Source organism: Sorex fumeus, unplaced genomic scaffold (assembly GCF_029834395.1).
Source record: "Sorex fumeus unplaced genomic scaffold, SorFum_2.1 ptg000003l, whole genome shotgun sequence".
NCBI lineage: Eukaryota > Metazoa > Chordata > Mammalia > Eulipotyphla > Soricidae > Sorex > Sorex fumeus.
The window spans coordinates 58,316,726-58,388,814 of record NW_026606060.1 but is presented as its reverse complement, the minus strand read 5'-3'; positions in this window follow the sequence as shown (position 1 = coordinate 58,388,814).

Here is a 72,089-nt window from a genome sequence, read left to right as displayed (position 1 = left end):
TTAGCACACCAAGAGCCCTGGCTCAGAGGCTCCCAATTGAATCCCAAGATGGATTAGTGCCATACAGAGATGTCTCTTGAACCCAACCATTTACAATCTAGAAAGTTACATTTACAATTGCACCTGTGTGAGCTCTCGTGATATTCGAAATGAGCTATGGAAAATATATTATCTATCTAGTGACTGCCCCTGGCAGATAGGCTTAAATGGTGCTGGGAAAATTTGAGAAAAATTAATGCCCCAAATTAGAGAGATAGAGTATTGGGGAAATTGTCTGCTATAGACACAGGGTGCGGACTGCAATGTATACGTATGTGTGTGTGTGTGGGGTGGGGGGGTGGGGATGGAGTGATAGCACAGCAGTAGGGCATTTGCCTTGCACACAACCAGCCTGGCTTAACTGGGTTCGATTACTCCGCCCCTCTCAGAGAGCCTGGCAAGCTACTGAGAGTATCTCCTGCCTGCACATCAACGCCTGCAAGCTATCCGAGATGTATTCAATATGCCAAAAACACTAGCAACAAGTCTCAAAATGGAGATGTTACTGGGACTGCTCGAGCTAATCAATGAACAACTGGAGGACAGTGACAGTGACAGTGACAGTGAGGGGTGGATGATACTTGGGACAATGGTGGTGGAAAATGTGCACCGGTGGAGGGATGGGTATTCCATTATTGTATGGCTGAATCTCAAATATCAAAGCTTTGTAAATCTATCTCATGGTGACACAATAAAATAAAAAAAGTAATGTGGATATCATGTCCAATTCATTCAGCTTAATCAATGGATGAATAAATAGCAGTAGTTCTACATTATTTAAAAAGAAAAGAAAAATAAATGTTTTTATATTTCTCTTATTTTTTATAACAAATAAAATATTTTTATTTTAATGCATTACATAAACAATATCCACGTGCTTTGCATTTTTCACTGTTTAACACACCATTTTTTATATGTATGCATTGATCATTGGAAGGGACAAGTCCTTGTAAGTTTACCCTAGAAAAGAAAAAAATAATTGTATTTCAAATGAAGTTGTATCTTACATATGAACCCCACTAAAAGGGAAGTTATATTCAATTTATTTAAGGGTAATGCATTAAATGCTGATTGTATATAGCATGAATAAATAGTAAAATCTGTTTCATTCAAAAGGAAAGGACATAGAATCTTATAGAATTTCTGACCACTGTTAAACCGCTAATCTAGTACAAATATTATATTTTGTTTATAAAAAGGATTCTAAAGGAGAATTCTGGTCCAACATTTTTAGAACTCTAAATTTCAACTACAAATGTTTGATAGTAAGGGGTTTTAAGATGAAATATAAGGTACTAAATTCTGGTAACACAGTATTTGTTTCATTCAAAATGGAGTAAAAGTGGTAAGACAAAAATCTTCTTAGTCCTAATGATTTTTCATGTGTGCTCAGGCAAAATACAAAACACAATTTTGGAGCATTCAGTGACTCTGCTCAGGCTTCCACCACAGTAGTCACTGGCTCTGAGAACAAGATAGTTCAGTGCTCACCTGGATGATCAATCCTGCTCCACACAGCAAACAGAAAACTTTAAAATTTATCTTAGTAATAATCTCTTACAAATTCAGTTCCTTCTTTATATTCTCATTTTTTGTTTGTTTGGAACCACATATATTCATTGGTTTTGGGGAGGTATTTTGGAATCTACAGTGAGGCTTTACATTTTGCACAACCTTCCTTGCATTTTGTCTTTTATATATTTTTTAGATTAAGCAATCTAACTATATATGAGAACAGATAACAATGTAAAAGTCATATCCGTATTAAAATCAACAGTTTAAGAAACTTTCTTAGCATATTGTTATATTTTTCATCCTTACTTTTTCCACCCATTCTAATTTATTTTCTTTTCATTAACACATTTTGCAACCAAACATTATAGAATCACAGCATATGATTATATGCACAATAGATAATTAATGTTATATTTCTAAGCTGGACTTTAAATAATATAAAACTATTTACCTGTCCAGACATAGAAAGAGTGTACTCATTTGTGGAATATAAAGTAACATTATGGGAGACTAATACCCAAGGATAATAGAGAAAAGTACCAGTTAGTTTTCTCCGTGGCTTGGAAGCTGGCCCCACATGCTGGGGGAAAAGACGGCTCAGATAGAGAATAGAACACCAAGAAAAAAATGTTTAGAGGGCCTGCTCGGGATAGGAGATGTGTGCCGAAAGTAGACTATAGACTGAACACGATGACCATTAAATACTTGCATTACAGACCAACACCCTAAAAGAGTGAGAGAAAAAGGGAATGTGCTGCTCACAGAAACTGAGGGTGTGAGGGCGAGGGGTTCTGGGGAGGGGGGCAAGGATGGGAGGGATACTGGGATCAGTGGTGGTGGAGAACGGGCACTGCTGGAGGGATGGGCACTTGATCATTGTATGACTGAAACATAAGCATGAAAATTTGTAAGTCTGTAACTGTACCCAACGAGATCCATTAAAAAATAAATTATAAAAGAAAAATGTTTACTTGTCCAGGGTAAAAGCTGAGTCATCTAACCAAGTCCATTTTTCTTGCATCCTGTTGTACCTTAAACTTATCCAATATATCTTGTCATAATCTAAAGATAGCATCTTGGTCAATCTTTTTACAAAATCCTGGATAGAATGAGAGCAGAGAATCTTAAATAAAAAACCGTTAATTAGTTGTCTGTGTTTTTAGAAATGAAAAAGTTTTTTGTCTTATTAAACTGTTAAAATTGCATCTGGAGTCATCCTACTGTACAATATCAAATATACTCTAGATTCATTGGTACCTTACTGAAAGTCAATTATTTATCAATAACTGTTAGAAGGGAAGTGAAGGAGGAGATTCCAGATGATAATGTAGTTTAAATGATTATCCACTGCATGGCAGTTGCTTAATAGCAAAGGGTGGAGATGAGTAAGTGATGACAGGTAGCTCCCTCTTGTTCTACTCCTCCCTAGACCCACACTTGCACAAAGATGGTAAGGAGAAGTAAAAGACAACTCCCATAGGTGCCCAAACTGAAAACAATGACAAGATCAGTGGTGGTGAAACTATGAGGCAGGCTCAGAGCCCCAGGAACCCAGAATACCAACCCAGACCCAGAGTCCAGCAACAGAGCAGTGAAAACAAAGCAAAGAAAACTGAGACTGGCATAGGGGGAAACCAGGACATCATTCACTGGACGTAGGGACAGAGTCCACTGGGGCAGAGACCTGGCCCCGTGGACATCATGAAACCTGGATCCCTGGACACAGTGGGACACCCAGACATCAGAAGACCCTGTGGAACCTGCTACAGTGGTCACAAATCATTGCAAAAGTGTGACTGCATAAGATGTTAGGTATTGAACATGTCCCTAGAGACATCAAGGGATTGGCTTGTTATTCTTGCAAGTAAATTCCAAGGACAGAAAAGGTAATGAGAATCTGCCCCAAAATGGATCATGAGGAGTTAATTAATACTCTGAATATTCTCTTAGGTACCTGGAATGAAAGGCAGAATATGTAACCACAGAACCTAAGAAGGTGGCCAATACAAAGTATTAGGGAGTGGAAGGGAGAGCAAGAGATACAAGAGAAAGGAAGTTATAGGATGGACAAGAGTCAGATGTGGAAAATCCAGCACACAGTTATGGCACAGTACTTTGAGGAAAAGTAGCAAGAAGGGGAATGAAAAAGAGGGAACAACATAACCTGATGTGTGTTCCTGGGAGTCAGGTGTGGGGGTGTGAGATAGTATAGAAGTTAAGGTGTTTTCCTTGCTTACTGCTGAGGTGGGTTCGACCCGCAGTACCACATATAGCTTCTGAAGCCCGGAGCCAGGATTAAGCCCTGATACTTCTGAGGAAAGCTCAAATCCTCAGCTACTCCAAAATGGTTCCTATATGAGAAAAAGTGATATCAGAGGGGAATTCTCGATCTCAGTTATGTCCTGAGAAATTGAAAAATTGAGATATATACTTGTCTTTACCATCTCTTTTTCAGTATTAAATTTAAGAAAACTTGAATCTGCAGTTGAACAATGAACTGGGCAGTCGCTCCATGAACTCAGAATTACAGAAGCAAAGTAGCAGTTGGTCCCGTACTGGTGCCAATTGTCTTCACAAGGTTGACAAACTCCAACTAACGTAAAAGCAGAATAATATTAAAGAACTCCTATCACATGGCTATGAATAGGAAAACCAGTATTTAAAATGTAGAAAATAAATAATACATTGATGATGAAAAGTGTATTTGCCTAATCTGAAGGGTGTCCTGCTAATTTTAATAATTCCAATATAATTTATACTATGATCACTTATAAATCATCATAGCTTATGAATACTTTTGATATGTCAACATCTTCAGTGTTTCTAAATTTAATGAAGTTTAACAAATCTATTTCTGAATATGCAACATTGCATTATATATGTGTAATATAATCTTATTTTCTTAAATTTACTTTCGGGGCAGCAAAGTAATGGAATTATTGTTCAACATATGTAGAATATTTTCAACTTATTCTTTCTTTAGTTTACCCATAACTTATTTAATATACACAAATAATCATGCAGATATTTTTTTCTTAATCTTAAGAAATATAATTTTGTCCTTATGTTACCCTGAGCATTATTGATTATTGAATCACTGAATTACCTGGATTCTGTCCATCAGGATCTGTTTCCTGACTGTAGGTGAGGTTTCCTGAATTCCTCACATTTACTGAGAACAAAATACAGTATAGTTTAGTCTGTCATTATTTTCATGATGTTTAATTCTGCACAAAATTTCCACATGTTCTACAAATGCTTACAAATGCAAATATATATTACTAATTTCCTCCAGCGCAGAGTCTCCTGCCCCCATGCCTTGTTGTCCTCACCGGGTTCCCCTGTAAAGGCAGGTTGAGTTTCCCTCCCAACCCTGAGCAGAGCTCCGGAAGCCAAAAACCTCCAGAACAAGCCATAGTCATACTGAGACCACTCTCCACACGTTCAGACAAGCCTCATGCATGAAGGAACCGGCAGAGGAACCCAGGCACAAGGTTCCCGGGGCTCAGATCTCCAAGCCTGTTCGGATAGGGGCTGAGCATCCTCCATGCAGATCCCCAATCTTTCAGTAGGCAGGCATCACACCCACCAACTGCCCCTGAAGCCAGGTAATCCCATCAGTGGCCAGGATCAGAGACTATATAACCCAGCTCCCAGAAGCTTGCGGCTGAAATTTGTGGCCAGGCGACATCTTATTATCCTGTTCTTACTTTGTACAACTAACTCAGCAGGCTACCAAATGTATCCTGCCCGCATGGCAGAGTCTGGCAAACTCCCCATGGCATACTAAATATGCCAAATACCAGTAACAGTGATGGGTCTCATTCTCCTAACCCTGAAAGAGCATTTCTCAGGGCTAGGAAGAAGAAGACTTTACTTGTGTCTGCTCGAGGCAATTGACAAACAATAGGATGATCTTGATCGTGATTGCGAATTACCTCCAGAAGACACAATACAATTGGATATGCTTACAAAAGTGGTCTATTAGTATAAATTCTGCTGAAAATGTAATAATGTAACTAAGAGATTATATAGTCATTGATTCTGAAGAGAAAAATACTTTTTTTCTTTTTCTTTTTAATTAGGTACTGTGATTTACAATACTGTTAGTAGTTTCAGGCTCCGATGTTCTAGTGGAAATTTATTAGAAGTAGTCCTGACTGATGCTAAGTTAAAAATTTTGGAGGTACAGAGAAGAGCTATCTCATATGAACAAGATAGCATGGATGAGCCTAAGAATGAAATCAAAGAAGTTGAAATGAAGGCTTGGTTCATGTATTGATGTTCTCTTAGAAAGACCTTTTACAGAGAGAAGACTAAGAATAAAACAGCTCCTTAAGATATATTGAAGAGGGACAATGCAAATGTAAAACTAATGTTGGTTCAGGATACATTAAATTAGAAATAAAAATGAATTATTGCAAGGGATTTGCTTGTGTGAGGAGTGAACAATAGACTCTTTTTCCATCAGAGACTTACACTTTAAAGCTAAGAATCTAAGAGACACAGGAAGCACCATGCAGAGGATCCACAGCCCCAGGATCAGTAATTTCCAGGAAGACCGTAGGACAGAGGAGCCTATTGAAAAGAGACAGTTGGATTTGTTTATTTCATATTTTTTATTCATGGTTCTTTTATTATCAAATTAGATAGATTTGTTATTACTCAGATTAATGATTATGCACATTTATCATTTTTTTAAATGTCGGATTGGCACTAGCCCACATCATCAGTGCTCAGGGCTTTTTCCTGGGATCACTTCTAGTGGAATTGGGAGACCATATGAGGTGCCAGGAATTAAACCTGTGTCTGCCACATTCAAGGCAAGCTCCTTTCCTGCTGAGTCTCTAGCCCCAAGCTGTATCTGTCAATCCTAAAAAAATCTAGAATTAACCATAAATATTAAGACACAAAATAATATATATTTTATTTTTGATTATAATATTTAATATATGTATCTAATAAGTTACAACATTGAAATGCAATAAGAGATAAAGGTGAGTTTTAAAATTAAATAACTAATGTTCTCTCTTAGAAGTCATATTGCCACCATTTTGCCCTATTCTACCTACTTAAAATTTATAAAAAAATGTTTTTCCATCGGTCTTTGCATTTTTAAAAAATATTAGGAAATTTACTTTTGTGAACATACACAATATATATGGCTATTCTTTTTCATACATTGAAGAAGATTTCACAATAATTTGTTTTGTTTTGTTTTGATTTTGTGCTCAGGAATTTCTCCTGGCTCTGTGGTAATGAGTAACTCCTAATAGTGCTCATGGGACCATATGTGGAAGTATCTGCTCATTCTACCTACTTAATATCATAGGCATTATTTATTTTGATCTAATATCTGTCTCTGAATAGTTTCTCCCATTTGGCTTCTTTGACGTCTTTCTTTAAACTTGAGTTCCTTTTGCCGTGCCAAAAAAAAAAAAAGTTTTATGTGGTACTATTATTAAAATTTTGTTCCTATTGTTTTTTGTCAATGGATTTAAATTATTAAAAAACCTCTTAGTGCTATAGTGCTATATCCTGCATAGAATTCTGCTGTGTTTTCTCTGTATTTTATAGAGCCTGTTCTGAATTTGAAATTTTTAATACACATTGAATTAGCTTTTCTATACAATGTAAGCTACAGACCCAGTTAATTTTTTTGATTCTCTATTCAATTAATTTTTTTTTTGCAGAAAAAAATATTAGAGTACTCTTGTTAGCCTGGATTTTTTTCCATTGACAATCTGTTAATGGTATTGACTTCCCTTGTATCTTCATTTTTTATGAAGCTGACCAGGACTTGGTCAGTATTCCTACCAAATGGTGTGGTAATCACGCAGCACTGGCGCCTTGGAGCATCACTGTCCAGGCAATGTGAGAGTTACTTTACAACTACAGAAAAACAGTCTATTTAAGATACATTTCAATTCTCTTTGAAACTTTGCAATCTGAATATTGTTTTATAAACCACAAAATATTTTTTAAAGTAGATAAGAGTGGGAGACTCGGAATCAAGATGAGAACTGCATGGCACACATGTCTTTTTTTTTTACCAGACCATTCTATTTGGTATTTTTTTGTAGTATGCAAAAGGTAAAATTCATCATAGAAAAATAATAAATATGGATAATTCAATAGACATCCTCATCTAACTATACCTGAAACCTTGAAAGGTTTTCAATTTTATGCATCTTAATGATGCATTTACACCAGTTTTCATAAATGAGCTGTAAATTAAAACATTATCATCAGGAAATACATGAAATTTAAGTTGAACAAAAAATTTTTAATTACTTTAAGTCAAAAATATAAAATGTTTTTAGGTTTAGGTATTTAAACTATGGAAATTTGATACTTAATTCAATAATCAGATATTCAAAGTCTACTTGACTCAGAAGATAAATTATGCATTACCGAGTTATTTAAACTAATCAAAATATGGATACAGGGAACTGAGCAATAGTACAATGGGTAGAGTATTTGCCTTGCATGCATTTCACATGGGTTCCACACCTGGCATCACATATGATCCCCTGAGCATCGCCAGGAGTACTTCCTGAGTGTAGAACTAGGAGTAACCCCTAAGTATAGCCAGGTGTGACCCACAAAAAACAAAAAAATATGGATACAAACAATACTTCTATTGCACTATTAGCCAATTTTATATAATCATGCATCTCAATAAGTTTTTAAAGGTGTAAATAACAGCAAAAACTAATTAGTGCTTTCATTCTTTAATCTTAGCAAAAGTAAACTTTTCAGGAGTAAAGTAGCATTGTAGCACTGTCCTCCCATTGTTCATCGATTTGCTCAAGTGGGCCCAGTAATGTCTCCATTTTGAGACTTGTTGTTACTGTATTTGGCATATTGAATACATCACAGGTAGCTTGCCAGGTTTTGCTTGCCAGGTTTTGCTTGCCAGGTTTTGCCGTAGGGGATAGATACTCTGGATAGCTTGATGGGCTCTCTGAGAGGGATGGAGGAATCGAACCCGAGTTGGCCGCATGCAAGGCAAATGCCCTACCCACTATAATATAAGTAATATTAGTGCTGGGTTGTATTCCTCCACCCCTCTCAGAGAGCCACAAGCTACCCAGAGTATCTCACCTGCACAGAAAAACCTGGCAACCTACCTGTGATGTATTCAATATGACAAACAAGTCTCAAAATGGAGATGTTACTGGGCCCGCTCAAGCAAAACGATGAATCTTATGTAGAATCTATCTGCTCACTTAATTATCATCATCTATAAAACTTTTTGTTATGTTTTGAGGGTCACTTGGCAGTGTTCAGGGCTTACTCTTGACTCTTCATTCAAGATCATTACTGGCAGGCTTTTGGGGGTGGGGGGTTGTTGCATCTAGTGCCACGAAAGGAATCCAAGTCAGTACATATTAGGCTAATGCCCTACTCGCCGTACTGTCACTCTGACCCTGCATTATGTGTTCAACTTTGATTGTCTTGGGTTATTTCTCTTTAATAATCCATCATCAATGTACATCACGTTCAGGAAGACTGTGGATTCTTTGAAAAAGTTTGTGTTAGTAGTGTTCAATTAAAACTTACCATGTCCCTTGATTTAAAATATGGAGTCAAATAATAACATAAAAGTTATTCACAAACCTCGTTTCCTAAAGCACCCGATTTCTTTGGTTTCTGATACTTCACGTCTCTCACTTGTCTGCTGCTGATGTGGAGAACGAAGTTGTGACTCCAAGTAAGTCACACTTTCCTCTTCCATTTCTACAAAGCAGAAATGCAATGACAACACCACAAAAACTCTACTCTTTGTTCATCAGTCATAGGACTGCCACCATAAAATTTGATGGCATATACATTGTATGACAAGCTTACATTTAAACCTACTGAAATTCTGGAGTTTCTTCAAATGGGAGAATATGTTTTGAGACTCAACAGTCATTGTTATTTTTGAAGGATTTAGAAACACTGTTATGACGACATTGGCAACTATCGCCCAATCTGCCTATTGTCTGTCATCTACAAACTATTCACTTGAGTCATCCTGAATAGGATTAGCAGAACACTAGATGAAGGACAACCATGTGAACAAGCTGGATTCCGAAAAGGATTCAGTACCATCGACCATATCCACACAGTAACCAAGCTCATTGAGGTATCTCGGGAGTTCAAGATGCCACTCTGTCTAACGTTCATTGATTTAAAGAAGGCCTTTGATTCTGTTGAGACGGAAGCGGTCATGGAAGCCCTAGCCAATCAGGGCATACAAACTCAATACATCAGGATCCTTCGTGAGCTCTATTGCAGATTCACTACCAAGATCTCACCATTCTACAAAGAAATAATCATCCATATCAAGAGAGGGGTTTGGCAGGGTGATACCATTTCACCAAAACTCTTCAGTGCCACCCTGGAGAACATCATGCGATGGCTGGAATGGGAAAACATGGGAGTGAAGATAGATGGTCGGCAACTACACCACCTCCGCTTTGCTGATGACATCGTTCTAATAACACCAAACATCAACCAAGAGGCACAAATGCTGAACGACTTTGACCGTGAATGTGGAAAGCTCGGACTACAGCTGAATCTTGCGAAGAAAATGTTTATGAGAAACAGCCTTGTTCCTGACGCTCCATTCGCTCTCAACGGAACCACCATCTCCGAATGCAACAGTTACATATACCTAGGTCGAGAAATCAACATGATGAATGACCTGGCACCTGAGTTGCGCAGGAGGAAGAGAGCGGCTTGGAATGCCTTCAAGAACATTGAAGAAATAACTAAAAGGACAAAGAACCTCCAGCTACGAGCACATCTCTTTGATTCCACTATTCTTCCTGCATTAACATATGCCTCAGAGACCTGAACCCTACGAAAACAGGATGAGAACACTATTCGGGTCTCTCAAAGAGGAATTGAAAGAACTATGCTTGGACTATCATGATTCACTCAAATGAGAGATAGAATCCGGAGTTCTGATCTTCGTCAACGCTCAAGAATCAGGGACGCTGTCTCATTTGCCAAGACATCAAAAATCAGATGGGCTGGACACGTAATGAGGTTTACAGACAACCGCTGGACTAGAGCCATTACTGATTGGATTCCACGAGACATCAAAAGATCACGTGGACGCCCACCTATAAGATGGTCAGACTTCTTTGTCAAGACCCTAAATGATCGGTTTGAGGCTCTACATGTTCCTAAAACGAACAGATACCATTGGGCTACGCTAGCACGCAACCGGGATGAATGGAGACGTTACTGGCACCCGCTCGAATAAATCGATGAATAATGGGGATTAAGTGATTAAGTGATTAAGTTATGATATATTGCATGGTTAATAGTGTGTTAAAGATACTGAGAAATATTTTACATCACTGATGTATCAAAAATAGCACCTCACATTTGATGGGTTCTGAAGAAGAAGGCAACCAATCTGGATTAAGAATAACTATTAAAACACAAGCCTCAATCTGTAACAACATGTTATTAATCTCTTATGCAAGGACTCAGTTGCTCCAGAGTGAGAGAAAACAATCTTCCCACACTAAACTCTAAACTTAATTTTTGGATCATTTTTAGCAGATTAATGATAACAAGAAATAAAAAACAACTTACTTAGGATCTGTCTTTTGGGAAGGCTTGGGTGGTGGTGGGAAAACTCAATATAATGGTGGTGGGAAAGTGTAATTGTGGTGGGATTGGGGCTGGAATATTGACTATAGTGAATTTTCGTGAACAACTTTATAAAAATAAATTAAATTAAAAAATTTAAAGAATATTAAATGCTGAGAAAATGATAGTGTACAGGTTGTTGACACATGTTGCATTATCTGATAGTTGTTTAAGAATAGTAAGTCTTTCACACCTTAAATAGAAATACCTCCCAACTTTTATTTAACTTTGCTCTTTCAGCCCATAGCTCCTAGAGCCATACTCATGGAGGCTACTTGATTATTCTCTCAAATTATCACGACAGCCCTTCAGTTTCTTCTGTAATACCAGAAAAATGCATTTGACTGTGTTGCTGCTTTACCATCAGTTATTTATTTAAAACTCACCAAATGTTACTTGCTTAGCGATCTTTTCAAACTCTCAACGAAAATCTATCTCCTTCCATGAATTTTCTGTCAACCAATCATCACCTAATATTTTATTTTACATTACTATTTACTTATTAGAACACATTCTGATGGCATTAGTACTGATTTCTTACTGTCACAATTATTTATTAGGTTCATCTGTTGATTTAGATTGTCAAGACTTGTCTATTATTCCCAATCTATTACTTTCTACATTTAATATGTTATATCTCAATAGGAAACAAAAACTTTCAGGGAAAAATCAGAATTTGTCTTAATGAATAATCCTGACTATGGCCATATATTACTGAATATGTAGATCCAATAGTAAGATTTATTACAAATTTTTTTAGGTAGAATTTTTGGTATACTTTTGTTAAATTCTTTTTCATAATGATATTAACAAATTGCACCCAATATTTTCTAATGATATCATTTCTAATATTTGTCTAAATAAAGTGAAATATATCCCATATATTTAATTTGATTAATTTCTATACACTTTATCTGATTATACATATTTATTATAAATCTTTTCACTTTTCTATTCAATTTACTTTTATTCAACTTTACTTTAAAATTGTTGAACATGCTGTATTAAAATGCATTTTTATCTCAGAAAATTTTAAGTACCTGCCTTTGGAGGAAGATGTCATGATCTTTTGTTGAAGCAGATGATAAGTCTTGGGACAGTAGCTGAGTTTAAGAATTGTTGATCATCTTTGGTGTAAAATCCAGGTAGAACATAAAGATAAGGCAATAAATAGGCTGATGTCTTTACTTGGACTGCATGTGCTGTGCACTTAAAAGGTGAGTACTGAAAGAAGAGTGCTCACTGGATGCAACCACAAAGGAAGTGCACATAACCTAAGCTGAGGCATGTTATTAGTCTGATCTTTAATTAAACTAAAATACTAGGTACATTTGCAATAATGATCAAAATATCTTATTCAATTCTTGAACGTTCAAATTTAATGAAATACAGAGCTTATTTATTTAGAAAGTGCTCCATTTCTATCTCTTTTTTAGTCTAAAATTTCTTTAAAGAATTGTTCATTTCATGTTTATTTCGCCCCTCCCTTTATTGTTGCTTATTGTCATGATAATTGAGGGTAGCACACTAATCCATTATGCCACTTGTACACTTATCTGTGGTGATTATTAGATGTCACACTACTTTGGTTCTTGAGCACATTATGGGGGCAGAGCTTGTCTAGGACCACTGGAGTTCACACACAGTCTCACTGAGGGTACACTGTGGTGCTGTTCACTTGGTCTTAGTTGCAGTCTTAACTAGGATCAAATACCTGGGTTGCAGTGCTTGCCCACTAGCTGTAGTCCTCTGGAGTGAGCATGGTCTATCCCAGTGCTTTGGGTTTTAGTGAGCAGACATGCTAAGACCATACTTCGCATATGTGGACAGAACCAGCAGTTCAATGAGTGGTGTCATAAATGCAAGGCAGTGGGGCTGGAGTGATACCACAGCATGTAAGGAGTTTTCCTTGCACTCGAGTTTTATTACCAGAATCCTGAGCACCGCCAGCAGTAATTCCTGAGTTCAGAGCCAGGAGTAACCCTTGTGAATCGCCAAGTGTGACCTCCCCCCCCCCCCAAAAAGTAAAAATAAATAAATAAATAAATAAATAGAAATGCAAGGCTGGTCATTTTTGCCACTGAGTAATCCCCAAAGTAACTATGCAATTATCGAGTTTTTGTACTAACTTATTTCAATAAGAGTTCTTGAAATTAGAATCTTTAAAAAAAATTGATGCACTTTTTGTGTTCAGTTCAAGAATATTGAATTTTACTTCTTGCTATGGTAGGTAGAGCTCTAAGATGATCCCTGAGCTTTGTCCCAGTGTGCATGTGTATAAGCTCCTTAAATTGAATTCCAGCTGGATCTCTGGTATAATGTTATTTCTCTGTGTTTACATTGCAGGAAATACTAAATAGAAGCTATTTTACTCTTAAATAATGCTACGTATTGAAATTCACTGGGAGAACATCAGCTTTGTGGCAGTTTAAGATTAATGCTTCACTAATTCCCTTTATCTCTAACTAATAAATCAATTATAGAAACAGGAGGATTCTACTGTGCATTGCCTGGACAATAATAAGGTATCTGAGACTGAAGGTGGGTAACTCAAGTTACGCAAAGAATGTTGAAATGGGGAAAACAAGCATGTCGAGACAAACAGTTTTATATAAGTATCTGGAACAAGGGAGCAGTAACATGCTAGATGTCCATGAAAATCACCCTAGTGAACCCAAGGTGGCAGAAATGAAGTACAACACATAGGAGAAGAGACAGCTAAAAGGATCACCGAGAAATTATTTGATACTCCAACTACCCTACTCCCATTAATACTCCTGCCCCAAAGTCTCTCTGTGATGCTCTCACACACAGAAACTCAAAGACAAAGGGTAGCAGCAGTGTGAGGCACACAAATGAGGCCTCCTCACACCTCCTGGCTAGGAACTATCACCATTCACACCCTCCTCCCCCACTTCTAAGCAGCACAACAAAGCTGCAACAAAGGCCAGCTTGCTAGTGGCACTGCAGAGATAACAGCAAACAGTGAGGAACCTGAAGGCAGTGAGTTGCCTTCTCTTCTTAAAAAGGAGTATAGATCTATGTTGAAGAATGCAATTTAAGATTGTGAAAAAGGAAAATGAACAGAGATTTAGATGAATGAAATGTGTACATTTTGCAATATACCATCAAACAACCTGAGACATAAGTCACATGATAATACAAAGAAGAATATTCTCCTTAGAAGCAAACCAAAGGACAAGGAAATTGTGATTAATTGTAGACAATCTAGAATATTTTCATGAAACCTCAAAGTGAAACAAGAATACTCAGCAAGACAATTCAATGTGGTCAGAAATGAAATGAGTGATCAGAGCATATAGAAAGTAATACATTGAGTGAGAAGACAGAATACAAAAATAAAACCAACCAACAAACTAATAAACAAGCAACAAAGCCTGAGCCTAACCTGCATCTCATGACTATATGTACTTTATAGTACACATGTACGGTATAGAATGTATGTTGAGTGTATATATACATACACATTTTATATATAAACATACACACATAAAATATACAGAAATAAGAAAGGGAGATTGGACTATGACCACCCATGTTCAGGGCTTTATCCTGACTCTTTGATCAGGGGTGGTGCTTAGGGGAGCTCATGAAGGGCCATACAAGGCGCCGTGGTTCAAACTGAGGTTTTGCTGTGTGAAAGGCAGGTGAATTTACTCCTAGCACAGCGGTAGGGCGTTTGCCTTGCACGCAGCCAACATGGCCGACCCGAGTTCGATTCCTCCGCCCCTCTCGGAGAGCCCGGAAAGCTACCGAGAGTATCTCACCCGCATGGCAAAGCCTGGCAAGCTCCCCATGATGTATTCGATATGCCAGACACAGTAACAACAAAGTCTCCAATGGAGACATTACTGGGCCCGCTCGAGCAAATCGATGATCAATGGGATGGCCTTTACCTTACCTTACTAAGTCTCTAACATCAAAGCACTTTGATTTTGTTAAGTTCAAATTATTTCAAACATAGTTGTTTCCACAACTTGTTTCTAAACTCTATCTCTCTAATTATTTCCAGACTCCTGAACGCCCTGGTCTCTCAGAGTCACAACATTGTCTTCCCCCAAGAACCCCAAGTCACTTACTCTCAGGTATCAGAGAAAGACTCCCGGAACAATGTGCACTCACTGAGAAGATGCATAGAGTGACATGACATACGTTTATTTAAAGTTTTTCTGTTTTCTTGTTTGTTTGTTTGTTGGTTGGTTGGTTGGTTTCTATGTTTGTTTAAGGGCCACACCCAGAGGTTCTCAGGGCTTACTCCTGGGTCTGAACTCAGAGATCCCTCCTGATGGGCTCCAGGGACCATACAGGATGCCAGGGATGGAACACAGGTTGGCTATATTTAAAACAAATGCTCTGCCTCCTGTATTTTCACTGTGGTCCCTAGTTCATTTAAAGTTTTGAAGTACTAGGAGGAAGATTAAATTTGAATAACTGGAGATTTTTCACATATTTCCCTTTTGTTCTCTTAGTTTTCTTTCAATTTTAATAAGATTGACATTATATCCTTTTGAAAAGCATATAATTGAGTCCCTTTTTACATTAAATTAATGGTATATTTTTCACAAATTTATATAGTAGCACTGTAGCACTGTCCTCCCATTGTTCATCGATTTGTTCGAGTGGGCATATTAACGTCTCCATTATAAGACTGTTGTTACTGTGTTTGGCATATTGAATACTCTACTGGGAGCTTGCCAGGCTTTTCCATACAGGCAAGATACTCTTGGTAGCTTGCTGGGCTCTCCGAGAGGGGCAGAGGAATCAAACCCGGGTCGGCCGTGTGCAAGGCAAATGCCCTAATGCTGTGTTTGATCACTTGATCACTTGACATTCCATTACACATTGATTTGTTCAAGCGCATGGCAGTAACATCTCCATTCATCATTGTCCTGTGCTAATGGATTCCAGTGGCATCTGCTCATTCATGGAACACAAGAGCCTCAAACCAATCATTAAGGGTCTTGACAAAGAAGTCTGAAAATATCATAGGTGGGCGGCCACCTGATCTTTTGATATTCGATGGAATCCAGTCGGTAATGGCTCTAGGCCAGCAGTCATCTCCAAATCTCATTATGTGTTCAGCCCATCTTATTTTTGACACCTTGGCAAACAAGACAGCATCCCTGATTCTTGACTGTCGATGAAGGTTGGAACTCCAGATTCTTTCTCTCATTTGAGTGAAGTGTGATATTCCAAGCATAGTTCTTTTGATTCCTCTTTGGGAGACCAAAATAGCATTCTTATCCTGTTTTCATAGGGCCCAGCTTTCTGAGGCATATGTTAATGCAGGAAGAATAGTGGAATCGAGAGATGTGCCCAGAGCCGGAGGTTCTTTGTCCTCTTAGCTATTTTTTTTATGTTCTTGAAGGTGTTCCAAGCCACTCTCTTCTTCCTGCGCAACTCAGGTGCCAGGTCATTCGTCATGTTGACTTCTCAACATAGGTACACATAAAGGTTGCATTCGGAGATGTTTGTCCCGTTGAGACTGGACGGAACGTCAGGAACGAGACCATTTCTCATAAACATTGTCTCTGTTAGATTCAGCTGTAGTCTGACTTTTCCACATTCATGGTCAAATACGGCCAGCATTTGTGCTGCTTGGCTGATGTTTGGCGTTATAAAAACGATGTCATCAGCAAAGCAGAGGTGGTGTAGTTGCCAATCGTCTATCTTCATTCCCATTCTTTCCCATTTCAGTTGTCTCATGACATACTAGAAGGTGGCACTGAAGAGTTTTAGTGCAATGTTATCACCCTGCTGAACCCCTCTCTTGACGTAAATGATCACCTCTCTGTAGAATGGTGAGATCCCGGTAGTGAATCAGCAATACAGTTCACAGAGGATCCTGATGTATTGACTTTGAACGCCCTGTTCGGCTAGGGCATCCTTGACCACTTCAGTCTCAACAGAATCAAAGGACTTCTTTAAATCAATGAACGTTAGCCAGAGAGGCATCTTGAACTTCCATGAAATCTCAATGAGCTTGATTATCATGTGGGTATGTGCTGAATCCTTTGCAGAACCCGACTTACTCGCATGGTTGTCCTTCATCTAGTGTTCTGCCAATCCTGTTCAGGATGACTTGAGTGAACAGCTTGTAGATGACAGACAAAAAGCAGATCGGGTGATAGTTGCCAATGTTGTGGATGTCTCCCTTCTTGTACAGTAGTACAGTCCTGATGGTTTTCCACTGGGGTGGAACCTTGCATTCAGACAGGTAGAGTTTCAAGAGTCAAGCCAGTGTTTTGATGAGTACTGAAGGCAGATTCTTTAGGTGTTTGGGTCTGACCTTGTCTGGGCCAGGTACTGTTTGCTTCTTTACCGAAGAAATGGCGTGTTGGATTTCAGAAGGGAGAACTTGGGGAATGACATATTCATCCTGCAAAATTTGGTATGTGGGTGGGTGGATATGCCTACCAAAGATATCCGAGTAGTAGTCATGGATAATCTTCTCCATTGTCCTTCTGGAAGATGTGATAGATTCATCAGGACGTCAGAGGGCAGTCATCTTGGTCTTGTAGTTGACGAAGGACAGGCAGGTGTTGTGAATGCTTTTTCCAGTTTCTGCCACATCTGGCAGAACTGCTGCTGTTCTCTCTTTGAGTTCTTCCTTTATTGCTTCTTTGCACTACTTTGCGAGCTTTGATGTTCTCTTGCGATTCCCTGAGGCTTGCGCCAAGCCACATTGGTGAATGAGCTCAAGAGTTTTTGAAGACAATCGTGTTTTCGTGGCTATCTCTCTTGGCATTCCTCATACAATCATGGAGGTGCAGAACCAGTTAATCGTATTCCTCATCAATGTTGTCAACGACAGCGTCTTTCCATGTTCCTGCAATAGTTCCAAAGAGCTTCCAGTTGGTGACTGTTCTGGGAGTTCTCTTCTTAAAATTTTCTGTCTTCTCACCCCGCTCTGTGAAGTAGAATTTTGCATGGTGGTGTAATCCTGTTTGGGATTTTGGGACAACACGGACATCGGTCAGGCAAGACCATCGATTGAATATGATGTGGTCAATTTCGTTTTAGATTCGTACACTGAGAGAGTCCCATGTCCAACATTTAGATTTGCCCTTCAGGAATTGTGAGTTACCATGGATGGTCTTGGTCGACATGATGAACTCAGACAGTCTCTCACCCTGTTTGTTCCTATCTAGGCTATGGGTCCCTATGTGGAGTTCTTCGGCTAATCTTCTCCATCCTCTCTTGGCATTAAAATCACTGACAATGATCTTTTAGAAGGTTTTGAATTCTTAATAGAACTTCTCCAGCTCCATGTAGAACTTCTCATTTTCTCCTTCATCATAATTGGATGTTGGTGTGTAGAGAACGAAGATAGAAACTGCCGGCAGTATGCCACATTGCCCTTAGAGGTGTTTCCATGTTTCAAACCATATTTCAACGCATTCAAATACGGTGCAGTACTATTGTATTAAGGGTTGTATGATGTGTCGTTGCAGCCGCGCGGATTGGAAAGCATCCTGTAGGGCGTCAGTGGCTGGGTAGTGGAGGTAGTGGAGGTAATGGATGTATGCCAGGCTGCTGAGAGCAGGCAGAGGATCTCTGCTCCCGGGTCCATTGAGCCTGGATTCCGAGGTCATAGAGTGTACTATGGATAAAATATTTCTGAAAATACTTTAGTTGAGCATATTTTAAAAGTAGAGTATTTTCTTCTTAGAAATGTTTAGGTTTCAAGGTATGGTGCCACCAACAGATCAACCTGTACTTGTGAGGTGAGTGCATCAGAAACCTAATGTTGCCTTCAGTTTTCCTGATACCCCAAAATTGCCGCTGTGCCTTTGGCCAGACCACAATAACTTGAAAACAAGTTAACCAAGAAATTAAACATACAAAAGTTAGGTATGTGGGAGTCACCCATCCAAACCACCTCTGGCTCAGCTATACAAGCTCACTCAGAGTTGGGCTACCTTCTTCACTTCCCAATACACATGGAAGATCTGGCAGTTACTCCGATGAAACAATTCCAGTTCCACCCTGTAAACTCTACTATTGGCCTTGCCTCAGAGACCCCTAAATAAATCTCGAAAGAGATCAAAAGCCACAGTTAATCTCAGATCCCTACAACACTGAACACTCTGGAGTAAATTGGAGGGGATGGTCTGGCCTGCGCATGCTCAAGCAGAGTCCCCAGAAGCCACTTGCTTCCACAATTCAAAATTACCACAATACGCCAAGACTGACGCCCCCATCTCAGGATGCACCTCACCAAGATATAATCTGCTGAATATTTTCTAATGTGGATCGTAGCGCACAAACAACCTTCGCCCAGAGACACAGCAGCAAGTCCCCAGAAACATCACAGTGCCAGAGATCTCTCTGGGTCCTCTGCCACCATGCGTCCTGGAGATTTAGTCCTGAATCTACATATCTGGGCCTTGCTTGTGGAAGTTCTTGGTCACTGGGATTCCATCTGGAGTAGGTGGGGATACTGCACCTGTTCCATCCAAGGTTTTTCCGATGATATTGGCTTGGTAAGGGGCCTGGAGTGACCTCCGGCACTGTGGTGTCATCTGGGACTTACTAGTGTGTCCGTAAGATTTCTGAGATTACTGAGCCAATATAATACAAGATACTGAGCCAATATCACCGGGACACCCCAGATGAAGGAGATACAGTCTTCCTGCCTACTGCAGATGGAATCCCAGTGACCAAGAGCTTCTTCAAGCAAGGCCCAGGTATGTAGGTTCTAGAGCTACATCTCCAGGCCACATGGCAGCAGAGGATCTGGGGTGCCCCTCCGCAGGTCCCCGCCTGCCCGGAAGATTGGCTTTTATGCCCACAATTAGCCTCCGGCACCATCTTAGCACACCAACAGCCCTGGCCCAGAGACACACTAGTAAGTCCCAGATGACAGCACAGCACCAGAGGTCACTCCAGGCCCCTTACCAAGCCAATATCACTGGGACACCCCAGATGGAACAGGTGCAATATCCCCACCTACTCCAGATGGAATCCCAGTGACCAAGAACTTCCACAAGCAAAGCCCAGATATGTAGATTCAGTACTAAATCTCCAGGATGCATGGTGGCAGAGGACCCAGGCTGTCCCTCTCTGGGTCTCCGCCCACCCAGGAGACTGGCTGTCATCTCCACAATTAGCCTCCAGGCACCATTATAGCACACCAACAGCCTTGGCTCAGAGACACAGCAGAAAGTCCCAGATGACAACACAGCACTGGAGATCTCTCCGGGTTCCATACCGAGCCAATATCACCAGGACCCCCGAGATGGAGAAGGTGCAGTCTCCTCACCTACTCCAGATGCAATCCCGTTGACTAAGAGCTTTCAAAGCAAGGCCTAAGTGTAAGGTTTCAGGACTAAATCTCCAGGCCGCATGGTGGCAGAGGACCTGGGCTTCCCATCCCGGTTCATCACCTTCCAAGAAGTCGACTGTCATGCCCACAACTTGCCTGTGGATGCCATCTTAGCACACCAAGAACGCCGGCTCAGAGGCTCCCAATGAAATCTCAAAATGGATTAGTGCCATACAGAGATGTCTCTGGAACCCAACCATTTACAATCTAGAAATTTACATTTACAATAATGCCTGTGTGAGCTCTCATGATATTCGGAATGAGCTATGCAAAATATATTATCTAGTGACTGCTCTGGCAGGTAGTCTTGATGGTGGTGGGAAAATTCAAGAAAAATTAATTAGAGAGGGAGAGTATTGGGGAAATTATCTGCATAGACACAGGGTGAGGACTACAATGTATATGTATGTGTAGGGTGGTGGAGTGATAGCTCAGTGGTAGGGCATTTGTCTTGTGCACAGCCAGCCCAGCTGAGCTGAGTTCGATTCCTCGGCCCCTCTCAGAGAGCCTGGCAAGCTACTGAGAGTCATCCACACAGCAAAGCCTGGCAAGCTACCTGTGACATATTCGATATGCCAAAAACAGTAGCAAGTCTCAAAATGGAGATGTTACTGGGCCCGCTCGAGCTAATCAGTGAACAACAGGAGGACAGTGACAGTGACAGTGACAGTTTGGGGGGAGAGATAATTGGAACAATGAAGGTGGAAAATGTGCACTGATGGAGGGATGGGTATTCCATTATTGTATGGCTGAATCTCAAACATCAAAGCTCTATCTCATGGTGATACAATAAAATAAAAAAAGTAATGTGGATTTCATGCCCAATTCAATCAGCTTAATCAATGGATGAACAAATAGCAGTAGTCCTACATTACTTAAAAAGAAAAGAAAAATAAATGTTTCAGTATTTCTGTTATGTTTTATTACAAATATTTTTATTTTAATGCATTGTCCTCTTACACAAACAAGATCCACGTGCTTTGCATTTTTCACTGTTTAACAGACCATTTTTTATATATATGCATTGATCACTGGAAGGGCCAGGAATTTGAAAGTTTATCCTAGAAAAGAAAAAATAATTGCGTTTTAAATGAAGTTGTATTCTATATATGAACTCCAGTAAAAGGGAAGTTATATTCAATTTATTTATGGGAAATGTATTAACTGCTGATTGTACATAGAATGAAATAAATAGTAAATTTGTTTCATTCAAAAGGAAAGGACATATAGTCTTATAGAATTTCCTACCACTGTTAAAACCCTAATCTAGTAAAAGTATTATATTTTGTTTATTAAAGAGATTCTAAAGGAGAATTCTGGTCCAACATTTTTAGAACTCTAAATTTCAACTACAAACGTATGATACTAAGGGGATTTAAGATGAAATATAAGGTACTGAAATCTGGTAACACGGTATGTGTTTTATTCAAAATGGAGTAAAAGTGGTAAGACAAAAATCCTCTTAGTCCTAATGATTTTTCATGTGTGCTCAGGCAAAATACAAAACACTGTTTTGGAGCATTCAGTGGCTCTGCTCAGGCTTCCACTGACATAGTCACTGGCTCTGAGAACAAGATAGTTCAGTGCACACTTGGATGATCAATCCTGCTCCACACAGCACAAACAGAAAACTTTCTAATTGATCTTAGTAATAGTCTCTTAAAAACTAAGTTCCTTCTTTATGTTCTCATTTTTTGTTTGTTTGGAACCACATGTAGTCATTGGTTATTGGGAGGTATTTTGAACTCTACAGTGAGGCATTATATTTTGCAGTTCCTTCCTCACATTTTATCTTTTATATATTTTTTCAGCTTAAACAATCTAACTATATATGAGAACACAAATAACAATGTAAAAGTCATATCAGTATTAAAATCAACAGTTTAAGAAACTCTCTTGGCATATTATTATATTTTTAATCCTCAATTTTTCCACCCATTCTAATTTATTTTCTTTTCATGATCACATTTTGGAACCAATCATTAGTCATAGAATCACAGCATATTATTTTATGCACACTAGATAATTAATGTTAGATTCCTGAGCTGGACTTTAAATAACATAAAACTATTTACCTGTCCAGACATAGAAAGAGTGCACTCATTTGTGGAATATAAAGTAACACTATTGGAGACAAAAACCCAAGGATAATAGAGAAAAGTACCAGGTAGTTTGCTCCATGGCTTGGAAGTTGGCCCCACATGCTGGGGGAAAAGACAGCTCAGATAGAGAATGGAACACCAAGAAAAGGGACATAAGAGGGCCCGCTAGGGATAGGAGATGAGTGCCAAAAGTAGACTATAGACTGAACACGATGTCCATTCAATACTTGCATTGCAAACCAACACCCTAAAGGAGTGGGAGTAAAAGGGAATGTGCCACTCACAGAAACTGAGGGTGTGAGAGCGAGGAGTTCTGGGGTGGGGGGCAAGGATGGAAGAAATACTGGGATCAGTGTTGGTGGAGAATGGGCACTGGTGGAGGGATGAGCACTTGATCATTGTATGACTGAAACATAAGCATGAAAACTTGTAATTCTGTAAGTGTATCCCACGAGGTCCATTAAAAAAATAAATTATAAAAGAAAAATGTTTACTTGTCCAGGGTAAAAGCTGAGTCATCTAACCAAGTCCATTTTTCTTGCGTCTTGTTGTACCTTACACCGATCCAAAACTTCTTCTCATAATCTAAAGATAGCATCTTGGTCAATCTTTTTACAAAACCCTGGATAGAATGAGAGCAGAAAATCTTAAATTAAAAACCATTAATTAGTTGTCTGTGTTTTTAGAAATGAAAAAGTTTTTTGTCTTATTAAACTGTTAAAATTGCATCTGGAGTCATCCTAATGTACAATATAAAATATTCTCTGGATTCATTTGTATCTTACTGAAAGTCAATTATTTATCAACAACTGTTAGAAGGGAAGTGAAGGAGGAGATTCTAGATGATAATGATAATTCAAATGATTATCCACTGCATGGCATTTGCTTAATAGCAAAGGGTGGAGATGAGTAAGAGGTGACAGGTAGCTCCCTCTTGTTCTACTCCTCTCCCTCGGCCCACACTTGCACAAAGATGGTAAGCAGAAGTAAGACAACTCCCATAGGTGCCCAAACTGAGAACAATGACAAGATCAATGGTGATGAAACTAAGAGGCAGGCTCAGAGGCCCAAGGACCCAGAATACCAAGCCGAGACCCAGAGTCCAGCAACAGATCAATGAAAATAAAGCAAAGAAAACTGAGACTGGCATAGCGGGAAACCAGGACATCATTCACTGGACCTAGGGACAGAGTTCACTGGGGCAGAGACCTGGTCCTGTGGATATCATGAAACCTGGATCCCTGGACACAGTGGAACACCCAGACATCAGAGGACCCTGTGGAACCTGCTACAGTGGTCACAAATCATGGCAAAAGTGTGACTGCATAAGATGTTAGGTATTGAATATGTCCCTAGAGACATCAAGGAATTGGTTTGATATTCTTGCAAGTAAATCCCAAGGACAGAAAAGGTAATGAGAATCTGCCACAACATGGATCATGAGGAGTTAATTAATACTCTGAATATTCTCTTAGGTACTTGGGAATGAAAGGCAGAATATGTAACCACAGAACTTGAGAAGGTTGCCAATACAAAGTATTAGGGAGTAGAAGGGAGAACAAGAGATACAAGAGAACGGAAGTTATAGGATGGACAAGAGTCAGATGTGGAAAATCCAGCACACAGTTATGGCACAGTACTTTGAGGAAAAGTAGCAAGAAGGGGAATGAAAAAGAGGGAACAACATAACCTGATGTGCGTTCCTGGGAGTCAGGTGTGGGGGTGTGAGATAGTAAAGAAGTTAAGGTGTTTTCCTTGCTTGATGCTGAGCTGGGTTCGACCCGCAGTACCACATATAGCTCCTGAAGCCCGGAGCCAGGATTAAGCCCTGATACTTCGGAGGAAAGCTCAAATCCTCAGCTACTCCAAAATGGTTCCTATATGGGAAAAGTGATATCAGAGGGGACTCCTCGAGCTTAGTTATGTCCTGAGAAATTGAAAATTTAAGAGATATATACTTGTCTTTACCATCTCTTTTTCAGTATTAAATTTAAGAAAACTTGAATCTGAGGTTGAACAATGAAACGGGCAGTCGCTCCAAGTACTCAGAGATACAGAAGCAAAGTAGCAGTTGGTCCCATACTGGTGCCAATTGTCTTCACAAGGCTGACAAACTCCAACTAATGTAAAAGCAGAATAATATTAAAGAACTCCTATCATATGTCTATGAATAGGAAAACTAGTGTTTAAAATGTAGAAAATAAATAATACATTGATGATGAAAAGTGTATTTGCCCAAGCTGAAGGTTGCCCCGCTAATTTTAATAATTCCAATATAATTTATACTATGATCACTTATAAATCATCATAGCTTATGAATGCTTTTGATAGGTCAACATCTTCAGTATTTCTAAATTTAATGAAGTTTAGCAAATCTATTTCTGAATATGCAACATTGCATTACATATGTATAATATAATCTTATTTTCTTAAATTTACTTTCAGGGCAGCAAAGCAATGGACTTATTGTCAACATATGTAGAATATTTTCAACTTATTCTTTCTTTAGTTTATCCATAACTTATGTAATATACACAAATAATCATGCAGATATTTTTCTTAATCTTAAGAAACATAATTTTGTTCCTATGCTACGCTTAGAATTATTGATTATTGAATCACTGAATTACCTGGATTCCATCCATCATGATCTGTTTCCTGACTGGAGATGAGGTTTCCTGAATTACTCCCATTTACTGAGAACAAAATACAGTATAGTTTAGTCTGTCATTACTTTCATGATGTTTAATTCTGCACAAAATTTTTACATGTTCTATAAATGCTAATATATATTACTAATTTCCTCCAGTGAAGAGTCTCCTGCCCCTACGCCTGGCTGTCCTCACTGGGGCCTCTTGGAAAGGCAGGTTGAGTTTCCCTCCCCACCCTGAGCAGAGCCCTGGAAGCAGAAGACCTCCAGAACCAGCCATAGCCATGCTGAGACCATTCTCCACACGTTCAGACAAGCCTCATGCATGAAGGAACTGGCAGAGGAACCCAGGCACAAGGTTCCCTGGGCTCAGATCTCCAATCCTGCTCGGATAGGGGCTGAGCATCCTCCACGCAGATCCCCAATCTTCCAGTAGGCAGGCATCACACCCACCAACTGCCCCGGACGCCAGGTAATCCCATCAGTGGCCAGGACCAGAGACTATAAAACCCAGCTCCCGGAAGCTTGAGGCTGAAGTTTGTGGTCAGGCGACATCTTATTATCCTGTTCTTACTTTGTACAACTAACTCAGCCGGCTACCGAATGTATCCTGCCCGCATGGCAGAGTCTGGCAAACTCCCAGTGGCATACTAAATTTGCCAAATACCAGTAACAGTGATGGGTCTCATTCTCCTAACCCTGAAAGAGCATTTCTCAGGGCTAGGAAGAAGAAGACTTTACTTGTGTCTGCTCGAGGCAATTGACAAACAATAGGATGATCTTGATCATGATAGAGAATTACCTCCAGAAGACACAATACAATTGGATATGCTTACAAAAGTTGTCTATTAGTATAAATTCTGCTGAAAATGTAATAATGTAACTAAGAGATTATATAGTCATTGATTCTGAAGAGAAAAATACTTTTTTTCTTTTTCTTTTTAATTAGGTACTGTGATTTACAATACTGTTAGTAGTTTCAGGCTCCGATGTTCTAATGGATATTTATTAGAAGTAATCCTGACTGATGTTAAGTTAAAAATTTAGGAGGTACAGAGAAGAGCTATCTCATATAAACAAGATAGCATGACTGAGTCTAAGAATGAAATCAAAGAAGTTGAAATGAAGGCATGGTTTATGTATTGATGTTCTCTTAGAAAGACCTTTTACAGAGAGAAGACTAAGAATAAAATAGCTGCTTAAGATATATTGAAGAGGGACAATGCAAAGGTAAAACTAATGTTGGTTCAGGATACATTAAATTAGAAGTAAAAATAAATTATTGCAAGGGATTTGTTTGTGTAAGGATTGAAAATAGACTCCTTTTCTATTCGAGACTTACACTTTAAAACTAAGAATCTAAGAGACACAGGAAGCACCACGCAGAGGATCCACAGTCCCAGGATCCGTATTTTCCAGGAAGACCGTAGGACAGAACAGCCTATTGAAGAGATAGTTGTATTTGTTTATTTCATATTTTTATACACAGTTCATTTATTATCAGATGAGAAAGAGTTTTTATTTTTCAGATTAATGATTATGCACCTTTATCATTTTTTAAATGTTGGATTGGCACTAGCCCACATCATCAGTGCTCAGGGCTTTTTCCTGGGATCACTTCTAATGTTATTGGGATACCATCTGAGGTGCCAGGAATTAAACCTGGGTCTGCGACATTCAAGGCAAGCTCCTTTACTGCTGAGTCTCTAGCACCAAGCTGTATCTCTCAAGTCTATAAAAATCTAGAATGAGCCATCAATATTAAGACACAAAATAATATATATTTTTATTCTTGATTATAATATTTAATATATGTATCTAATAAGTTCCAACATTGAAATGCAATAAAAGATAAAGGTGAGTTTTAAAATTAAATAACTAATGTTCTCTCTTAGAAGTCATATTGCCACCATTTTGCTCTATTACCTTTACAGGTACATTCTACCTACTTAAAATTTATAAAAAATTTTTTTTCCACAGGTCTTTGCATTTTTAAAAATATTAGGAAATTTACTTTTGTGAATGTACACAATATATGTGGCTATTCTTTTTCATACATTGAAGTCATTCCCATTATTTTTCTGAAAGCATATTTCACAGTAATTTGTTTTGTTTTGTTTTGTTTTGATTTTGTGCTCAGGGCTTTCTCCTGGCTCTGTGGTAATGATTAACTCCTGATAGTGCTCATAGAACCATATGTGGAAATATCTGCTCATTCTACCTACTTAATATCATAGACATTATTTATTTTTATCTAATGTCTGTCTCTAAATAGTTTCTCCCATTTGGCTTCTTTGACGTCTTTCTTTAAACTGAGTTCCTTTTCCCATGCCAAGAAAAGAAAAAATTATCGGTCCTATTATTAAATTTTTGTTTCTATTGTTTTTTGTCAATGGATTTAAATCATTAAAAAAACCTCTTTGTGCTATATCCTGCATAAAATTCTGCTGTGTTTTCTCTGTATTTTATGGAGCCTATTCTGAATTTGAAATTTTTAATACACATTGAATTAGGTTTTCTATACAATGTAAGCTACTGACCAAGTTAATTTTTTTGATTCTCTATTCAGTTAATTTTTTTTGCAGAAAAAAATATTAGATTACTGTTGTTAGCCTGGATTTTTTTCCATTGACCATCTGTAATGGTATTGACTTCCCTTGTGTCTTCATTTTTTATGAAGCTAACCAGGCCTTGGTCAGTATTCCTACCAAATGGTGTGGTACTCACACAGCACCGGGACCTTGGAGCATCACTCTCCAGACAAGGTGAGAGTTACTTTACAACTACAGAAAAACAGTCTATTTAAGACACATTTCAATTCTCTTTGAAACTTTGCAATCTGAATATTGTTTTATAAACCACAAAATATTTTTCAAAATAGATAAGTGTGGGAGACTCAGAATCAAGATGAGAACTGCATGGCACACACGTCTTTTTCTTTCTTTCTTTTTTTTTTTTTGCTTCTTTTACCAGACCATTCTGTTTGGTATATTTGTGTAGTATCCGAAAGGTAAAATTCATCATAGAAAACTAATAAATACAGATAATTCAATAGACATCCTCATCTAACTCTATCTGAGACCTTGAAAGGTTTTCAATTTTATGCATCATAATGATGCATTTACACCAGTTTTCATAAATGAGTTGTTAATTAAAACATTATCATTAGGAAAAAAGGTAAAGGTAAAGGCCCTCCCGTTGATCGTCGATTTGCTCTACCGGGCCCAGTAACGTCTCCACTGGAGATTTTGTTGTTACTGTGTCTGGCATATCGAATACTCTCGGTAGCTTGCCGAGTTCTCTGAGAGGGGCGGAGGAATCAAACTCGGGTCGGCCATGTTGGCTGCTTGGAAGGCGATCGCCCTACCCGCTGTGCTACCGCTCCAGCCCATCATCAGGAAATACATAGAATTTAAGTTGAACAATGAATTTTTAATTGCTTTGAGTCAAAAATATAAAATGTTTTTAGATTTAGGTATTTAAATTATAGAAATTTGATGCTTAATTCAATAATCAGATATTCAAAGTCTACTTGACTCAGAAGATAAATTATGCATTACCGAGTTACTTAAACTAATCAAACTATGGATACAGGGAACCGAGTAATACTACAATGGGTAGAGCGTTTGCCTTGCATGCATTTAACCTGGGTTCAACACCTGGCATCCCATATGATCCCCTGAGCATCTCCAGGAGTACTTCCTGAGTGTAGAACCAGGTATACACTCAGGAAGTACTGAGTGTATAGCTAGGTGTGACCCACAAAAGACAAAAAAATATGGATACAAACAATACTTCTATTGCACTATTAGCCAATTTTATGTAATCATGCATGTCAATAAGTTTTTTAAAAGTGTAAATAACAGCAAAAACGAATTAATGCTTTTATGCTTTAATCTTAGCAAGAGTAAACTTTTCAGGAGTAAAGTAGCATTGTAGCACTGTCCTCCCGTTGTTCATCGATTTGCTCGAGTGGGCCCAGTAACGTCTCCATTTTGAAACTTCTTGTTACTGTGTTTGGCATATTGAATACATCACAGGTAGCTTGCCAGGTTTTGCTTCCTTGCCAGGTTTTGTTGTAGGGGCTAGATACTCTGGATAGCTTGCCGGGCTCTCTGAGAGGGACAGAGGAATCGAACCCGAGTTGGCCGCATGCAAGGCAAACGCCCTACCCACTATGATATAAGTAATATTAATGCTGGGGGCTGGAGCGATAGCACAGCGGATAGGGCGTCTGCCTTGCACACAGCCAACATGGCCGACCCGAGTTTGATTCCTCCGCCCCTCTCGGAGAGCCCGGCAAGCTACCGAGAGTATTCGATATGCCAGACATAGTAACAACAAAGTCTCCAATGGAGACGTTACTGGGCCCGCTCGAGCAAATCTATTCCTCTGCCCCTCTCAGAGAGTCACAAGCTACCCAGAGTATCTCACCTGCACAGAAAAACCTGGCAACCTACCTGTGATGTATTCAATATGACAAACAAGTCTCAAAATGGAGATGTTACTGGGCCCGCTCAAGCAAAATGATGAATCTTATGTAGAATCTATCCGCTCACTTAATAATCATCATCTATAAAACTTTCTGTTTTGTTTTGTTTTGAGGGTCACTTGGCAGTGTTCAGGGCTTACTATTGACTCTTCATTTGAGATCATTACTGGCAGGCTTTTGGGGGTGGGGGTTTGTTGCATCTGGTGCCAGGAAAGGAATCCAAGTCGGTACATACTAGGCAAATGCCCTACTCACGGTACTATCACTGTGACCCTGCATTATGTGTACAACTTTGATACTTTTGGGCATTGTGTAATTTCTCTTTACAGAATGCATCATCAATGTACATCACGTTCAGGGAGACTGTAGATTGTTTGAAAAAGTTTGTGTTAGTAGTGTTCAATTTAAAACTTACCATGTCCCTTGCTTTAAAATATGGAGTCAAATAAAAACATAAAAGTTATTCACAAACCTCTTTTCCTAAAGCACCCGATTTTTTGGTTTCTGATGCTTCATGTCTCTCTCTTGTCTGCTGCTGACATGGAGAACAAAGTTGCGATTCCAAGTAAGTCACATTTTCCTCTTTCATTTCTACAAAGCAGAAATGCATTGACAACACCACAAAAACTCTACTCTTTGTTCATCAGTCATAGGACTGCCACCATAAAATTTGATGGCATACACATAGTATGCCCAGCTTACATTTAAACCTACTGAAAATTGTGGAGTTTCATCAAACTAGAGAATATGTTTCAGACTCAACAGTAATTGGAATGTTTGAAGAATTTAGAAACACTGTTATCATATATTGCATGGATCAATAGTTTGTTAAAGATACTGAGAAATATTTTACACCACTGATGTATCAAGAATAGCACCTCACATGTGATGGGTTCTAAAGTAGAAGGCAATCAATCTGGATCAAGAATAAATATTAAAACACAAGGCTCAATCTGTAACAACATGCTATTAATCTCTTATTCAAGGACCCAGTTCCTCCAGAGTGAGAGAAACAATATTCACACACTAACCTCTAAAGTTAATTTTTTGATCATTTTTAGCAGGTTAATCATAACAAGTAATAAAAAACAAATTATTTAGGATCTGCCTTTTGGTAATGCTTAGGTGGTGATGGGAAAATTCAATATAATGGTGGTAGGAAAATGTAATGGTGGTGGGACTGGGGTTGGAATATTGAACATAGTGAATTATTGTGAACAACTTTATAAATATAAAATTAAATTTAAAAAATTAAAAAATATCAAATGCTGAGAAAATGATAGTGTACAGGTTGTTGACACATGTTGCATTATCTGATAGTTGTTTAAGAATAGTGAGTCTTTCACACCTTCAATAGAAGATTTTCACCCTCCCAATTTTTATTTAACCTTATTCATTCAGCCCATACCTCCTACACCCATGCTCATGGAGGCTACTTGATTATTCTCTCAAATTATGAGCTACCATGACAATGCTTCAGTTTCTTCTGTAATACAAGAAAAATGCACTTGCCTGTGTTACTGCTTTACCATCAGTTATTTATTTAAAACTTGCCAAATGTTACTTGCTTAGCGATCTTTTCAAACTCTCAATAAAAGACTCTCCTCTTCCATGAATTCTCTGTCAACCAATCATTACCTAATGTTTTATTTTACATTACTATTAACTCATTAGAACACATTCTGATGGCAGAAGTACTGATTTCTTACTGTCACAATTATTTACTAGGCTCATCTGTTGATTTAGATTGTCAAGACTTGTCTATTATTCCCAATCTATTATTTTCTATATTTAATATGTTACATCTCAATAGGAAACAAAAACTTTCAGGGAAAAATCAGAATCTGTCTTAATGAATCATCCTGACTATGACCATATATTATAGAATATGTAGATCCAATAGTAAGATTTATTACAAATTTTTTCAGGTAGAATTTTTGGTATATCTTTGCTAAATTCTTTTTCATAATGATATTAACAAATTATACCCAATATTTTCTAATGATATCATTTCTAATACTTGTCTAAATAAAGTGAAATATATACCATATATTCAATTTATTGATTAATTTTTATATACTTTATCTGATTATACATGTTTATTATAAATCTTTTTATTTTTCTATTCAATTTACTTTAATTCAACTTTACTTTAAAATTGTTGAACATGCTGTATTAAAATACATTTTTATCTCAGAAAATTTTAAGTACCTGCCTTTGGAGGAAGATGTCAGGATCTTTTGTTGAGTAGATGATAAGTCTTGGGACAAAAGCTGAGTTTAAGAATTGTTGATGATCTTTGGTGTAAAATCCAGGTAGAACATAAAGATAAGACAATAAATAGGCTGATGTCTTTACTTGGACTACATGTGCCGTGCAATTAAAAGGTGAGGACGAAATAGAAGAGTGCTCACTGGATGCAACCACAAAGTAAGTCCTTATGTCTGAAAACATCCCCTGGGCTGAGTCATGTTATTAGTCTTATCTTTAGTTAAAATAAAATACAAGGAACAATTACAATAATGATCAAAATTGCTCACTCAATTTTTGAATATTCAGATTTAATGAAATACAGAGCTTATTTGCTTAGAATGTGCTAGATTTCTAACATCTCTTTATTAGTCTGAAATTTCTTTAAAGAATTGTTCATTTCATGTTTATTTTGCCTTTCCCTTTATTGTTGCTTTTTGTCATGATAACTGAGGGTAGCACACTAATCCATTATGCCACTGGTACACATATCTGTGGTGATCTTTAGATGTCACACTACTTTATTCATGGTTCTTCAGCACATTATGCTGGCAGAGCTTGTCTAGGACCACTGGAGCTCACACACAGTCCCACTGGGGGCACACTGTGGTGCTGCTCAATTGGCCTTAGTTGCAGTCTTAAGTAGGATCAAGTACCTGGGTTGCAGTGCCTGTCCACTAGTTATAGTGCTCTGGAGTGAGCATGGTCTATCCCAGTGCTTTGGGTCTTAGTGAGCAGACATGCTAAGACCATGCTTCGCATATGTGGACAGAACCAGCAGTTCAATTAGTGGTGTCACAAATGCAAGGCAGTGGCGTCTGAGTGATAACACAACAGGTAAGGCATTTTCCTTGCACCTAAGTTCGATTCCTGGAATCCTGAGCACCGCCAGGAGAAATGCCTGGGTGCAGAGCCAGGAGTAACCCTTGTGAATCGCCAAGTGTGACCCCCCCATAAAACATTATAAATTAATTAATTAATTAATTAAAATGCAAGGCGGGTCATTTTTGCCACTGAGTAGTCCCCAAAGTAACTATGCAATTATTGAGTATTTGTAATTTCTTATCTCAATAAGAGTTCTTGAAATTAGAATCTTTAAAAAAAAGTTGATGCATCTTTTGTGTTCAGTTCAAGAATACTAAGTTTTTCCTGTTGCTATGGTAGGTAGAGCCATAAGATGATTCCTGAGCTTTGTCCCAGTGTGCATGTGTACAAGCCCTTAAATTGAATTCCAGTTGGATCTCTGGTATAATGTTATTTCTCTGTGTTTACATTGCAGGAAATACTAAATAGAAGCTATTTTATTCTTAAATAATGCTACGTATTGAAATTCCTGGGAGAACATCAGCTTTGTGGCAGTTTAAGATTAATACTTCACTAACTCCCTTTATCTCTAACTAATAAAACAATGATAAAAAACAGGAGGATTCTACTGTGCATTGCCTGGACAATAATAAGGTATCTGTGACTGAAGGTGGGTAACTCAAGTTATGCAAAGAATGTTGAAATGGGGAAAACAAGCATGTCGAGACAAACAGTTATATATAAGTATCTGGAACAAGGGAGCAGTAACATGCTCGATGTCCATGAAAATCACCCTAGTGAACCCAAGGTGGCAGAAATGAAGTACAACACATAGGAGAAGAGACAGCAAAAAGGATCACCGAGAAATTATTTGATAATCCAACTACCCTACTCCCAATACTACTCCTGCCCCAAAGTCTCTCTGTGATGCTCTCACACACAGAAACTCAAAGACAAAGGGTAGCAGCAGTGTGAGGCACACAAATGAGGCCTCCTCACACCTCCTGGCTAGGAACTATCACCATTCACACACTCCTCTCCCACAACTAAGCAGCACAACAAAGCTGCAACAAAGGCCAGCTTGCTAGTGGCACTGCAGAGATAACAGCAAACAGTGAGGAACCTGAAGGCAGTGAGTTGTCTTCTCTTCTTAAAAAGGAGTATAGATCTATGTTGAAAAATGCAATTTAAGATTGTGAAAAAGGAAAATGAACAGAGATTTAGATGAATGAAATGTGTACATTTTGCAGTATACCATCAAACAACCTGAGATAGAAGTCACATGATAATACAAAGAAGAATATTCTCCTGGGAAGCAAACCTAAGGACAAGGAAATTTTTATTAATTGTAGAAAATCTAGAATATTTTCATGAAACCTCAAAGTGAAACAAGAATACTCAGCAAGACAATTCAATGTGGTCAGAAATGAAATGAGTGATCAGAGCATATAGAAAGTAATACATTGAGTGAGAAGACAGAATACAAAAATAAAACCAACCAACAAACTAATAAACAAGCAACAAAGCCTGAGCCTAACCTGCATCTCATGACTATATGTACTTTATAGTACACATGTACGGTATAGAATGTATGTTGAGTGTATACATACATACACATTTTATATATAAACATACACACATAAAATATACGGAAATAAGAAAGGGAGATTGGGCTATGGCCACCCATGTTCAAGGCTTTATCCTGACTCTTTGATCAGGGGTCGTGCTTAGGGGAGCTCATGAAGGGCCATACAAGGCGCCGTGGTTCAAACTGAGGTTTTGCTGTGTGAAAGGCAGGTGAATTTACTCCTAGCACAGCGGTAGGGCGTTTGCCTTGCACGCAGCCTACATGGCCGACCCGAGTTCGATTCCTCCGCCCCTCTCGGAGAGCCCGGAAAGCTACCGAGAGTATCTCACCCGCATGGCAAAACCTGGCAAGCTCCCTGTGATGTATTCGATATGCCAGACACAGTAACAAAAAAGTCTCCAATGGAGACATTACTGGGCCCGCTCGAGCAAATCGATGATCAACGGGAGGGCCTTTACCTTACCTTACTAAGTCTCTAACATCAAAGCACTTTGATTTTGTTAAGTTCAAATTATTTCAAACATAGATGTTTCCACAACTTGTTTCTAAACCCTATCTCTCTAATTATTTCCAGACTCCTGAACGCCCTGGTCTCTCAGAGTCACAACATTGTCTTCCCCCAAGAACCCCAAGTCACTTACTCTCAGGTATCAGAGAAAGACTCCCGGAACAATGTGCACTCACTGAGAAGATGCATAGAGTGACATGACATACGTTTATTTAAAGTTTTTCTGTTTTCTTGTTTGTTTGTTTGTTGGTTGGTTGGTTGGTTTCTATGTTTGTTTAAGGGCCACACCCAGAGGTTCTCAGGGCTTACTCCTGGGTCTGAACTCAGAGATCCCTCCTGATGGGCTCCAGGGACCATACAGGATGCCAGGGATGGAACACAAGTTGGCTATATTTAAAACAAATGCTCTGCCTCCTGTATTTTCACTGTGGTCCCTAGTTCATTTAAAGTTTTGTAGGACTAGGAGGCAGATTAAATTTGAATAACTGGAGATTTTTCACATATTTCCCTTTTGTTCACTTAGTTTTCTTTCAATTTTAATAAGATTGACATTATATCCTTTTGAAAAGCATATAATTGAGTCCCTTTTTACATTAAATTAATGGTATATTTTGTACAAATTTATTATAGTAGCACTATAGCACTGTCCTCCCATTGTTCATCGATTTGTTCGAGTGGGCATATTAACATCTCTATTATAAGACTGTTGTTACTGTGTTTGGCATATTGAATACACTACTGGGAGCATGCCAGGCTTTGCCGTACGGGCAAGATAATCCTGGTAGATTGCTGGGCTCTCCGAGAGAGACAGAGGAATCAAACCCGGTTCGGCCGTGTGCAAGGCAAATTTCCTAATGCTGTGCTTGATCACTTGAACACTTGACATCCCGTTACACATTGATTTGCTCGAGCAGCTGCCAGTAACATCTCCATTCATCACTGTCCTGTGCTAATGGAGTCCAGTTGCATTTGTTCATTCTAGTAACACAAGAGCCTCAAACCGATCATTCAGGGTCTTGACAAAGAAGTCTGAAAATATCATAGGTGGGTGGTCATGTGATCTTTTGATATTCGGTGGAATCCAGTAGGTAATGGCTTTAGTCCAGCAGTCATCTCCAAATCTCATTATGTGTCCAGCCCATCTTATTTTTGACACCTTGGCAAACAACACAGCATCCCTGATTCTTGACTGTCCATGAAGGTCAGAACTCCACATTCTTTCTCTCATTTGAGTGAAGTGTGATATTCCAAGCATAGCTCTTTTGATTACTCTTTGGGAGACCCGAATAACATTCTCATCCTGTTTTCGTAGGGGCCAGATTTCTGAGGCATATGTTAATGTAGGAAGAACAGTGAAATCGAGATATGTGCCCAGAGCCTGAGGTTCTTTGTCCTCTTACCTATTTTTTGAAGTTCTTAAAGGCGTTCCAAGCCACTGTCTTCTTCCTGCACAACTCAGGTGCCAGGTCATTCGAAATGTTGACTTCTCAACATAGGCACACATAAAGGTTGCACTCAGAGATGTTTGTCCCATTGAGAGTGGACGGAACATTAGGAATGAGACCATTTCTCATAAACATTGTCTTTCTTAGATTCAGCTGTAGTCTGACCTTTCCACACTCATGGTCGAAGACAGCCAGCATTTGTGCCGCTTGGCTGATGTTTCGTGTTATAAGAACGATGTCATCAGAACAGCAGAGGTGGTGTAGTTGCCAACCGTCTGTCTTCATTCCCATTCTTTCCCCTTTCAGTTGTCTCCTGACGTTCTTGAGGGTGGCACTGAAGAGTTTCGGTGCAATGGTATCACCGTGCTGAACCCCTCTCTTGACGTAAATGATCACCTCTCTGTAGAATGGTGAGATCCTGGTAGCAAATCCGCAATACAGTTCACGAAGGATCCTAATGTATTGACTTTGAACGCCATGTTTGGCTAGGGCCTCGCTGACCACTTCAGTCTCAACAGAATCAAACGCCTTCTTTAAATCAATGAACATTAGCCAGCGTGGCATCTTGAACTTCCAAGAAATCTCAGTGAGCTTGATTATCATGTGGATAAGTGCTGAATACTTTGCAGAACCCAGTTAACTCACATGGTAGTTCTTCATCTAGTGTTCTGCCAATCCTGTTCAGGATGACTTGAGTGAATAGCTTGCAGATGACAGACAATAAGCAGATCGTGCAATAGTTGCCAATATTGTTGATGTCTCCCTTCTTGTACAGTAGTACAGTCCTGATGGTTTTCCATTGGGTTGGAAACTTGCATTCAGACAGGTAGAGTTTGAAGAGCCAAGCCAGTGTTTTGATGAGCACTGAAGGCAGATTCTTTAGGTGTTTGGGTCTGACCTTGTCTGGGCCAGGTACTGTTTGCTTCTTTACCGAAGAAATGGCGTGTTGGATTTCAGAAGGGAGAACTTGGGGAATGACATATTCATCCTGCAAAATTTGGTATGTGGGTGGGTGGATATGCCTACCAAAGATATCCGAGTAGAAGTCATGGATAATCTTCTCCATTGTCCTTCTGGAAGATGTGATAGATCCATCAGGATGTCAGAGTCAAGTGATCTTGGTCTTGTAGTTGACGAAGGACAGGCAGGTGTTGTGAATGCTTTTTCCAGTTTCTGCCACATCTGGCAGCACTGCAGCTGTTCTCTCTTTGAGTTCTTCCTTTATTGCTTCTTTGCACTACTTTGCGAGCTTTGATGTTCTCTTGCGGTTCCCTGAGGCTTGCGCCAAGCCACATTGGTGAATGATCTCAAGAGTTTTTGAAGACAATCGTGTTTTCGTGGCTATCTCTCTTGGCATTCCTCATACAATCATGGAGGTGCAGAACCAGTCGATCGTATTCCTCATCAATGTTGTCAACGACAGTGTCTTCCCATGTTCCAGCAATAGTTCCAAAGAGCTCCCAGTTGGTGATTGTTCTGGGAGTTCTCTTCTTAAAATTTTCAGTCTTCTAACCCAGCTCTGTGAAGTAGAATTTTGCATGGTGGTGTAATCCTGTTTGGGATTTTGGGACAACACGGACATCGGTCAGGCAAGACCATCGATTGAATATGATGTGGTCAATTTCGTTGTAGATCCGTACACTGAGAGACTCCCATGTCCAACATTTAGACTTGCCCTTCAGGAATTGTGAGTTACCATGGATGGTCTTGGTCGACATGATGAACTCAGACAGTCTCTCACCCTGTTCGTTCCTATCTAGGCTATGGGTCCCTATGTGGAGTTCTTTGGCTGATTTTCTCCATCTTCTCTTGGCATTAAAATCACTGACAATGAACTTTTAGAAGGTTTTGAATTCTTAATAGAACTTCTCCAGCTCCATGTAGAACTTCTCATTATCTCCTTCATCATAATTGGATGTTGGTGTGTAGAGAACGAAGATAGAAACTGCCGGCAGTACGCCAAATTGCCCTTAGAGGTGTTTCCATGTTTCAAACCATATTTCAATGCATTCAAATACGGTGCAGTAATCTTGTTTTAAGGGTTGTATGATGTGTCGTTGCAGCCGCGCGGTCCAGAAGGGCGTCAGTGGCAGGGTAGTGGAGGTAGTGGAGGTAATGGATGTATGCCAGGCTGCTGAGAGCAGGCAGAGGATCTCTGCTGCCTGGTCCATTGAGCCTGGATTCCGAGGTCACAGAGTGTACTATGGATCAAATATTTCTGAAAATAATTTAGTTGAGCATATTTTAAAAGTAGAGTATTTTCTTCTTAGAAATGTTTAGGTTTCGAGGTATGGTGCCACCAACAGATCAACCTGTACTCGTGAGGTGAGTGCATCAGAAGCCTAATGTTGCCTTCAGTTTTCCTGATACCCCAAAATTGCCGCTGTGCCTTTGGCCAGACCCCAACAACTTGAAAACAAGTTTACCAAGAAATTAAACATGCAAAAGTTAGGTATGTGGGAGTCACACCTACAAACCACCTCTGGCTCAGCTATACAAGCTCACTCAGAGTTGGGCTACCTCCTTCACTTCCCAATACACATGGAAGATCTGGCACCCCAATGAACCAATTCCACTGCCACCCTGTAAACTCTACTATTGGCCTTACCTCAGAGACCACTAAATAAATCTCAAAAGAGATCAAAAGCCACAGTTAATCTCAGACCCCTACAACACTGAACAGTCTGGAGTAAATTGGAGGGGATGGTCTGGCCTGTGCATGCTCAAGCAGAGTTCCCAGCAGCCACTTCCTTCCACAATCCAAAATTACCACAATACGCCAAGACTGACTCCCCCATCTCAGGATGCACCTCACCAAGATATAATCTGCTGAGTATTTTCTAATGTGGATCGTAGCGCACAAACAACCTTCGCCCAGAGAGACAGCAGCAAGTCCCGAGAAACATCACAGTGCCAGAGATCTCTCTGGGTCCTCTGCCACCATGCGTCCTGGAGATTTAGTCCTGAATCTACATATCTGGGCCTTGCTTGTGGAAGTTCTTGGTCACTGGGATTCCATCTGTAGTAGGTGGGGATACTGCACCTGTTCCATCCAAGGTTTTTCCGGTGATATTGGCTTGGTAAGGGGCCTGGAGTGACCTCCGGCGCTGTGGTGTCATCTGGAACTTACTAGTGTGTCCGTAAGATTTCTGAGATTACTGAGCCCATATAATACAAGATACTGAGCCAATATCACCGGGACACCCCAGATGAAGGAGATACAGTCTTCCTGCCTATTGCAGATGGAATCCCAGTGACCAAGAGCTTCTTCAAGCAAGGCCCAGGTATGTAGGTTCTAGAGCTACATCTCCAGGCCACATGGCAGCAGAGGATCTGGGGTGTCCCTCCGCAGGTCCCCGCCTGCCCGGAAGATTGGCTTTTATGCCCACAATTAGCCTCCGGCACCATCTTAGCACACCAACAGCCCTGGCCCAGAGACACACTAGTAAGTCCCAGATGACAGCACAGCACCAGAGGTCACTCCAGGCCCCTTACCAAGCCAATATCACTGGGACACCCCAGATGGAACTGGTGCAATATCCCCACCTACTCCAGATGGAATCCCAGTGACCAAGAACTTCCACAAGCAAAGCCCAGATATGTAGATTCAGTACTAAATCTCCAGGATGCATGGTGGCAGAGGACCCAGGCTGTCCCTCTCTGGGTCCCCGCCCACCCAGAAGACTGGCTGTCATCTCCACAATTAGCCTCCAGGCACCATTAGAGCACACCAACAGCCTTGGCTCAGAGACACAGCAGAAAGTCCCAGATGACAACACAGCACTGGAGATCTCTTCGGGTTCCATACCGAGCCAATATCACCAGGACCCCGAGATGGAGAAGGTGCAGTCTCCTCACCTACTCCAGATGGAATCCCGGTGACTAAGAGCTTTCAAAGCAAGGGCTAAGTGTAAGGATTCAGGACTAAATCTCCAGGCCGCATGGTGTCAGAGGACCTGGGCTTCCCATCCCGGTTCATCACCTTCCAAGAAGTCGGCTGTCATGCCCACAACTTGCCTGTGGATGCCATCTTAGCACACCAAGAACCCCGGCTTAGAGGCTCCCAATGAAATCTCAAAATGGATTAGTGCCATACAGAGATGTCTCTGGAACCCAACCATTTACAATCTAGAAATTTACATTTACAATAATGCCTGTGTGAGCTCTCATGATATTCGGAATGAGCTATGCAAAATATATTATCTAGTGACTGCTCTGGCAGGTAGTCTTGATGGTGGTGGGAAAATTCAAGAAAAATTAATTAGAGAGGGAGAGTATTGGGGAAATTATCTGCATAGACACAGGGTGAGGACTACAATGTATATGTATGTGTAGGGTGGTGGAGTGATAGCTCAGTGGTAGGGCATTTGTCTTGTGCACAGCCAGCCCAGCTGAGCTGAGTTCGATTCCTCGGCCCCTCTCAGAGAGCCTGGCAAGCTACTGAGAGTCATCCACACAGCAAAGCCTGGCAAGCTACCTGTGACATATTCGATATGCCAAAAACAGTAACAGCAAGTCTCAAAATGGAGATGTTACTGGGCCCGCTCGAGCTAATCAGTGAACAACAGGAGGACAGTGACAGTGACAGTGACAGTTTGGGGGGAGAGATAATTGGAACAATGAAGGTGGAAAATGTGCACTGATGGAGGGATGGGTATTCCATTATTGTTTGGCTGAATCTCAAACATCAAAGCTCTATCTCATGGTGATACAATAAAATAAAAAAAGTAATGTGGATTTCATGCCCAATTCAATCAGCTTAATCAATGGATGAACAAATAGCAGTAGTCTTACATTACTTAAAAAGAAAAGAAAAATAAATGTTTCAGTATTTCTGTTATGTTTTATTACAAATATTTTTATTTTAATGCATTGTCCTCTTACACAAACAAGATCCACGTGCTTTGTATTTTTCACTGTTTAACAGACCATTTTTTATATATATGCATTGATCACTGGAAGGGCCAAGAATTTGAAAGTTTATCCTAGAAAAGAAAAAATAATTGCATTTTAAATGAAGTTGTATTTTATATATGAACTCCAGTAAAAGGGAAGTTATATTCAATTTATTTATGGGAAATGTATTAACTGCTGATTGTACATAGAATGAAATAAATAGTAAATTTGTTTCATTCAAAAGGAAAGGACATATAATCTTATAGAATTTCCTACCACTGTTAAAACCCTAATCTAGTAAAAGTATTATATTTTGTTTATTAAAGAGATTCTAAAGGAGAATTCTGGTCCAACATTTTTAGAACTCTAAATTTCAACTACAAACGTATGATACTAAGGGGATTTAAGATGAAATATAAGGTACTAAATTCTGGTAACACGGTATGTGTTTTATTCAAAGTGGAGTAAAAGTGGTAAGACAAAAATCCTCTTAGTCCTAATGATTTTTCATGTGTGCTCAGGCAAAATACAAAACACTATTTTGGAGCATTCAGTGGCTCTGCTCAGGCTTCCACTGCCATAGTCACTGGCTCTGAGAACAAGATAGTTCAGTGCACACTTGGATGATCAATCCTGCTCCACACAGCACAAACAGAAAACTTTCTAATTGATCTTAGTAATAGTCTCTTAAAAACTAAGTTCCTTCTTTATGTTCTCATTTTTTGTTTGTTTGGAACCACATGTAGTCATTGATCATTGGGAGGTATTTTGAACTCTACAGTGAGGCATTATATTTTTCAGTTCCTTCCTCACATTTTATCTTTTATATATTTTTTCAGCTTAAACAATCTAACTATATATGAGAACACAAATAACAATGTAAAAGTCATATCATTATTAAAATCAACAGTTTAAGAAACTCTCTTGGCATATTATTATATTTTTCATCCTCAATTTTTCCACCCATTCTAATTTATTTTCTTTTCATGATCACATTTTGGAACCAATCATTAGTCATAGAATCACAGCGTATTATTTTATGCACACTAGATAATTAATGTTATATTCCTGAGCTGGACTTTAAATAACATAAAACTATTTACCTGTCCAGACATAGAAAGAGTGCACTCATTTGTGGAATACAAAGTAACACTATTGGAGACAAAAACCCAAGGATAATAGAGAAAAGTACCAGGTAGTTTGCTCCATGGCTTGGAAGTTGGCCCCACATGCTGGGGGAAAAGACAGCTCAGATAGAGAATGGAACACCAAGAAAAGGGACATAAGAGGGCCCGCTAGGGATAGGAGATGAGTGCCAAAAGTAGACTATAGACTGAACACGATGTCCATTCAATACTTGCATTGCAAACCAACACCCTAAAGGAGTGAGAGTAAAAGGGAATGTGCCACTCACAGAAACTGAGGGTGTGAGAGCGAGGAGTTCTGGGGTGGGGGGCAAGGATGGAAGAAATACTGGGATCAGTGTTGGTGGAGAATGGGCACTGGAGGAGGGATGAGCACTTGATCATTGTATGACTGAAACATAAGCATGAAAACTTGTAATTCTGTAACTGTATCCCACGAGGTCCATTAAAAAAATAAATTATAAAAGAAAAATGTTTACTTGTCCAGGGTAAAAGCTGAGTCATCTAACCAAGTCCATTTTTCTTGCGTCTTGTTGTACCTTACACCGATCCAAAACTTCTTCTCATAATCTAAAGATAGCATCTTGGTCAATCTTTTTACAAAACCCTGGATAGAATGAGAGCAGAAAATCTTAAATTAAAAACCATTAATTAGTTGTCTGTGTTTTTAGAAATGAAAAAGTTTTTTGTCTTATTAAACTGTTAAAATTGCATCTGGAGTCATCCTAATGTACAATATAAAATATTCTCTGGATTCATTTGTATCTTACTGAAAGTCAATTATTTATCAACAACTGTTAGAAGGGAAGTGAAGGAGGAGATTCTAGATAATGATAATTCAAATGATTATCCACTGCATGGCATTTGCTTAATAGCAAAGGGTGGAGATGAGTAAGAGGTGACAGGTAGCTCCCTCTTGTTCTACTCCTCTCCCTCGGCCCACACTTGCAAAAAGATGGTAAGGAGAAGTAAGACAACTCCCATAGGTGCCCAAACTGAGAACAATGACAAGATCAGTGGTGATGAAACTAAGAGGCAGGCTCAGAGCCCCAAGGACCCAGAATACCAAGCCCAGACCCAGAGTCCAGCAACAGATCAGTGAAAATAAAGCAAAGAAAACTGAGACTGGCATAGCGGGAAACCAGGACATCATTCACTGGACCTAGGGACAGAGTTCACTGGGGCAGAGACCTGGCCCTGTGGATATCATGAAACCTGGATCCCTGGACACAGTGGGACACCCAGACTTCAGAGGACCCTGTGGAACCTGCTACAGTGGTCACAAACCATGGCAAAAGTGTGACTGCATAAGATGTCAGGTATTGAATATGTCCCCAGATATTAAGGGATTGGTTTGATATTCTTGCAAGTAAATCCCAAGGACAGAAAAGGTAATGAGAATCTGCCACAACATGGATCATGAGGAGTTAATTAATACTCTGAATATTCTCTTAGGTACCTGGGAATGAAAGGCAGAATATGTAACCACAGAACCTGAGAAGGTGGCCAATACATGTATTAGGGAGTAGAAGGGAGAGCAAGAGGTACAAGAGAAAGGAAGTTATAGGATGGACAATAGTCAGATGTGGAAAATCCAGCACACAGTTATGGCACAGTACGTTGAGGAAAAGTAGCAAGAAGGGGAATGAAAAAGAGGGAACAACATAACCTGATGTGTGTTCCTGGGTGTCAGGTGTGGGGGTGTGAGATAGTATAGAAGTTAAGGTGTTTTCCTTGCTTACTGCTGAACTGGGTTCGACCCGCAGTACCACATATAGCTCCCGAAGCCCGGAGCCAGGATTAAGCCCTGATACTTCTGAAGAAAGCTTAAATCCTCAGCTACTCCAAAATGGTTGCTATATAGGAAAAGTGATATCAGAGGTGAATCCTCGAGGTCAGTTATGTCCTGAGAAATTGAAAAATTAAGAGATATATACTTGTCTTTACCATCTCTTTTTCAGTATTAAATTTAAGAAAACTTGAGTCTGCGGTTGAACAATGAAACGGGCAGTCGCTCCAAGAACTCAGAGATTCAGAAGCAAAGTAGCAGTTGGTCCCGTACTGGTGCCAATTGTCTTCACAAGGTTGACAAACTCCAGCTAACATAAAAGCAGAATAATATTAAAGAACTCCTATCACATGTCTATGAATAGGAAAACTAGTGTTTAAAATGTAGAAAATAAATAATACATTAATGATGAAAAGTGTATTTGCCCAATGTAAAGGTTGTCCTGCTAATTTTAATAATTCCAATATAATTTATACTATGATCACTTATAAATCATCATAGCTTATGAATACTTTTGATAAGTCAACATCTTCAGTGTTTCCAAATTTAATGAAGTTTAACAAATCTATTTCTGAACATGCAACATTGCATTACATATTGTATAATATAATATGATCTGCAGGTAGGGCATTCGCCTTACAAGCGACCAACATGGCCGACCCGAGTTCGATTCCTCCACCCCTCTCAGAGAGCCCGGGATGCTACTGAGAGTATTTGATATGCCAAACACAGTAACAACAAAGTCTCCAATGGAGACGTTACTGGGCCCGCTCGAGCAAATCGACGATCAACGGGAGGGCCTTTTATTTTCTTAAATTTACTTTTGGAGCAGCAAAGTAATGGACTTAGTGTTCAGCATATGTAGAATATTTTCAACTCCTTTTCTAGTTTACCCAGAACTTATATAATATACACAAATAATCATGCAGATATTTTTTTTCTTAATCTTAAGAAACATAGTTTTGTTCCTATGTTGCCCTGAGCATTATTGATTATTGAATCACTGAATTACCTGGATTCCATTCATCAGGATCTGTTTCCTGACTGGAGGTGAGGTTTCCTGAATTCCTCCCATTTACTGAGAACAAAATACAGTATAGTTTAGTCTTTCATTACTTTAATGATGTTTAATTCTACACAAAATTTTTATATGTTCTATAAATGCTAATATATATTACTAATTTCCTCCAGTGCAGAGTCTCCTGTTCCCACACCTGACTGTCCTCACTAGGGCCCCTTGGAGGAGACGGGTTGAGATTCCCTCCCCACCCCAAGCAGAGCCCCAGCAGCCGAAGACCTCCAGAACAAGCCACAGCCATGCTGAGACCACTCTCCACACGTCCAGACAAGCCTCATGCATGAAGGAACCGGCAGAGGAACCCAGGCACGCGGTTCCTGGGGCTGAGATCTCCAAGCCTGCTCGGATAGGGACTGAGCATCCTCCACCCAGATCCCCCATCTTCCAGTAGGCAGGCGTCACACCCACTAAAGCCCCCAGTGCCAGGTAATCCCATCAGTGGCCAAGACCAGAGACTATAAAACCCAGCTCCCGAAAGCGTGTGGCTGAAATTTGCGGCCACGCAACATCTTATTATCCTGTTCTTACTTTGGACAACCTGGCAGTCTACTGAATATATCCTGCCCACACGGCAGAATCTGGGAAACTCCCCGTGGCATACTCAATGTGCCAAATACCTGTAACAATGATGTGTCTCATTCTCCTAACCCTTCAAAAGCATTTCTCAGGGCTAGGATAAAGGAGACGTTACTGGTGCCTGCTCCAGGAAATTCATGAACAACAGGATGATTGTGATCGTGAATTTCCTCCAAAAGACACAATACAATTGGATATGCTTACAAAAGTTGTCTATTAGTATAAATTCTGCTGAAAATGTTATAATGTAACTAAGAGATTATATAGTCATTGATTCTGAAGAGAAAAATACTTTTTTTCTTTTTCTTTTTAATTAGGTACTGTGATTTACAATACTGTTAGTAGTTTCAGGCTCCGATGGTCTAATGGAAATTTATTAGAAGTAATCCTGACTGATATTAAGTTAAAAATTTAGGAGGTACAGAGAAGAGCTATCTCATATAAACAAGATAGCATGACTGAGTCTAAGAATGAAATCAAAGAAGTTGAAATGAAGGCATGGTTTATGTATTGATGTTCTCTTAGAAAGACCTTTTACAGAGAGAAGACTAAGAATAAAACAGCTGCTTAAGATATATTGAAGAGGGACAATGCAAAGGTAAAACTAATGTTGGTTCAGGATACATTAAATTAGAAGTAAAAATAAATTATTGTAAGGGATTTGTTTGTGTAAGGATTGAAAATAGACTCCTTTTCTATTCGAGACTTACACTTTAAAACTAAGAATCTAAGAGTCACAGGAAGCACCACGCAGAGGATCCACAGTCCCAGGATCCGTATTTTCCAGGAAGACCGTAGGACAGAACAGCCTATTGAAGAGATAGTTGTATTTGTTTATTTCATATTTTTATACACAGTTCATTTATTATCAGATTAGAAAGAGTTTTTATTTTTCAGATTAAAGATTATGCACCTTTATCATTTTTTAAATGTCGGATTGGCACTAGCCCACATCATCGGTGCTCAGGGCTTTTTCCTGGGATCACTTCTAATGTAATTGGGATACCATCTGAGGTGCCAGGAATTAAACCTGGGTCTGCGACATTCAAGGCAAGCTCCTTTCCTGCTGAGTCTCTAGCACCAAGCTGTATCTCTCAAGTCTATAAAAATCTAGAATGAGCCATCAATATTAAGACACAAAATAATATATATTTTTATTCTTGATTATAATATTTAATATATGTATCTAATAAGTTCCAACATTGAAATGAAATAAAAGATAAAGGTGAGTTTTAAAATTAAATAACTAATGTTCTCTCTTAGAAGTCATATTGCCACCATTTTGCTCTATTACCTTTACAGGTACATTCTACCTACTTAAAATTTATAAAAAATTTTTTTCCACAGGTCTTTGCATTTTTAAAAATATTAGGAAATTTACTTTTGTGAACGTACACAATATATGTCGCTATTCTTTTTCATACATTGAAGTCATTCCCATTATTTTTCTGAAAGCATATTTCACAGTAATTTGTTTTGTTTTGTTCTGTTTTGATTTTGTGCTCAGGGCTTTCTCCTGGCTCTGTGGTAATGAGTAACTCCTGATAGTGCTCATGGAACCATATGTGGAAATATCTGCTCATTCTACCTACTTAATATCATAGACATTATTTATTTTTATCTAATGTCTGTCTCTAAATAGTTTCTCCCATTTGGCTTCTTTGACGTCTTTCTTTAAACTGAGTTCCTTTTCCCATGCCAAAAAAAAAAATTATAGGTCCTATTATTAAATTTTTGTTTCTATTGTTTTTTGTCAATGGATTTAAATCATTAAAAAAACCTCTTTGTGCTATATCCTGCATAAAATTCTGCTGTGTTTTCTCTGTATTTTATGGAGCCTATTCTGAATTTGAAATTTTTAATACACATTGAATTAGGTTTTCTATACAATGTAAGCTACTGACCAAGTTAATTTTTTTGATTCTCTATTCAGTTAATTTTTTTTTGCAGAAAAAAATATTAGATTACTGTTGTTAGCCTGGATTTTTTTCCATTGACCATCTGTAATGGTATTGACTTCCCTTGTGTCTTCATTTTTTATGAAGCTAACCAGGCCTTGGTCAGTATTCCTACCAAATGGTGTGGTACTCACACAGCACCAGGACCTTCGAGCATCACTCTCCAGACAAGGTGAGAGTTACTTTACAACTACAGAAAAACAGTCTATTTAAGACACATTTCAATTCTCTTTGAAAATTTGCAATCTGAATATTGTTTTATAAACCACAAAATATTTTTCAAAATAGATAAGTGTAGGAGACTCAGAATCAAGATGAGAACTGCATAGCACACACGTCTTTTTCTTTCTTTTTTTTTTTTTTTGCTTCTTTTACCAGACCATTCTGTTTGGTATATTTGTGTAGTATCCGAAAGGTAAAATTCATCATAGAAAACTAATAAATACAGATAATTCAATAGACATCCTCATCTAACTCTATCTGAGACCTTGAAAGGTTTTCAATTTTATGCATCATAATGATGCATTTACACCAGTTTTCATAAATGAGTTGTTAATTAAAACATTATCATCAGGAAAAAAGGTAAAGGTAAAGGCCCTCCCTTGATCGTCAATTTGTTCGACCGGGCCCAGTAAAGTCTCCATTGGAGATTTTGTTGTTACTGTGTCTGGCATATCGAAAACTCTCGGTAGCTTGCCGAGTTCTCCGAGAGGGGCGGAGGAATCGAACTCGGGTCGGCCGTATTGGCCGCTTGTAAGGCGATCGCCCTACCCGCTGTGCTACCGCTCCATCCCATCATCAGGAAATACACAGAATTTAAGTTGAACAATGAATTTTTAATTGCTTTGAGTCAAAAATATAAAATGTTTTTAGATTTAGATATTTAAATTATAGAAATTTGATACTTAATTCAATAATCAGATATTCAAAGTCTACTTGACTCAGAAGATAAATTATGCATTACCGAGTTACTTAAACTAATCAAACTATGGATACAGGGAACCGAGTAATATTACAATGGGTGAAGCGTTTGCCTTGCATGCATTTAACCTGGGTTCGACACCTGGCATCCCATATGATCCCCTGAGCATCTCCAGGAGTACTTCCTGAGTGTAGAACCAGGTATACACTCAGGAAGTACTGAGTGTATAGCTAGGTGTGACCCACAAAAGACAAAAAAATATGGATACAAACAATACTTCTATTGCACTATTAGCCAATTTTATGTAATCATGCATGTCAATAAGTTTTTTAAAAGTGTAAATAACAGCAAAAACGAATTAGTGCTTTTATGCTTTAATCTTAGCAAGAGTAAACTTTTCAGGAGTAAAGTAGCATTGTAGCACTGTCCTCCCGTTGTTCATCGATTTGCTCGAGTGGGCCCAGTAACGTCTCCATTTTGAAACTTCTTGTTACTGTGTTTGGCATATTGAATACATCACAGGTAGCTTGTCAGGTTTTGCTTCCTTGCCAGGTTTTGTTGTAGGGGCTAGATACTCTGGATAGCTTGCCGGGTTCTCTGAGAGGGACGGAGGAATCGAACCCGAGTTGGCCGCATGCAAGGCAAACGCCCTACCCACTATGATATAAGTAATATTAATGCTGGGGGCTGGAGCGATAGCACAGCGGATAGGGCGTCTGCCTTGCACACAGCCAACATGGCCGACCCGAGTTTGATTCCTCCGCCCCTCTCGGAGAGCCCGGCAAGCTACCGAGAGTATTCGATATGCCAGACACAGTAACAACAAAGTCTCCAATGGAGACGTTACTGGGCCCGCTCGAGCAAATCTATTCCTCTGCTCCTCTCAGAGAGTCACAAGCTACCCAGAGTATCTCACCTGCACAGAAAAACCTGGCAACCTACCTGTGATGTATTCAATATGACAAACAAGTCTCAAAATGGAGATGTTACTGGGCCCGCTCAAGCAAAACGATGAATCTTATGTAGAATCTATCCGCTCACTTAATTATCATCATCTATACAACTTTTTGTTTTTTTTTTGTTTTGTTTTGAGGGGCACTTAGCAGTGTTCAGGGCTTACTCTTGACTCTTCATTTGAGATCATTACGGGAAGGCTTTTGGGGGTGGGGGGTTGTTGCATCTGGTGCCAGGAAAGGAATCCAAGTCGGTACATACTAGACAAATGCCCTACTCACTGTACTATCACTGTGACCCTGCATTATGTGTACAACTTTGATACTTTTGGGCATTGTGTAATTTCTCTTTACATAATACATCATCAATGCACATCACGTTCAGGGAGACTGTAGATTGTTTGAAAAAGTTTGTGTTAGTAGTGTTCAATTTAAAACTTACCATGTTCCTTGCTTTAAAATATGGAGTCAAATAAAAACATAAAAGTTATTCACAAACCTCTTTTCCTAAAGCACCCGATTTCTTTGGTTTCTGATGCTTCATGTCTCTCTCTTGTCTGCTGCTGACGTGGAGAACAAAGTTGCGATTCCAAGTAAGTCACATTTTCCTCTCTCATTTCTACAAAGCAGAAATGCATTGACAACACCACAAAAACTCTACTCTTTGTTCATCAGTCATAGGACTGCCACCATAAAATTTGATGGCATACACATAGTATGCCCAGCTTACATTTAAACCTACTGAAAATTGTGGAGTTTCATCAAACTAGAGAATATGTTTCAGACTCAACAGTAATTGGAATGTTTGAAGGATTTAGAAACACTGTTATGATATATTGCATGGATCAATAGTTTGTTAAAGATACTGAGAAATATTTTACACCACTGATGTATCAAGAATAGCACCTCACATGTGATGGGTTCTAAAGTAGAAGGCAATCAATCTGGATCAAGAATAAATATTAAAACACAAGGCTCAATCTGTAACAACATGCTATTAATCTCTTATTCAAGGACCCAGTTCCTCCAGAGTGAGAGAAACAATATTCACACACTAACCTCTAAAGTTAATTTTTTGATCATTTTTAGCAGGTTAATCATAACAAGTAATAAAAAACAAATTATTTAGGATCTGCCTTTTGGTAATGCTTAGGTGGTGATGGGAAAATTCAATATAATGGTGGTAGGAAAATGTAATGGTGGTGGGACTGGGGTTGGAATATTGAACATAGTGAATTATTGTGAACAACTTTATAAATATAAAATTAAATTTAAAAAATTAAAAAATATTAAATGCTGAGAAAATGATAGTGTACAGGTTGTTGACACATGTTGCATTATCTGATAGTTGTTTAAGAATAGTAAGTCTTTCACACCTTCAATAGAAGATTTTCACCCTCCCAATTTTTATTTAACCTTATTCATTCAGCCCATACCTCCTACACCCATGCTCATGGAGGCTACTTGATTATTCTCTCAAATTATGAGCTACCACGACAACGCTTCAGTTTCTTCTGTAATACAAGAAAAATGCATTTGCCTGTGTTACTGCTTTACCATCAGTTATTTCTTTAAAACTTGCCCAATGTTACTTGCTAGCGATCTTTTCAAACTCTCAATAAAAGACTCTCTCCTCTTCCATGAATTCTCTGTCAACCAATCATTACCTAATGTTTTATTTTACATTACTATTAACTCATTAGAACACATTCTGATGGCAGAAGTACTGATTTCTTACTGTCACAATTATTTACTAGGCTCATCTGTTGATTTAGATTGTCAAGACTTGTCTATTATTCCCAATCTATTATTTTCTACATTTAATATGTTACATCTCAATAGGAAACAAAAACTTTCAGGGAAAAATCAGAATCTGTCCTAATGAATCATCCTGACTATGACCATATATTACAGAATATGTAGATCCAATAGTAATATTTATTACAAATTTTTTCAGGTAGAATTTTTGGTATATCTTTGTTAAATTCTTTTTCATAATGATATTAACAAATTATACCCAATATTTTCTAATGATATCATTTCTAATACTTGTCTAAATAAAGTGAAATATATACCATATATTCAATTTATTGATTAATTTTTATATACTTTATCTGATTATACATGTTTATTATAAATCTTTTTATTTTTCTATTCAATTTACTTTAATTCAACTTTACTTTAAAATTGTTGAACAGGCTGTATTAAAATACATTTTTATCTCAGAAAATTTTAAGTACCTGCCTTTGGAGGAAGATGTCAGGATCTTTTGTTGAGTAGATGATAAGTCTTGGGACAAAAGCTGAGTTTAAGAATTGTTGATGATCTTTGGTGTAAAATCCAGGTAGAACATTAAGATAAGGCAATAAATAGGCTGATGTCTTTACTTGGACTACATGTGCCGTGCAATTAAAAGGTGAGGACGAAATAGAAGAGTGCTCACTGGATGCAACCACAAAGGAAGTCCTTATGTCTGAAAACATCCCCTGGGCTGAGTCATGTTATTAGTCTTATCTTTACTTAAAATAAAATACAAGGAACAATTACAATAATGATCAAAATTGCTCACTCAATTTTTGAATATTCAGATTTAATGAAATACAGAGCTTATTTACTTAGAATGTGCTAGATTTCTAACATCTCTTTATTAGTCTGAAATTTCTTTAAAGAATTGTTCATTTCATGTTTATTTTGCCTTTCCCTTTATTGTTGCTTTTTGTCATGATAACTGAGGGTAGCACACTAATCCATTATGCCACTGGTACACATATCTGTGGTGATCTTTAGATGTCACACTACTTTATTCATGGTTCTTCAGCACATTATGCTGGCAGAGCTTGTCTAGGACCACTGGAGCTCACACACAGTCCCACTGGGGGCACACTGTGGTGCTGCTCAATTGGCCTTAGTTGCAGTCTTAAGTAGGATCAAGTACCTGGGTTGCAGTGCCTGTCCACTAGTTATAGTGCTCTGGAGTGAGCATGGTCTATCCCAGTGCTTTGGGTCTTAGTGAGCAGACATGCTAAGACCATGCTCTGCATATGTGGACAGAACCAGCAGTTCAATTAGTGGTGTCACAAATGCAAGGCAGTGGCGTCTGAGTGATAACACAACAGGTAAGGCATTTTCCTTGCACCTAAGTTCGATTCCTGGAATCCTGAGCACCGCCAGGAGAAATTCCTGAGTGCAGAGCCAGGAGTAACCCTTGTGAATCGCCAAGTGTGACCCCCCATAAAACATTATAAATTAATTAATTAATTAATTAAAATGCAAGGCGGGTCATTTTTGCCACTGAGTAGTCCCCAAAGTAACTATGCAATTATTGAGTATTTGTAATTTCTTATCTCAATAAGAGTTCTTGAAATTAGAATCTTTAAAAAAAAGTTGATGCACCTTTTGTGTTCAGTTCAAGAATACTGAGTTTTTCCTGTTGCTTTGGTAGGTAGAGCCATAAGATGATTCCTGAGCTTTGTCCCAGTGTGCATGTGTACAAGCCCTTAAATTGAATTCCAGTTGGATCTCTGGTATAATGTTATTTCTCTGTGTTTACATTGCAGGAAATACTAAATAGAAGCTATTTTATTCTTAAATAATGCTACGTATTGAAATTCCTGGGAGAACATCAGCTTTGTGGCAGTTTAAGATTAATACTTCACTAATTCCCTTTATCTCTAACTAATAAATCAATTATAAAAAACAGGAGGATTCTACTGTGCATTGCCTGGACAATAATAAGGTATCTGTGACTGAAGGTGGGTAACTCAAGTTACGCAAAGAATGTTGAAATGGGGAAAACAAGCATGTCGAGACAAACAGTTATATATAAGTATCTGGAACAAGGGAGCAGTAACATGCTCGATGTCCATGAAAATCACCCTAGTGAACCCAAGGTGGCAGAAATGAAGTACAACACATAGGAGAAGAGACAGCAAAAAGGATCACCGAGAAATTATTTGATAATCCAACTACCCTACTCCCAATACTACTCCTGCCCCAAAGTCTCTCTGTGATGCTCTCACAAACAGAAACTCAAAGACAAAGGGTAGCAGCAGTGTGAGGCACACAAATGAGGCCTCCTCACACCTCCTGGCTAGGAACTATCACCATTCACACCCTCCTCTCCCACAACTAAGCAGCACAACAAAGCTGCAACAAAGGCCAGCTTGCTAGTGGCACTGCAGAGATAACAGCAAACAGTGAGGAACCTGAAGGCAGTGAGTTGTCTTCTCTTCTTAAAAAGGAGTATAGATCTATGTTGAAAAATGCAATTTAAGATTGTGAAAAAGGAAAATGAACAGAGATTTAGATGAATGAAATGTGTACATTTTGCAATATACCATCAAACAACCTGAGATAGAAATCACATGATAATACAAAGAAGAATATTCTCCTGGGAAGCAAACCTAAGGACAAGGAAATTTTTATTAATTGTAGACAATCTAGAATATTTTCATGAAACCTCAAAGTGAAACAAGAATACTCAGCAAGACAATTCAATGTGGTCAGAAATGAAATGAGTGATCAGAGCATATAGAAAGTAATACATTGAGTGAGAAGACAGAATACAAAAATAAAACCAACCAACAAACTAATAAACAAGCAACAAAGCCTGAGCCTAACCTGCATCTCATGACTATTTGTACTTTATAGTACACATGTACGGTATAGAATGTATGTTGAGTGTATACATACATACACATTTTATATATAAACATACACACATAAAATATACGGAAATAAGAAAGGGAGATTGGGCTATGACCACCCATGTTCATGGCTTTATCCTGACTCTTTGATCAGGGGTCGTGCTTAGGGGAGCTCATGAAGGGCCATAGAAGGCGCTGTGGTTCAAACTGAGGTTTTGCTGTGTGAAAGGCAGGTGAATTTACTCCTAGCACAGCGGTAGGGCGTTTGCCTTGCACGCAGCCTACATGGCCGACCCGAGTTCGATTCCTCTGCCCCTCTCGGAGAGCCCGGAAAGCTACCGAGAGTATCTCACCCGCATGGCAAAACCTGGCAAGATCCCCGTGATGTATTCGATATGCCAGACACAGTAACAAAAAAGTCTCCAATGGAGACATTACTGGGCACGCTCGAGCAAATCGATGATCAACGGGAGGGCCTTTACCTTACCTTACTAAGTCTCTAACATCAAAGCACTTTGATTTTGTTAAGTTCAAATTATTTCAAACATAGATGTTTCCACAACTTGTTTCTAAACCCTATCTCTCTAATTATTTCCAGACTCCTGAATGCCCTGGTCTGTCAGGGTCACAACATTGTGTTCCCCTAAGAACCTCAAGTCACTTACTCTCAGGTATCAGAGAAAGACTCCCGGAACAATGTGCACTCACTGAGAAGATGCATAGAGTGACATGACATACGTTTATTTAAAGTTTTTCTGTTTTCTTGTTTGTTTGTTTGTTTGTTCATTTGTATGTTTGTTTAAGGGCCACACCCAGAGGTTCTCAGGGCTTACTCCTGGGTCTGAACTCAGAGATCCCTCCTGATGGGCTCCAGGGACCATACAGGATGCCAGGGATGGAACACAGGTTGGCTATATTTAAAACAAATGCTCTGCCTCCTGTATTTTCACTGTGGTCCCTAGTTCATTTAAAGTTTTGTAGGACTAGGAGGCAGATTAAATTTGAATAACTGGAGATTTTTCATATATTTCCCTTTTGTTCACTTAGTTTTCTTTCAATTTTAATAAGATTGACATTATATCCTTTTGAAAAGCATATAATTGAGTCCCTTTTTACATTAAATTAATGGTATATTTTGTACAAATTTATTATAGTAGCACTATAGCACTGTCCTCCCATTGTTCATCGATTTGTTCGAGTGGGCATATTAACATCTCTATTATAAGACTGTTGTTACTGTGTTTGGCATATTGAATACACTACTGGGAGCATGCCAGGCTTTGCCGTACGGGCAAGATACTCTTGGTAGATTGCTGGGCTCTCCGAGAGAGACAGAGGAATCAAACCCGGTTCGGCCATGTGCAAGGCAAATTTCCTAATGCTGTGCTTGATCACTTGAACACTTGACATCCCGTTACACATTGATTTGCTCGAGCGGGTGCCAGTAACATCTCCATTCATCACTGTCCTGTGCTAATGGAGTCCAGTTGCATCTGTTCATTCTAGTAACACAAGAGCCTCAAACCGATCATTCAGGGTCTTGACAAAGAAGTCTGAAAATATCATAGGTGGGTGATCATGTGATCTTTTGATATTCGGTGGAATCCAGTAGGTAATGGCTTTAGTCCAGCAGTCATCTCCAAATCTCATTATGTGTCCAGCCCATCTTATTTTTGACACCTTGGCAAACAACACAGCATCCCTGATTCTTGACTGTCCATGAAGGTCAGAACTCCACATTCTTTCTCTCATTTGAGTGAAGTGTGATATTCCAAGCATAGCTCTTTTGATTACTCTTTGGGAGACCCGAATAACATTCTCATCCTGTTTTCGTAGGGCCCAGATTTCTGAGGCATATGTTAATGTAGGAAGAACAGTGGAATCGAGATATGTGCCCAGAGCCTGAGGTTCTTTGTCCTCTTACCTATTTTTTGAAGTTCTTAAAGGCGTTCCAAGCCACTGTCTTCTTCCTGCACAACTCAGGTGCCAGGTCATTTGAAATGTTGACTTCTCAACATAGGCACACATAAAGGTTGCACTCAGAGATGTTTGTCCCATTGAGAGTGGACGGAACATTAGGAATGAGACCATTTCTCATAAACATTGTCTTTCTTAGATTCAGCTGTAGTCTGACCTTTCCACACTCATGGTCGAAGACAGCCAGCATTTGTGCCGCTTGGCTGATGTTTCGTGTTATAAGAACGATGTCATCAGAACAGCAGAGGTGGTGTAGTTGCCAACTGTCTGTCTTCATTCCCATTCTTTCCCCTTTCAGTTGTCTCCTGACGTTCTTGAGGGTGGCACTGAAGAGTTTCGGTGCAATGGTATCACCGTGCTGAACCCCTCTCTTGACGTAAATGATCACCTCTCTGTAGAATGGTGAGATCCTGGTAGCGAATCCGCAATACAGTTCACGAAGGATCCTAATGTATTGACTTTGAACGCCATGTTTGGCTAGGGCCTCGCTGACCACTTCAGTCTCAACAGAATCAAACGCCTTCTTTAAATCAATGAACATTAGCCAGAGTGGAATCTTGAACTTCCAAGAAATCTCAGTGAGCTTGATTATCATGTGGATAAGTGCTGAATCCTTTGCAGAACCCAGTTAACTCACATGGTAGTCCTTCATCTAGTGTTCTGCCAATCCTGTTCAGGATGACTTGAGTGAACAGCTTGTAGATGACAGACAATAAGCAGATCGTGCAATAGTTGCCAATATTGTGGATGTCTCCCTTCTTGTACAGTAGTACAGTCCTGATGGTTTTCCATTGGGTTGGAAACTTGCATTCAGACAGGTAGAGTTTGAAGAGCCAAGCCAGTGTTTTGATGAGCACTGAAGGCAGATTCTTTAGGTGTTTGGGTCTGACCTTGTCTGGGCCAGGTACTGTTTGCTTCTTTTCCGAAGAAATGGCGTGTTGGATTTCAGAAGGGAGAACTTGGGGAATGACATATTCATCCTGCAAAATTTGGTATGTGGGTGGGTGGATATGCCTACCAAAGATATCCGAGTAGAAGTCATGGATAATCTTCTCCATTGTCCTTCTGGAAGATGTGATAGATCCATCAGGATGTCAGAGTCAAGTGATCTTGGTCTTGTAGTTGACGAAGGACAGGCAGGTGTTGTGAATGCTTTTTCCAGTTTCTGCCACATCTGGCAGCACTGCTGCTCTTCTCTCTTTGAGTTCTTCCTTTATTGCTTCTTTGCACTACTTTGCGAGCTTTGATGTTCTCTTGCGGTTCCCTGAGGCTTGCGCCAAGCCACATTGGTGAATGAGCTCAAGAGTTTTCGAAGACAATCATCTTTTCGTGGCTATCTCTCTTGGCATTCCTCATACAATCATGTAGGTGCAGAACCAGTCGATCGTATTCCTCATCAATGTTGTCAACGACAGTGTCTTCCCATGTTCCAGCAATAGTTCCAAAGAGCTCCCAGTTGGTGATTGTTCTGGGAGTTCTCTTCTTAAAATTTTCAGTCTTCTAACCCAGCTCTGTGAAGTAGAATTTTGCATGGTGGTGTAATCCTGTTTGGGATTTTGGGACAACACGGACATCGGTCAGGCAAGACCATCGATTGAATATGATGTGGTCAATTTCGTTGTAGATCCGTACACTGAGAGACTCCCATGTCCAACATTTAGACTTGCCCTTCAGGAATTGTGAGTTACCATGGATGGTCTTGGTCGACATGATGAACTCAGACAGTCTCTCACCCTGTTCGTTCCTATCTAGGCTATGGGTCCCTATGTGGAGTTCTTTGGCTGATCTTCTCCATCTTCTCTTGGCATTAAAATCACTGACAATGAACTTTTAGAAGGTTTTGAATTCTTAATAGAACTTCTCCAGCTCCATGTAGAACTTCTCATTTTCTCCTTCATCATAATTGGATGTTGGTGTGTAGAGAACGAAGATAGAAACTGCCGGCAGTACGCCAAATTGCCCTTAGAGGTGTTTCCATGTTTCAAACCATATTTCAATGCATTCAAATATGGTGCAGTAATCTTGTTTTAAGGGTTGTATGATGTGTCGTTGCAGCCGCGCGGTCCAGAAGGGCGTCAGTGGCAGGGTAGTGGAGGTAGTGGAGGTAATGGATGTATGCCAGGCTGCTGAGAGCAGGCAGAGGATCTCTGCTGCCTGGTCCATTGAGCCTGGATTCCGAGGTCACAGAGTGTACTATGGATCAAATATTTCTGAAAATAATTTAGTTGAGCATATTTTAAAAGTAGAGTATTTTCTTCTTAGAAATGTTTAGGTTTCGAGGTATGGTGCCACCAACAGATCAACCTGTACTCGTGAGGTGAGTGCATCAGAAGCCTAATGTTGCCTTCAGTTTTCCTGATACCCCAAAATTGCCGCTGTGCCTTTGGTCAGACCCCAACAACTTGAAAACAAGTTTACCAAGAAATTAAACATGCAAAAGTTAGGTATGTGGGAGTCACACCTACAAACCACCTCTGGCTCAGCTATACAAGCTCACTCAGAGTTGGGCTACCTCCTTCACTTCCCAATACACATGGAAGATCTGGCACCCCAATGAACCAATTCCACTGCCACCCTGTAAACTCTACTATTGGCCTTACCTCAGAGACCACTAAATAAATCTCAAAAGAGATCAAAAGCCACAGTTAATCTCAGACCCCTACAACACTGAACAGTCTGGAGTAAATTGGAGGGGATGGTCTGGCCTGTGCATGCTCAAGCAGAGTTCCCAGCAGCCACTTCCTTCCACAATCCAAAATTACCACAATACGCCAAGACTGACTCCCCCATCTCAGGATGCACCTCACCAAGATATAATCTGCTGAATATTTTCTAATGTGGATCGTAACGCACAAACAACCTTCGCCCAGAGAGACAGCAGCAAGTCCCGAGAAACATCACAGTGCCAGAGATCTCTCTGGGTCCTCTGCCACCATGTGTCCTGGAGATTTAGTCCTGAATCTACATATCTGGGCCTTGCTTGTGGAAGTTCTTGGTCACTGGGATTCCATCTGGAGTAGGTGGGGATACTGCACCTGTTCCATCCAAGGTTTTTCCGATGATATTGGCTTGGTAAGGGGCCTGGAGTGACCTCCGGCACTGTGGTGTCATCTGGGACTTACTAGTGTGTCCGTAAGATTTCTGAGATTACTGAGCCAATATAATACAAGATACTGAGCCAATATCACCGGGACACCCCAGATGAAGAAGATACAGTCTTCCTGCCTATTGCAGATGGAATCCCAGTGTCCAAGAGCTTCTACAAGCAAGGCCCAGGTTTGGAGGTTCTAGAGCTACATTTCCAGGCTGCATGGCAGCAGAGGATCTGGGGTGCCCCTCCGCAGGTCCCCGCCTGCCCGGAAGATTGGCTTTTATGCCCACAATTAGCCTCCGGCACCATCTTAGCACACCAACAGCCCTGGCCCAGAGACACACTAGTAAGTCCCAGATGACAGTAGAGCACCAGAGGTCATTCCAGGCCCCTTACCAAGCCAATATCACTGGGACACCCCAGATGGAACAGGTGCAATATCCCCACCTACTCCAGATGGAATCCCAGTGACCAAAAACTTCCACAAGCAAAGCCCAGATATGTAGATTCAGTACTAAATCTCCAGGATGCATGGTGGCAGAGGACCCAGGCTGTCCCTCTCTGGGTCCCCGCCCACCCAGAAGACTGGCTGTCATCTCCACAATTAGCCTCCAGGCACCCTTAGAGCACACCAACAGCCTTGGCTCAGAGACACAGCAGAAAGTCCCAGATGACAACACAGCACTGGAGATCTCTCCGGGTTCCATACCGAGCAAATATCACCAGGACCCCCAAGATGGAGAAGGTGCAGTCTCCTCACCTACTCCAGATAGAATCCCGGTGACTAAGAGCTTTCAAAGCAAGGCCTAAGTGTAGGGATTCAGGACTAAATCTCCAGGCTGCATGGTGTCAGAGGATATGGGCTTCCCATCCCAGTTCATCACCTTCCAAGAAGTCGGCTGTCATGTCCACAACTTGCCTGTGGATGCCATCTTAGCACACCAAGAACGCCGGCTCAGAGGCTCCCAATGAAATCTCAAAATGAATTAGTGCCATACAGAGATGTCTCTGGAACCCAACCATTTACAATCTAGAAATTTACATTTACAATAATGCCTGTGTGAGCTCTCATGATATTCGGAATGAGCTATGCAAAATATATTATCTAGTGACTGCTCTGGCAGGTAGTCTTGATGGTGGTGGGAAAATTCAAGAAAAATTAATTAGAGAGGGAGAGTATTGGGGAAATTATCTGCATAGACACAGGGTGAGGACTACAATGTATATGTATGTGTAGGGTGGTGGAGTGATAGCTCAGTGGTAGGGCATTTGTCTTGTGCACAGCCAGACCAGCTGAGCTGAGTTCGATTCCTCGGCCCCTCTCAGAGAGCCTGGCAAGCTACTGAGAGTCGTCCACACAGCAAAGCCTGGCAAGCTACCTGTGACATATTCGATATGCCAAAAACAGTAACAGCAAGTCTCAAAATGGAGATGTTACTGGGCCCGCTCGAGCTAATCAATGAACAGGAGGACAGTGACAGTGACAGTGACAGTTTGGGGGGAGAGATAATTGGAACAATGATGGTGGAAAATGTGCACTGTTGGAGGGATGGGTATTCCATTATTGTATGGCTGAATCTCAAACATCAAAGCTTTGTAACTCTATCTCATGGTGATACAATAAAATAAAAAAAGTAATGTGGATTTCATGCCGAATTCAATCAGCTTAATCAATGGATGAACAAATAGCAGTAGTCCTACATTACTTAAAAAGAAAAGAAAAATAAATGTTTCAGTATTTCTGTTATGTTTTATTACAAATATTTTTATTTTAATGCATTGTCCTCTTACACAAACAAGATCCACGTGCTTTGCATTTTTCACTGTTTAACAGACCATTTTTTATATATATGCATTGATCACTTGAAGGGCCAAGAATTTGAAAGTTTATCCTAGAAAAGAAAAAATAATTGCATTTTAAATGAAGTTGTATTTTATATATGAACTCCAGTAAAAGGGAAGTTATATTCAATTTATTTATGGGAAATGTATTAACTGCTGATTGTATATAGAATGAAAAAAATAGTAAATTTGTTTCATTCAAAAGGAAAGGGCATATAATCTTATAGAATTTCGTACCACTGTTAAAACCCTAATCTAGTAAAAGTATTATATTTTGTTTATTAAGGAGATTCTAAAGGAGAATTCTGGTCCAACATTTTTAGAACTCTAAATTTCAACTACAAACGTATGATAGTAAGGGGCTTTAAGATGAAATATAAGGTACTAAATTCTGGTAACACGGTATGTGTTTTATTCAAAGTGGAGTAAAAGTGGTAAGACAAAAATCCTCTTAGTCCTAATGATTTTTCATGTGTGCTCAGGCAAAATACAAAACACTATTTTGGAGCATTCAGTGGCTCTGCTCAGGCTTCCACTGCCATAGTCACTGGCTCTGAGAACAAGATAGTTCAGTGCACACTTGGATGATCAATCCTGCTCCACACAGCACAAACAGAAAACTTTCTAATTGATCTTAGTAATAGTCTCTTAAAAACTAAGTTCCTTCTTTATGTTCTCATTTTTTGTTTGTTTGGAACCACATGTAGTCATTGGTTATTGGGCGGGATTTTGAACTCTACAGTGAGGCATTATATTTTGCAGTTCCTTCCTCACATTTTATCTTTTATATATTTTTTCAGCTTAAACAATCTAACTATATATGAGAACACAAATAACAATGTAAAAGTCATATCAGTATTAAAATCAACAGTTTAAGAAACTCTCTTGGCATATTATTATATTTTTAATCCTCAATTTTTCCACCCATTCTAATTTATTTTCTTTTCATGATCACATTTTGGAACCAATCATTAGTCATAGAATCACAGCATATTATTTTATGCACACTAGATAATTAATGTTATATTCCTGAGCTGGACTTTAAATAACATAAAACTATTTACCTGTCCAGACATAGAAAGAGTGCACTCATTTGTGGAATACAAAGTAACACTATTGGAGACAAAAACCCAAGGATAATAGAGAAAAGTACCAGGTAGTTTGCTCCATGGCTTGGAAGTTGGCCCCACATGCTGGGGGAAAAGACAGCTCAGATAGAGAATGGAACACCAAGAAAAGGGAGATAAGAGGGCCCGCTCGGGATAGGAGATGAGTGCCAAAAGTAGACTATAGACTGAACACGATGTCCATTCAATACTTGCATTGCAAACCAACACCCTAAAGGAGTGAGAGTAAAAGGGAATGTGCCACTCACAGAAACTGAGGGTGTGAGGGCGAGGAGTTCTGGGGTGGGGGGCAAGGATGGAAGAAATACTGGGATCAGTGTTGGTGGAGAATGGGCACTGGTGGAGGGATGAGCACTTGATCATTGTATGACTGAAACATAAGCATGAAGATTTGTAATTCTGTAAGTGTATCCCACGAGGTCCATTAAAAAAGTAAATTATAAAAGAAAAATGTTTACTTGTCCAGGGTAAAAGCTGAGTCATCTAGCCAAGTCCATTTTTCTTGCGTCTTGTTGTACCTTACACCGATCCAAAACTTCTTCTCATAATCTAAAGATAGCATCTTGGTCAATCTTTTTACAAAACCCTGGATAGAATGAGAGCAGAAAATCTTAAATTAAAAACCATTAATTAGTTGTCTGTGTTTTTAGAAATGAAAAAGTTGTTTGTCTTATTAAACTCTTAAAATTGCATCTGGAGTCATCCTACTGTACAATATAAAATATTCTCTAGATTCATTTGCATCTTACTGAAAGTCAATTATTTATCAACAACTGTTAGAAGGGAAGTGAAAGAGGAGATTCTAGATGTTAATGATAATTCAACTGATTATCCACTGCATGGCATTTGCTTAATAGCAAAGGGTGGAGATGAGTAAGAGGTGACAGGTAGCTCCCTCTTGTTCTACTCCTCTCCCTCGGCCCACACTTGCACAAAGATGGTAAGGAGAAGTAAGACAACTCCCATAGGTGCCCAAACTGAGAACAATGACAAGATCAATGGTGATGAAACTAAGAGGCAGGCTCAGAGCCCCAAAGACCCAGAATACCAAGCCCAGACCCAGAGTCCAGCAACAGATCAGTGAAAATAAAGCAAAGAAAACTGAGACTGGCATAGCGGGAAACCAGGACATCATTCACTGGACCTAGGGACAGAGTTCACTGGGGCAGAGACCTGGCCCTGTGGATATCATGAAACCTGGATCCCTGGACACAGTGAGACACCCAGACATCAGAGGACCCTGTGGAACCTGCTACAGTGGTCACAAATCATGGCAAAAGTGTGACTGCATAAGATGTTAGGTATTGAACATGTCCCTGGAGACATCAAGGGATTGGTTTGATATTCTTGCAAGTAAATCCCAAGGACAGAAAAGGTAATGAGAATCTGCCACAACATGGATCATGAGGAGTTAATTAATACTCTGAATATTCTCTTAGGTACCTGGGAATGAAAGGCAGAATATGTAACCACAGAACCTGAGAAGGTGGCCAATACATGTATTAGGGAGTAGAAGGGAGAGCAAGAGATACAAGAGAAAGGAAGTTATAGGATGAACAAGAGTCAGATGTGGAAAATCCAGCACACAGTTATGGCACAGTACTTTGAGGAAAAGTAACAAGAAGGGAAATGAAAAAGAGGGAACAACATAACCTGATGTGCGTTCCTGGGTGTCAGGTGTGGGGGTGTGAGATAGTAAAGAAGTTAAGGTGTTTTCCATGCTTGATGCTGAGCTGGGTTTGACCCGCAGTACCACATATAGCTCCCGAATCCCGGAGCCAGGATTAAGCCCTGATACTTCTGAGGAAAGCTCTAATCCTCAGCTACTCCAAAATGGTTGCTATATGGGAAAAGTGATATCAGAGGGGACTCCTCGAGCTCAGTTATGTCCTGAGAAATTGAAAAATTAAGAGATATATACTTGTCTTTACCATCTCTTTTTCAGTATTAAATTTAAGAAAACTTGAATCTGAGGTTGAACAATGAAACGGGCAGTCGCTCCAAGTACTCAGAAATATAGAAGCAAAGTAGCAGTTGGTCCCATACTGGTGCCAATTGTCTTCACAAGGCTGACAAACTCCAACTAACGTAAAAGCAGAATAATATTAAAGAACTCCTATCATATGTCTATGAATAGGAAAACTAGTGTTTAAAATGTAGAAAATAAATAATACATTGATGATGAAAAGTGTATTTGCCCAAGCTGAAGGTTGCCCCGCTAATTTTAATAATTCCAATATAATTTATACTATGATCACTTATAAATCATCATAGCTTGTGGATGCTTTTGATAGGTCAACATCTTCAGTATTTCTAAATTTAATGAAGTTTAGCAAATCTATTTCTGAATATGCAACATTGCATTACATATGTATAATATAATCTTATTTTCTTAAATTTACTTTCGGGGCAGCAAAGCAATGGACTTATTGTCAACATATGTAGAATATTTTCAACTTATTCTTTTTTTAGTTTATCCGTAACTTATGTAATATACATAAATAATCATGCAGATATTTTTTCTTAATCTTAAGAAACATAATTTTTTTCCTATGCTACCCTTAGAATTATTGATTATTGAATCACTGAATTACCTGGATTCCATCCATCATGATCTGTTTCCTGACTGGAGATGAGGTTTCCTGAATTACTCCCATTTACTGAGAACAAAATACAGTATAGTTTAGTCTGTCATTACTTTCATGATGTTTAATTCTGCACAAAATTTTTACATGTTCTATAAATGCTAATATATATTACTAATTTCCTCCAGTGAAGAGTCTCCTGCCCCCACGCCTGGCTGTCCTCACTGGGGCCTCTTGGAAAGGCAGGTTGAGTTTCCCTCCCCACCCTGAGCAGAGCCCTGGAAGCAGAAGACCTCCAGAACCAGCCATAGCCATGCTGAGACCATTCTCCACACTTTCAGACAAGCCTCATGCATGAAGGAACTGGCAGAGGAACCCAGGCACAAGGTTCCCTGGGCTCAGATCTCCAATCCTGCTCGGATAGGGGCTGAGCATCCTCCACGCAGATCCCCAATCTTCCAGTAGGCAGGCATCACACCCACCAACTGCCCCGGACGCCAGGTAATCCCATCAGTGGCCAGGACCAGAGACTATAAAACCCAGCTCCCGGAAGCTTGAGGCTGAAGTTTGTGGTCAGGCGACATCTTATTATCCTGTTCTTACTTTGTACAACTAACTCAGCCGGCTACCGAATGTATCCTGCCCGCATGGCAGAGTCTGGCAAACTCCCAGTGGCATACTAAATTTGCCAAATACCAGTAACAGTGATGGGTCTCATTCTCCTAACCCTGAAAGAGCATTTCTCAGGGCTAGGAAGAAGAAGACTTTACTTGTGTCTGCTCGAGGCAATTGACAAACAATAGGATGATCTTGATCATGATAGAGAATTACCTCCAGAAGACACAATACAATTGGATATGCTTACAAAAGTTGTCTATTAGTATAAATTCTGCTGAAAATGTAATAATGTAACTAAGAGATTATATAGTCATTGATTCTGAAGAGAAAAATACTTTTTTTCTTTTTCTTTTTAATTAGGTACTGTGATTTACAATACTGTTAGTAGTTTCAGGCTCCGATGTTCTAATGGATATTTATTAGAAGTAATCCTGACTGATGTTAAGTTAAAAATTTAGGAGGTACAGAGAAGAGCTATCTCATATAAACAAGATAGCATGACTGAGTCTAAGAATGAAATCAAAGAAGTTGAAATGAAGGCATGGTTTATGTATTGATGTTCTCTTAGAAAGACCTTTTACAGAGAGAAGACTAAGAATAAAACAGCTGCTTAAGATATATTGAAGAGGGACAATGCAAAGGTAAAACTAATGTTGGTTCAGGATACATTAAATTAGAAGTAAAAATAAATTATTGCAAGGGATTTGTTTGTGTAAGGATTGAAAATAGACTCCTTTTCTATTCGAGACTTACACTTTAAAACTAAGAATCTAAGAGACACAGGAAGCACCACGCAGAGGATCCACAGTCCCAGGATCTGTATTTTCCAGGAAGACCGTAGGACAGAACAGCCTATTGAAGAGATAGTTGTATTTGTTTATTTCATATTTTTATACACAGTTCATTTATTATCAGATTAGAAAGAGTTTTTATTTTTCAGATTAATGATTATGCACCTTTATCATTTTTTACATGTCGGATTGGCACTAGCCCACATCATCGGTGCTCAGGGCTTTTTCCTGGGATCACTTCTAATGTAATTGGGATACCATCTGAGGTGCCAGGAATTAAACCTGGGTCTGCGACATTCAAGGCAAGCTCCTTTACTGCTGAGTCTCTAGCACCAAGCTGTATCTCTCAAGTCTATAAAAATCTAGAATGAGCCATCAATATTAAGACACAAAATAATATATATTTTTATTCTTGATTATAATATTTAATATATGTATCTAATAAGTTCCAACATTGAAATGCAATAAAAGATAAAGGTGAGTTTTAAAATTAAATAACTAATGTTCTCTCTTAGAAGTCATATTGCCACCATTTTGCTCTATTACCTTTACAGGTACATTCTACCTACTTAAAATTTATAAAAAATTTTTTTCCACAGGTCTTTGCATTTTTAAAAATATTAGGAAATTTACTTTTGTGAACGTACACAATATATGTGGCTATTCTTTTTCATACATTGAAATCATTCCCATTATTTTTCTGAAAGCATATTTCACAGTAATTTGTTTTGTTTTTTTTTTGTTTTGATTTTGTGCTCAGGGCTTTCTCCTGGCTCTGTGGTAATGAGTAACTCCTGATAGTGCTCATGGAACCATATGTGGAAATATCTGCTCATTCTACCTACTTAATATCATAGACATTATTTATTTTTATCTAATGTCTGTCTCTAAATAGTTTCTCCCATTTGGCTTCTTTGACGTCTTTCTTTAAACTGAGTTCCTTTTCCCATGCCAAAAAAAAAAAATTATCGGTCCTATTATTAAATTTTTGTTTCTATTGTTTTTTGTCAATGGATTTAAATCATTAAAAAAACCTCTTTGTGCTATATCCTGCATAAAATTCTGCTGTGTTTTCTCTGTATTTTATGGAGCCTATTCTGAATTTGAAATTTTTAATACACATTGAATTAGGTTTTCTATACAATGTAAGCTACTGACCAAGTTAATTTTTTTGATTCTCTATTCAGTTAATTTTTTTTGCAGAAAAAAATATTAGATTACTGTTGTTAGCCTGGATTTTTTTCCATTGACCATCTGTAATGGTATTGACTTCCCTTGTGTCTTCATTTTTTATGAAGCTAACCAGGCCTTGGTCAGTATTCCTACCAAATGGTGTGGTACTCACACAGCACCGGGACCTTGGAGCATCACTCTCCAGACAAGGTGAGAGTTACTTTACAACTACAGAAAAACAGTCTATTTAAGACACATTTCAATTCTCTTTGAAACTTTGCAATCTGAATATTGTTTTATAAACCACAAAATATTTTTCAAAATAGATAAGTGTAGGAGACTCAGAATCAAGATGAGAACTGCATGGCACACACGTCTTTTTCTTTCTTTTTTTTTTTTTTTTGCTTCTTGGAGCGATAGCACAGTGGGTAGGGCATTCGCCTTACAAGCGGCCAACATGACCGACCCGAGTTCGATTCCTCCGCCCCTCTCGGAGAGCCCGGCAAGCTACCGAGAGTATTTGATATGCCAGACACAGTAACAACAAAAGTCTCCAATGGAGACGTTACTGGGCCTGCTCGAGCAAATCGACGATCAACGGGAGGGCCTTTACCTTTACCTTTACCTTTTACCAGACCATTCTGTTTGGTATATTTGTGTAGTATCTGAAAGGTAAAATTTATCATAGAAAACTAATAAATACAGATAATTCAATAGATATCCTCATCTAACTATATCTGAGACCTTGAAAGGTTTTCAATTTTATGCATCATAATGATGCATTTATACCAGTTTTCATAAATGAGTTGTTAATTAAAACATTATCATCAGGAAAAAAGGTAAAGGTAAAGGCCCTCCCGTTGATCGTCGATTTGCTCGACCGGGCCCAGTAACGTCTCCACTGGAGATTTTGTTGTTACTGTGTCTGGCATATCGAATACTCTCGGTAGCTTGCCGGGTTCTCCGAGAGGGGCGGAGGAATCGAACTCGGGTCGGCCATGTTGGCCGCTTGTAAGGCGAACGCCCTACCCGCTGTGCTACCACTCCAGCCCATCATCAGGAAATACATAGAATTTAAGTTGAACAATGAATTTTTAATTGCTTTGAGTCAAAAATATAAAATGTTTTTAGATTTAGGTATTTAAATTATAGAAATTTGATACTTAATTCAATAATCAGATATTCAAAGTCTACTTGACTCAGAAGATAAATTATGCATTACCGAGTTTCTTAAACTAATCAAACTATGGATACAGGGAACCGAGTAATATTACAATGGGTAGAGCGTTTGCCTTGCATGCATTTAACCTGGGTTCGACACCTGGCATCCCATATGATCCCCTGAGCATCTCCAGGAGTACTTCCTGAGTGTAGAACCAGGTATACACTCAGGAAGTACTGAGTGTATAGCCAGGTGTGACCCACAAAAGACAAAAAGATATGGATACAAACAATACTTCTATTGCACTATTAGCCAATTTTATGTAATCATGCATGTCAATAAGTTTTTTAAAAGTGTAAATAACAGCAAAAACGAATTAGTGCTTTTATGCTTTAATCTTAGCAAGAGTAAACTTTTCAGGAGTAAAGTAGCATTGTAGCACTGTCCTCCCGTTGTTCATTGATTTGCTCGAGTGGGCCCAGTAACGTCTCCATTTTGAAACTTCTTGTTACTGTGTTTGGCATATTGAATACATCACAGGTAGCTTGCCAGGTTTTGCTTGCTTGCCAGGTTTTGTTGTAGGGGCTAGATACTCTGGATAGCTTGCCGGGCTCTCTGAGAGGGACGGAGGAATCGAACCCGAGTTGGCCGCATGCAAGGCAAACGCCCTACCCACTATGATATAAGTAATATTAATGCTGGGGGCTGGAGCAATAGCACAGCGGATAGGGCGTCTGCCTTGCACGCAGCCAACATGGCCGACCCGAGTTCGATTCCTCCCCCCTCTCGGAGAGCCCGGCAAGCTACCGAGAGTATTCGATATGCCAGACACAGTAACAACAAAGTCTCCAATGGAGACGTTACTGGGCCCGCTCGAGCAAATCTATTCCTCTGCCCCTCTCAGAGAGTCACAAGCTACCCAGAGTATCTCACCTGCACAGAAAAACCTGGCAACCTACCTGTGATGTATTCAATATGACAAACAAGTCTCAAAATGGAGATGTTACTGGGCCCGCTCAAGCAAAATGATGAATCTTATGTAGAATCTATCTGCTCACTTAATTATCATCATCTATACAACTTTCTGTTTTGTTTTGTTTTGAGGGTCACTTGGCAGTGTTCAGGACTTACTCTTGACTCTTCATTTGAGATCATTACTGGCAGGCTTTTGGGGGTGGGGGGTTGTTGCATCTGGTGTGAGGAAAGGAATCCAAGTCGGTACATACTAGGCAAATGCCCTACTCACTGTACTATCACTCTGACCCTGCATTATGTGTACAACTTTGATACTTTGGGGCATTGTGTAATTTCTCTTTACATAATGCATCATCAATGCACATCACGTTCAGGGAGACTGTAGATTGTTTGAAAAAGTTTGTGTTAGTAGTGTTCAATTTAAAACTTACCATGTCCCTTGCTTTAAAATATGGAGTCAAATAAAAACATAAAACTTATTCACAAACCTCTTTTCCTAAAGCACCCGATTTCTTTGGTTTCTGATTCTTCATGTCTCTCTCTTGTCTGCTGCTGACGTGGAGAACAAAGTTGCGATTCCAAGTAAGTCACATTTTCCTCTTTCATTTCTACAAAGCAGAAATGCATTGACAACACCACAAAAACTCTACTCTTTGTTCATCAGTCATAGGACTGCCACCATAAAATTTGATGGCATACACATAGTATGCCCAGCTTACATTTAAACCTACTGAAAATTGTGGAGTTTCATCAAACTAGAGAATATGTTTCAGACTCAACAGTAATTGGAATGTTTGAAGAATTTAGAAACACTGTTGTGATATATTGCATGGATCAATAGTTTGTTAAAGATACTGAGAAATATTTTACACCACTGATGTATCAAGAATAGCACCTCACATGTGATGGGTTCTAAAGTAGAAGGCAATCAATCTGGATCAAGAATAAATATTAAAACACAAGGCTCAATCTGTAACAACATGCTATTAATCTCTTATTCAAGGACCCAGTTCCTCCAGAGTGAGAGAAACAATATTCACACACTAACCTCTAAAGTTAATTTTTTGATCATTTTTAGCAGGTTAATCATAACAAGTAATAAAAAACAAATTATTTAGGATCTGCCTTTTGGTAATGCTTAGGTGGTGATGGGAAAATTCAATATAATGGTGGTAGGAAAATGTAATGGTGGTGGGACTGGGGTTGGAATATTGAACATAGGGAATTATTGTGAACAACTTTATAAATATAAAATTAAATTTAAAAAATTAAAAAATATTAAATGCTGAGAAAATGATAGTGTACAGGTTGTTAACACATGTTGCATTATCTGATAGTTGTTTAAGAATAGTAAGTCTTTCACACCTTCAATAGAAGATTTTCACCCTCCCAATTTTTATTTAACCTTATTCATTCAGCCCATACCTCCTACACTCATGCTCATGGAGGCTACTTGATTATTCTCTCAAATTATGAGCTACCACGACAACGCTTCAGTTTCTTCTGTAATACAAGAAAAATGCACTTGCCTGTGTTACTGCTTTACCATCAGTTATTTATTTAAAACTTGCCAAATGTTACTTGCTTAACGATCTTTTAAAACTCTCAATAAAAGACTCTCTCCTCTTCCATGAATTCTCTGTCAACCAATCATTACCTAATGTTTTATTTTACATTACTATTAACTCATTAGAACACATTCTGATGGCAGAAGTACTGATTTCTTACTGTCACAATTATTTACTAGGCTCATCTGTTGATTTAGATTGTCAAGACTTGTCTATTATTCCCAATCTATTATTTTCTATATTTAATATGTTACATCTCAATAGGAAACAAAAACTTTCAGGGAAAAATCAGAATCTGTCTTAATGAATCATCCTAACTATGACCATATATTACAGAATATGTAGATCCAATAATAAGATTTATTACAAATTTTTTCAGGTAGAATTTTTGGTATATCTTTGTTAAATTCTTTTTCATAATTATATTAACAAATTATACCCAATATTTTCTAATGATATCATTTCTAATACTTGTCTAAATAAAGTGAAATATATACCATATATTCAATTTATTGATTAATTTCTATATACTTTATCTGATTATACATATTTATTATAAATCTTTTTATTTTTCTATTCAATTTACTTTAATTCAACTTTACTTTAAAATTGTTGAATATGCTGTATTAAAATACATTTTTAACTCAGAAAATTTTAAGTACCTGCCTTTAGAGGAAGATGTCAGGATCTTTTGTTGAAGTAGATGAAATGTCTTGGAACAAAAGCTGAGTTTAAGAATTGTTGATGATCTTTGGTGTAAAATCCAGGTAGAACATAAAGATAAGGCAATAAATAGGCTGATGTCTTTACTTGGACTA